The sequence below is a fragment of the Muscardinus avellanarius genome, assembly GCF_963383645.1.
Source record: "Muscardinus avellanarius genome assembly, chromosome: 18".
NCBI lineage: Eukaryota > Metazoa > Chordata > Mammalia > Rodentia > Gliridae > Muscardinus > Muscardinus avellanarius.
Window position 1 is genome coordinate 44,060,292 of NC_137804.1, and position 69,748 is coordinate 44,130,039.

General features: G+C 55.4%; 2 protein-coding genes across 3 annotated transcripts in view; both read right to left on the reverse strand.

Moving 5' to 3' along the window:
- The window catches only part of TIMM44 (translocase of inner mitochondrial membrane 44), a gene marked incomplete at its 3' end in the record, with an annotated part of 12,113 nt that extends 1,776 nt beyond the window's left edge, over positions 1–10,337 (reverse strand). The window contains exons 1-10 of the mRNA XM_080715213.1: positions 10,267–10,337; positions 8,501–8,596; positions 4,262–4,432; positions 3,345–3,425; positions 3,025–3,174; positions 2,809–2,948; positions 2,573–2,658; positions 2,023–2,115; positions 1,825–1,949; positions 1,358–1,408 (exon numbers count right to left, since the gene is read on the reverse strand). Of these exons, the coding sequence (XP_080571339.1) occupies positions 1,358–1,408; positions 1,825–1,949; positions 2,023–2,115; positions 2,573–2,658; positions 2,809–2,948; positions 3,025–3,174; positions 3,345–3,425; positions 4,262–4,432; positions 8,501–8,596; positions 10,267–10,314 (1,041 nt within the window). The 5' untranslated portion in view covers positions 10,315–10,337. The remainder of the gene's footprint in view (positions 1–1,357; positions 1,409–1,824; positions 1,950–2,022; positions 2,116–2,572; positions 2,659–2,808; positions 2,949–3,024; positions 3,175–3,344; positions 3,426–4,261; positions 4,433–8,500; positions 8,597–10,266) is intronic.
- Positions 10,338–18,158: 7,821 nt separating this feature from the next.
- Positions 18,159–50,836, reverse strand: ELAVL1 (ELAV like RNA binding protein 1; the record flags this gene model as incomplete). 2 transcript variants are annotated; one of them, XM_080715756.1, is made up of 5 exons in its annotated part: positions 18,159–18,483; positions 24,265–24,490; positions 26,106–26,259; positions 37,963–38,066; positions 50,665–50,836. In XM_080715756.1, 5 exons carry the CDS (start codon positions 50,834–50,836, stop codon positions 18,159–18,161), a joined length of 981 nt encoding a protein of 326 aa, XP_080571882.1. The 2 variants fall into 2 exon arrangements, with proteins under 2 accessions (XP_080571882.1, XP_080571881.1); XM_080715755.1 differs by having other exon boundaries at positions 18,159–18,537.
- Positions 50,837–69,748: the final 18,912 nt, after the last annotated feature.

The window sequence follows — 69,748 nt, forward strand, 5'->3', positions numbered from 1 at the left end:
CACTCTAGGCAGGGCTGGGCCCCCACTAATCCTGGACATGCCTGGACTCAACGCCTCTTCTAGATGTGCCCTAAGCCCGGGGCCGCCTGTCTGGTGGGCCCAGCGGGCTCCGTGCCTGGCACACAGGATGCGGCCTCCGGCCCGCGGCTCCCGTTCACACTCCCGCCTCTGGGCTTGGCAGGCACCTAGCATGGGAGGCTCCGAAGGCATCTGCTTTTTATGGAAATAACCCATCGGCTGAAGGAGAAAATAGCGCCAGCCCCGCTTGCGGGTTTCTTGGAGATGACATTTCACAGCACCTCCGTAGAAGCAGCTAGAACTTGGGCTGTTTTCAGGAGCAGCGGCGGTTCCCTGGCTGAGATAATCGGCCACAGCTGAATGGTCCCCAAGCCAGAAACGCACACGCACACGCACCCACGCACCCACAGCTCATAATGCCCGCTGGGTTAGTCACGGCGCGGAGAGGGAGGACTTAAAAGAATCCCTGACACAACCTTCTCCGCATTTCCCCGAGTTGTTTGTGACCAGGGTGCAGAACAGAGCAGCCAGAAAAAGATTCCGGGCTGCTTCACGCAAGGGTGGGGGAGCCAGGCAGGGCCCAGGAGGTGCGGCCCAGCAGGGTGGGCGGGCAGGCGCGAGCCGCTCCAGCTTCGGCTCTGGCTCCGGGAAGCGCCGGGCCTCGTCAGGACACGCTGCTCCTGGGGCGGGTAGTCCCTGCGCTGTCCCGACAGCTAATGGACCTGCTGGGCGCTCGCCTTGTTTTCCCGGGCGGCCTCCTGACCCCGAGGTGGGCACGGTGACCAGCTCTGGGACACGGCTCTGGTGAGGTGCCGCCCAGGCCAGAGGGAAGCCTCCCACTGCACTGCTGGGACCGCCTGCGACTCCCTCAGCAGAGCTATCGTGGAGCCGGCTGAGCCAGTGCGATCCCAGGGCCCAGGAGGACTGCAGGTTCGCGGCCAGCCTCAGCAACTTAGTGAGACCTTGTTCCAAAATAAAAATGTAAAATAGGGCTAGGGGTCTAGCTCAGAGGTAGAACAACCCTGGGTTCAATCCCCAGTACCGCAAAAAAAAACCAAAACTGTTTTCAAACATGGAATGGAGGACGCCCTGGACGCCTGGTGGGGAGCCACTCCACCTTTGGCATGGGGACTGGGGGGTTCTCCCTCCCAGCCACCCCCACTTTGTGTATCTTGAAATGGCCTGTGAGTTGCTGAGGCCGGCCTCCAACCTGCGATCTCAGCTGTCGGCCTCCCTAGGACGGGAGGGCTTGTTTCTGAGGGAGGGAGGATGTGGCTGCGGACCCCAGCAGCACTCCTCAGGGGCTCTGCGTGCGAGGCGGGAGGCAAGGAACACTCACGGCTTCGTAGCACCAGTCCTTGAGGATGTCCAGCTCTCCAGTAATCATGGCCTGGGAAGCAAAGGTGGCGCAAGGGTGAGCAGGCTGGTGCATCTGGTGTTCATCAGTGCCCGCCAGGGTACCCCACAATGTCCCCAAGACTGCCCCGGCAGGGGACGGAGGAGAGGAGAGGCGCTGCTCGCAAGGGAGCCCTGGCTGAGCGGGCACAGACCAGTACCCGCGAGAAGCACCGGCCCGGCAGGACTCCCTCCTGCCGCACTCCGTGGTAGGAAGACCCCGGAAACCAGAGAAACCACCCGGGCCGGGCCTCCCTGACAAGCACAGCCCCGGTGGCGCTCTGGTCGGTGAGCACTCCTGAGGTCGACAGAGCGCAGGGCGAGGACCCGGGGCGCGAGGCCGGCTCAGGGCGAGCGCGGGGAGTAGCGGGGCCACACAAGCGGGCGGGGGGCCAGGGCGGGCCGGCGCACCTCCAGGATGTTGGGGATGATGTCCTGCTCACACTGCTGCAGGAAGCGGTCCTTGTCGAAGGCCGGGTCCACCCGCAGGACCTCCGTGAGCACCTCCGACATCTCGGTCTTGGAGAACAGGCCCCCTGGGGAGCGGAGGCGCAGGGTCAGCCCTGGCCCTCCTGGCGGCCGGAGGGCGGCGCCCCGCAGGGGCCTCACCCAGCACGTCGGTGACCTTGTCCGTCAGGGCCCGGGACGCGCGGATGAGCGCGTTGTCGCTCTCGTCGTACCTCATCTTCATCTCGAAGAAGCCTGCGGGGAAGGCCCTGCCAGCGATGCACAGCGCGGCTCCCTCCGCAGCCGCGGCCCTGAGACCCGGGGGCGGGCCGAGGGCTGGGCCCACCCGTTGGTGCTGCTTCCAGGCCCCCAGGGGCCTCACAAGCCAAGCAGGGACAGAGCGTGCGGCAGCGGCACTCCTGCTCGGCGCCTGGGAAACCCAAGTGCTCTGCCAGGAGCGACGCCGGCACCCGTGCAGCCCACCGGTGGCCCTGACAGGGTGCCGGCCCTCCTCTCCTGCCGAGGGCGTGCGGCCAGGCGTGGTGGCGGCGCCAGTGACTCCAGGGCTGGGAGGCTGAGGCAGGAGGATCACAGGCTCACAAGACAGCTGGGAGTGCTCAGAGGCAGAGTGCCCTGGGCTCCATTCCCAGGACCACAATGGAGAGAGAACCCGAGACAGAAAGGACTGCGCCCGCACCGCGGCCCCACTCACGGCTGAACACCACGTTGTTGTCTCTGAAGTCCTTCCACTGCTGGTACCACTTGGAGTCCTTGTGCAGCACGACCCCCAAGGCCTCCCTGTGAAGGCCGGCGGTGAGCCGCGGCCCACGCCCAGGGCTGCGGTGGCCTGTGCTGGCCTCCACCTTCTCTGCCCTGCCCTCTCCCCCTCCAGGGAGCCTTGGAGCCCGGCAGAGCCCAGCGGCTTGGGCAGGACCTCCCGGGACTTACTCGTTGGGCTCAAAGACCCTGTCTTCCTTCAACCTCTCCCCGGCAAACTCCGTCCTCTTCCTGAGCCGCTCGGGCCTGCGGTAGGGCCCCGTCTGCCCCAGCACACTCTCATCGATCTCCTTCTTCACAGACTCCACCCCCTGCAGGAGGGCGGACAGGCCGTGGGTGCCCGGGGCTGCAGCCCGGCAGCCCCGCAGCCCGGACCCGTGGGCTCACCTGGGAGAGTGCTTTGAAGGCCGCCGTCCTGCCCAGCTTCTCCCCGCCCTTGGACACCGACTCTGCTGACTGCTTGGCCGTCTTGGCAGCCTCCTCCACACCCTCCTTGATCTTCCGGCCCAGGTCACTCTTGCTGACCTCGTCGAGACTCTACTGAGACGGACAGAGAGTGGCGCTGAGTGAGCACACTCCGGGCCTGGCGGGGGCGCTGGGGACCTGGGGCTGGCACCCGGGCTCCCCGCCAAAGCCAGGATTAACCGGCTCTCCCCCAGGGAGTGGAGCCCATGCACGGGGAGCACCCCGGCGCCTGGCCGCCTCACCTCCTTCACGGTCCCCGTCAGCTCCCCCAGCCGCTTCTTGATGGCCTCGCTGGTGCGCACAGTCTCTGACTCGATGGTTTTCTAGGAAAAACAACGTTGTTTCCCTTTATTTTGTGGTGCTGGGGATGAAACTCAAAGGCATTCCACCTCCAAGTCGCATCCCCACCCCTTTGTATTTTTTATTTTGAGAACAGGAGCCCACCAAGTTGAGCACGAGCCGCGATCCTCCTGTCTCAGCCGCCCAGTGCTGGGATGACGGGCGCTCTGCTCCGCTGGCTTAAAATGTCATCTCTCAAGGCAGGCGTGGCGCACGCGCATCATCCCAGCATGGGAGGCTGAGACAGGAGCATCGCGGTTCTCAGACAGCCTCAGCTACTTAGTGAGGCCCTCTGCAACTCAGGGAGACCCTGTTTCAAAATAAAGAATGAAACACAGGGCTGGGGGGGGGGGTGTAGCTCGAAGGTTGAATGCCCCTGGGTTCCATCCCCAGTACCACAAAAAAAAAAAAAAAAAAAAAAACTCTCTAACAACAGTGAGATTTATCCTACAATCAAAGGTCCAGTCGCAGGCCCAACCAGGGCCCACGGGCGAGGCCTCTGGCGGCAGGAGCGCTCCGCTGCTCCTCAGCAAGGCCACTGGAGTGTCTTGGCTCGAGCCTTCCCTCACTCTGCCGCCTGCCCGCTCCCAGCCGCTGCCCTGGAGCCTGTGCCCACGCCCCCGCCTGACCGCACCGCTCTGACCCCAGCGGGGCAACAATGACGCCCGTGCCATGACCAGCCCCCCAGCACGGCTGCCCAGCAGGCCAGCTGGGACCCCGCGCCGCGCCACACCGCCTCCACTGACCACTCCCGACCACACCGCGCTGAACGGCCGAGACCTGGTGCCCTCGTCCCTCCCAGGAACGAACACGGACTCACATATTTCCGTCTGGCCTCCTGGAGGGCGTCCGACTCCTCCAGCTTCCTGGCCTCGTCGCGAAACTTTTTTATGCTTTCTTTCATCTCTTTGTTTTTGGCTAATTCTTGTTTAATGTTATCCAGCAAGCCAGACAGAAAACCTTTTCTGTTCCCAGAGGAATATGATCTGGACTAGAGAGAATGCAAAGAAACAATCAGAGAAGAGGCTGAAAGGACAGACATAGAGACACCTGGTCACCACCGCGGGGGCGAGGGGCTCTCAAGACGTCCCTGCTCGGGAGATGGCTAACAATGAGGATGCCTCGTTTACTGGGTGTGTGAGTCATTAGCCCTCTGCACCACAGGTTTCGCATCCTGGGATTCAAACTACCACAGATCAGCACTAAGTTTAAGAAGGAAGCAAAGCACACGCCAGAAATCCCGCCACGCAGGAACCTGAGCTGGCAGGTCACAGCCGGGCGGCCTGGGACCTCCTCCTCCGGGCTACACCCCCAGACCTAGTTTATATTTTATTTGGAAGCAGGGTCTCTTAAGCCTGCGAAGCTGGCTTCAAACCTGCACGATCCTCCTGTCTCCACCTCCCAAACGTGGGGATTACAAGCACGTGCCACCACACCCGGCCCCCTAACCCCATTTTTAAAAACTTTTATTTTGCCGGGCATGGTGGCGCACACTTGTAATCCCCGCGCTTGGGAGGCGGAGACAGGAGGATCACACAGGTTCGAAGCCAGCCTCAGCTACTTAGTGAGGCTCTTAGCTACTTAGTGAGACCCTGTTTCCAAATAAAAAATATAAAATGGATCTGGGAGTATAGCCTGGAGGTAGAAAGCCTCTGGGTTCCACCCCTGGTACCACCAAAAAAAAAAAAAAAAAAAAAAAAACTTTTATTTTGAAACAAGGTCTGTCCGTGTACCTGTGATCCTCCTGTCATGCACCATCACACCTGGCTACTATGCCTTTTCACATAAAGGACCTGTAGGTTTGGGTATCCAGGGAGAGGTTCTAGAACTAAACCCCTACAGACACCAAGGAACGACTATACATCCAGGTGAAACATTATTCAATAATAAAAAGAAATGCGCTGTCAAGCCAGAGGGAACCGTCGGTGCTTAGGACTAAGTGTGAAGGCGGCCAGGCTGCGAAAGCCCCCGTGCTAGAGCGCAGGCGCACAACCTTCTGGAAAGGTGCTCAACAGGGACGCCGCCAGGGACCAGGGACCAGCGGAGTGGGGCGCCTCGGGGCAGGGCGATCTGAAGGGATCTGAACACTTGCAAGACACTGCGAGTTGTCAGAAACACAGGATGTGTGAGGCAAACGTGAGCCAGGCGTGGTGCACACACTCAACCTCAGTACCTGGGAGGTGAGACAGGAGGACTTAACCTCAGTACCTGGGAGGTGAGACAGGAGGGCTTAACCTCAGTACCTGGGAGGTGAGACAGGAGGACTTAACCTCAGTACCTGGGAGGTGAGACAGGAGGACTTAACCTCAGTACCTGGGAGGTGAGACAGGAGGACTCAACCTCAGTACCTGGGAGGTGAGACAGGAGGACTCAACCTCAGTACCTGGGAGGTGAGACAGGAGGACTCAACCTCAGTACCTGGGAGGTGAGACAGGAGGACTCAACCTCAGTACCTGGGAGGTGAGACAGGAGGACTCAACCTCAGTACCTGGGAGGTGAGACAGGAGGACTCAACCTCAGTACCTGGGAGGTGAGACAGGAGGACTCAACCTCAGTACCTGGGAGGTGAGACAGGAGGACTCAACCTCAGTACCTGGGAGGTGAGACAGGAGGACTCAACCTCAGTACCTGGGAGGTGAGACAGGAGGACTCAACCTCAGTACCTGGGAGGTGAGACAGGAGGGCCAGGTCTGAGGACAACCTCACCAAGAGTGAGTGAGACTCCAACCTACGGAGACCCTGTTTGAAAATGAAAATGAAAATGAAATAGGGCTGGGGGTGGCTCGGAGGTAAAATGCCCCTGGGTTCAATGCTCAATACCAAAACAAACAACAAAATAAGTGAACCAGCCAGGCTTGGTGGCACACTACCTAATCCCGGAGTGGGAGGCCGAGACAGGGAAACCTCAAATTCAAGGCCAGCCTCGGCAACTTAGTTTCAAAACAAACAAAGGAGGGCTGGGTGACCCCAGCACCACAGAAACAAAGTACCCAGACGGGCAGTGCTGGAGGAGTAGCAGGAACCCGCCCAGACTGCGGCAAGGGGTTCTCTGCCTTCTGGTTTTCCCGGTCACATTTGCAGTCAGGCGCCTGGTGCTCGGTGCGCCAGGCCCAGGGAGAGCAACACTGAAATCAAAACAGGAGCGCACGCAGAAGCGCTGGCTGCCGCCGGGAGCTTGACATCATGTCCAGAAGGAGACAGACGGGGCATCCAGTCTGCGTCCTCTGCATCTGGTAGCGGCCCGCGATCCTCGACAGCTTGGAGAGCCCGGGCCACGGCCCGTCCACCCAGTGCGGTGGCCCTTTAGGAGTCTCCATCACACGTCTCATCACAGCCCGCATGCCCGAGGCCCCTCCAAACACCCCTCACCCCTCCACCCACCCATCTAGCCACCCATCCATCCGTCTGCCAATCCATCCATCCACCCACCTGTCCGTCCATCCATCCACCCACCCGTTCGTCCAACCAGCCAGCCAGCCAGCCGCCGTCCATCGATCCATCCACCTACCCATTTAGCCACCCATCCACTCATCCATCTGTATGTCCATCCACTCACCCATCCATCCACCCACCCAGATAAAGCAAATGGAGATGCAGGCTCCTTGGCTGTGAACACCTGTAATGGAAATGTCGAGGACCAGGTACGGGCAGGGCTGAGTCCTGACGGGCAGTCACACTCCCTCCCGCAAGGGAACCCAAGTCAACTGCCGCACGGAAGGTCCTGACCCACAAGGGCCCAGCGCCGGGCGCTCCTCCCGGGGCTCCTGGGCTGGGATCACTTCCTCCTGCCCTCTCAGCGATCGAGGGCTACTCCTGGCACCGGCTGGCACTCAGGTCACCCATGACCCTCCCTCTCCACGATGCTGGGCCTGGGACGCGACATGGGAACCAAGGTCGCCACGGTTCAGGGCTTCAGATCACACGGAGCCTGACCTCAGAGGGAAGCGGGCGCACAGAGAGACTGAGCTCAGAGAACAAGATCGCGTCACGCGGAGTGGCCAAGGCGGCCACTCCAGGTCAGCACTGGCGGCCAGACACAGTGACCCCTGCCTGGCGCTGCTCCAGGACCCGGCCTTCTCACTGCCCACCCCAGCCAGCCCTTCACAGGGAGCCCGCCACTGTGCCAGCCCTCCAGCCCTGGACAACCAAGGCAAAGTGCCCCAGGCCTGCCCCACACACCGCGCCTGGGGCAGGGGAGCGGCTATGAGGCCAGCAACAGGCCGCTCCAACACAGGCATGGCTCAAGAGGAGGGGCAGAGACAGCGAAACTCTGGTGCCCACGAGGCCACCTACCAGAAAGGGCCCAGCCGTGCTTTGTGGGAGACCCACGGGCAGCGCTCCAGGGAGGGGCGCTGCTCAGCCCAGGGGCCTTGTCTTGCTATCGAGCCAAGTGCCCTGTGGCTCCCACAACAAGGAGGCTGGTGGACTCCTCTGGGCTTCCGAGAAGCCCAGCACACGCCTGCACACAAGCCCACGCCTGCGAGCCCCGGCAGCAAGCCCGCCCTCACCTGCCAATGACATTGTGCTAGTCTTGCTGGCAGTACTGCACTGAGCCCGGGCTCCACCTCTGAGCTACAGCCTCAGCCCTATTTATTTACTTATTTTGGTAGTAGGGCTTGAACCCAGAGGTGTTCTACCTCCAAGGTATATCCCCAGCCCTATTATTCTATTTTTTAATTTTTTGGTGGTACTGGGGATGGAACCCAGGGGCATTCTACCTCTGAGCTACACCCCCAGCCCTATATTTTTTATTCTTTTTATTTCTGAAACAGGGTCTGAGTTGCAAAGGGCCTCGCTAAGTGGCTGAGGCTGTCCTTGAACCGCGATCCTCTGGTCTCAGCCCCCAGAATGCTGGAATTACAAGCCTGCGCCACCACGCCCGGCTCCCAGCCCTTTTATTTTGAAACAGGCTTTGCTACGTAGCTGAGGCTGGGCTCAAACCTTCCATCGGAGGTACCTCGGAGGCACCGGGATTACTGGTGTGCACCAACGCGCCCAGCTGAAGCCCTACTTTTCAAACCTCCCCTCGGCCTGCCTGTTGGAGTCTTGGGTTACTCACCAGCGGCAGCTCTCCTCCTGGCCGGCCTCTCTGGAAGGCTGAACCATGGGTTAGGTTGAGGCTGGAAAGAAACTGGACTCCACTGCTGAGGCCTCTCTAATAGGGAGAGAAGAGAAAGGCCAGTTTACACAAGAGGACCGGGGAGTGAGGGGCCACTCAAAACACAGGGGAAGCTGGGCACAGTGGCACGCGTGTAATCCCAGTACTTGGGAGGCTGGCAGGAGGATCGCAGGTTCCAGGCCAGCCCCGGGTACTAGGCACGAGGGGCGGGATCACAGAGAACCTGTCAGCAAGGAAGGAGAACAGCACTACTGCAAATTAGTCCCTCCATCTGAAAGGACGGCGGTGGCAAGTCGTCCCGGGCTGAAAGCCCACTCCCCGCTAACCGCACGTGAAAGGCACTTTCTTCCCCTACAAATGATGGGTTAAGCTGCATCAGGGTCCTGTTCAGATCTGCAAGCCAACACCCAGCGCAGGAGCCGGTGCATTCGACAGGTGCCCAGCAGCAGTGCTTCCCCTTCTGGGCCTTTTCTCTCCCTGTCCCCTGCGCCTCTTGGCTCTGGGAACCACAGAGATATCCCAAACGAACGAAGGTACCACCTGCTGTTGCCTGGTTGTTGGACACTAACTCCTGGGCTGTAAGTAACGTGCTTTATTTCTCTTAATGCCTATATGCACTGATCCCAGAAACACCGACATCAGGAACTGTCGGAAGCAGACGTGGAGGCTAACATGTGAGAAATCTCGTTAGGATGAAACCTGAAGTTCGTTCCACCTCGGTCTTGGGCCCAAATCCAAACGCGTGTAACTTCAACCTCTAAATGCTGACTCAGGAGGGTGTGGTGGTGCGTGCCTGTTATCACAGTACTTGGGAGGCTGAGACAGGAGGACTGCACACTCAAAGCCAGCCTCAGCAACTCAGCCAGGCCCTCAAAAATTAAGTGAGACCCTGCTTCAAAATAAAGAATAAAAAGTAGGGCTGGGAGGTAGTTCGGAGGTAGAAGGCCCCTGGGTTCCATCGTCAGTACCACACAAAAAAATAAAATAGGGCTTGAGGAGTAGCTCAAAGGTAGAATGTCCCTGGACTCAACCCCCAATACCACAAATGAGATAAAATATAAAACAGAACTGTGGGTGTGGCTCGGAGGCGGAAAGCCCCTGGGCTCGAGCCCCATCAAGGGTGATTCACAGACGCCGGGGTTTGTTGCTGACATCGCGCTTCCTTTGAGGTGTCCCCTTCCCTAACAGCGTGCCTCTGGGCGCGGGCGGCCTGGGCTCTGGACCACGTCGCCGCCCACTAGTAGCTCTGGGCCCCCGGGCAGGCTGCCTAGCCCTTCGGAGTTTCGGGCGCCTCATCTCGGAGCCAGGACGAGGGCGCGCGGCGCACGCCTCACTGCTAAGCCGAGGCCCCGGCGCCCGGCTCTGGGCCGGCGAGAGCGACCCCGCGTCCACGCGGAGCGCCGAGGTCGTGGAGGACGCGCCCGCGGGCAGGGCCCGGCTGCGCCCGCACCTCTGGCCTGCGCCCGGCCCTCGGTGCTCCGGGCCGCGCCCCGGCCACCGCTCGCCCCCGAGCGCGCGGCGCTGGCCAGCGGGGCGCCCGCCGGCCCTCGCCCGCAGGCCTCGCTCGCTGCAGCCCGGCCCGCGCCGACTCCCGGCCCCGCGCAGCCGCGGGGACCGGGCGGGAGCGCGGGCCGGGGAGAGGGAGGCCCGGGAGGCTGCGCGCCCGAGCCCCAAGCCCGCTCCGCCGGCCCCGCACGTCCGCTCACCCGCGGACAGCGGCACCAGCCGGCCCGCAGCGCCGCCGCCGCCGCCATGTTGGAGAGCCCGCGTGACCTTCCCGCGGCGCGGCCGGATGGCGTCATCCGCGGCGGCCTGGGAAAAAGCCGGGCCGGGGGCGGGGCTTCGGAGGGGCGAGCCCTCTGATTGGATAGGGCTTCCCAGGGAAAGCGCGCCTCCGGCCGCGGGGGCGGGGCCTACTGGGGCGGGAATGCCTAGAGCGCTGGTCTTCTGATAGGACGGGGTTTTGGAAGAGCCGGGTCCCGCCTGTCGTCCCAGATTTGGGGAGGCTGAGACAGGAGGATCGCATGTTTGTGGTCAGCTTCAGCAAGTAGTGAGACTCAGCCACCTTGCGAGAGAGACCGTGTTAAAAAACAGAAAAATAGAATAGCGCTAGGGTTCTCGCACTGAGGCAGAATGCCTCTGGGTTCAATCCCTAGAATCAAAAAATAAATTAAAAACAAAAAAAAGAAAAGAAAAGCCGGGCGTGGTGGCGTACGCTTGTGATCCCAGCATTCGGGAGGCTGAGACCAGAGGATCGCGGTTCGCGGACAGCCTCAGCTACTTAGTGAGGCCCTCTGCAACTTAGTGAGATCCTGTTTCAAACTAAAGACTAAAAAACAGGGCTGGGGGTGTAGCTTGGAGGTAGAATGAATGACCCTGGGTTGGTTGGTTGGTTGGTTGATTTTGTGGTACTGGGGGTGGAACCCAGGGGCTTTTCTACTCCCAGACCTATTTTGTATTTTATTTGGAAACAGGGTCTCACTAAGTTGCTGAGAGCCTCACTAAGTAGCTGAGGCTGGCTTCGAACCTGTGCGATCCTCCTGTCTCAGCCTCCCAAGCTCGGGGATTACAAGCGCGCGCCCCCACGGCCGGCTTGCCCCTGGGTTTAGTCTCCAATACCCAAACGATATAAATCCATAAATAAACAGGTAAATAAAGGGCTAGGGGTGCAGCTCCGAGGTAGAATGTCCCTGGGTTTAGTCCCTAGCAACACACACATGCGCGCGCGCGCGCGCACACACACACACACACACACGCAGAGGCAAGCCTTTGAGTACAAGGCAGAAGAGTCGTGTGCACGGCAGAGGAGGCCTCCGGAGGGACCGCCCTGCCACGCCTTCCTCGTGGACTCAGAGTGCCAGCTCCCACAGCCCTTCCAGTGGGCGCCTTCCTGGGCTCACAGCTGCTGTTCAAGTCCGCCATCTGCTCACCTCTCCGTGGGCTTCCTTTCTTCTCCTGCACCTTCTCCCGGGATCACTTCCTCCTCCATCTCTGGTTCAGCTCCTCCAGGGATAACAGCTGTGGGCACCAGGTGCGTTTCTGTGCCAGAGCGCCTGCGGGGCCCAGGAAGCCTGGTGTGTGGGTGTGTGGGGTACTGGGGACTGAACCCAGAGGCATTCTATCTCCAAGCTGCCACCCTCAGCCCCACGTTTCTATTTTCATCTTGAAACAGGGTCTCTCTAGGTTGTTCAGAGTCTCATTACTTGCTGGGGCTGTCTTTGAACCCGGGGTCCTCCTGTCTCAGCCTCCCAGGTACTGGAATTACGAGCTTGGATCACTATGCCTGGCCATGTATTATTTATGTTTAGTGCTGGGGATGGAACCCAGGGGCATCATACCTCTGAGCTGCACCCCCAGCCCTAGTTTTTATTCTTTATTTTGAAACTGAGTTGCAAAGGGCCTCACTAAGGCTGTCTTCCAGCTGCGATCCTCCTGTCTCAGCCTCTCAAATGCTGGGATGACAAGTGTGCACCACCACGCAGGGCTGAACTGTGTCTCTTCTAACAAGCCCACGTGACCCTGAAGAGCTATCTCTTTTATTTTCTCTTTTCTTTTATGCAGTACTGGGGATGGAGCCCAGGGGCATTCTACCTCTGAGCTATGCCCCCAGCCCTATTTTTTGTTCTTTACTTTGAAACAGGGTCTCACTGAGTTGCAGAGGGCCTCACTAAGTATCTGAGGCTATCTGTGGACCTGGATCCTCCGGTCTCATCCTCCCAACTACTGGGATTACAAACATGTGCCAACACACCTGGCCCTCTATTCTTTATTTGGAAACGGTCTTGTGCATTGCTGAGGCTGGTCTTAAACCTGTGATCCTCTTGTCTCAGCCTCCCAAGCACTGGGATTACAGGCGTGGCCACCACGCCCAGCTTGGAGTTTCCTGGTTGCCAGAGCCCTGTGTGTCTGACCCGACCATCCCCCCCACACCATCTGTACTTGTCCACAAAGCTGCTGTCCTGGACGCAGCAATTTTATTCCTGTGGGCGAACGCTCAGGTTCTGTACAGGTGGAGCAGGAACTGTGTGATCCCCCTGGACTCCGGCTCCGGTGCTCCACGAGGGACAGTCTCTGGGCCTCACTCTCCCCAGCCCTTCCACACTTGCCTGTAGCAGGCATGTGGCTTGGGTCACCAGCCTGTGGTTTACACTGCTTACCCACGAGGGCCCGCGTGTGCCACCACACCACCCCGACATCTCCCCACTCTCGTCCGGGGTCCCGCCAGCATCCTGTCCCGAGGCCTGTTCCCTCTCGGCCCTCCACGCAGCACTCTGAGCTGCAATTTCCTGTTCAGACCCGCCTTCCTCCCTCGGCCTCCCTCTCCTCCTCCCTCGGCCTCCCTCTCCTCCTCCCTGGGCCTCCCTCTCCTCCTCCCTGGGCCTCCCTCTCCTCCTCCCTGGGCCTCCCTCGGCCTCCCTCTCCTCCTCCCTCGGCCTCCCTCTCCTCCTCCCTGGGCTCTTGCATTCGATGTCTCACTTGAGACAACCTACAGCAGGGCGCAGTCCTTGGGATAAGGGGAAAGGTGGATTTTCACACACACACACGCATGCACACACACACGCAGACACACAGTCCACAAGGACACTGGGCATGGTGGCACACCCTTGTAATCCTATTACTTGGGAGGCTGAGACAGGAAAGTCACAGGTTCATGGCTAGCCTGAGCATTTTTTTTTCTTTTTGTGTGGTACTGGGGATAGAACCCAGGGGCATTCCATCTCCAAGCTACATCCCCAGCCCTATTTTTTCTTCTTTATTTTTGAAACTGTCTAAGTTGCAGAGAACCTCACTAAGTAGCTGAGGCTGGCCTTGAACCTGCAATTGATCCTCCTGTCCTAGCCTCCTAAGTGCTGGGATTACAAGAGTGCGCCACCATGCCTGGCTCAGCCTCGGCTTCTTGTGCGGCCCTCCACCACTTAGTGAGATCCTGCTTCAAAATAAAGAATAAAAAAAAAAATAGGGCCAGGGCTGTAGCTCGGGGGTTGAGTGTGCCTAGGTTCAACCCCCAGTTCCACACACACACACACACACACATAGTCCACTGATGACCGAAACCGTGAACAAGCTAGCGGCCACCCAACAGTCGGTGGCGGCCCTGGGCAGGAGAGCTGGCCCAGGAGGATGCAGGCCTGGAAGGTCAGCATCCTGCGGCCGAGGCTCTGGCCTTGTGCCAAAACCCTGTGCTCTTGTGTGTGTGTGGCACTGGGGATGGAACCCAGAGGCATTCCACTGTCCAGCTACACCCCCAGCCCCATTTTATCTTTACTTTGAGACTAGATCTTGCTAGGTTGGAGAGTCTCACTCCTTGTTAAGCTGTCCCGGAACGTGTGACCCTCCTGCCTCAGTCGCCCAAGGCCTGGGATCACAGGCATGTGCCACGCCGCTGACCATCCGGCACCTGGACTCTGGGTAGGCTGGACTCTGACTTGCTCTCCCATCCCCAAAGGGGCTGACCTCCAGAAGTCGCTGGGATGGCCTCCGTGGGCCATATGTGGGTCTAGGAGAGCCAGGACCACAAGTGCTCTTGGGGGAAGGGAGGCCAGGCTAGGCGCGGGCTGGCGTGGGGACCCTGGGGTAGACTGATGTGGAGGGGCGAGGGAGGGCCTCTGGGTCTCGGGAGGAGGCTGGCTGGTGAGCTCGCCCAGGGGGAGCGGACATCTGGGTGTCCGGAGGTGGGAAGCCGGGGGCCCACACACAGCAGCCTGCCGGCCACGGCCCTGCGGCCAGGCTCCCCAACGAGGCCGGAAGTCACCTGGCGGCCTCGCTGGCATGGCTGCCCGCGTCACACACGACCACCCTACACCATCACATCTCAATGTCCCACTTCATTTATTACCAAAATATCACAGAATTCCAGTCATTGGTAACATACAGCATTTAACACAGACCTGACACCTGCGGAATGAGACGTGTTCCGGACAATCGCATCGGTCTGGAATCATCGGCAACGCCCCAGACCATGTCGCTCCGTATTTCAAAAATACGCTTCTGAGAGTTTTGGAAACTGAATTAAAATGTCTACACAGCTATGAACAATTGTTTAATAAAACTTTTTCATGTTTCCATTACATGTAAATATATCAATTTGGCATCTCTATAAAAACTCTGAAAATGGTGCAAAAGTTTCATTCTCTTTGAGAAAGCCATTGACAAAAAATAGTCACACTTCACCAAGACTTTGAAAAATGGTCTTCTTTCAAAGCTTCATTAGTCTGAAATCTTCTGGATTATCAAAATCTAGGTTTGCTTTTTCCTCCTAAAACACTAAAGAACATTGATTCACGAGGATTTAAAGAAAAAGAAAAGAAAAAGGCAGCGGGGGATGTGGAACCCGGTGAGGGCTTTTTTCTTTTCCCTCTTTTCCTGAAAGTCACTTTTAAAAGCTGGTTACATGAGTATCCTCAAGAAAACACAATAGGATTCATTTCATTGTTGACTTTTGGACAGCAGTGTCAGACTTTATTGAAAACAAGCCCAGGTAAAAACAAAGTTAAAATGAAAAATGGTACCTGAAAAATAAATTATTTCATATAAAACAAATCAATAACTTAAAACACACCAGTATACAAAAATGTCTAGCCATCTACTGTACAACACAGGAACGCTGAGCCCCAGGGCAGGAGCGGAGGAGGAGGGGCCCAGAGCCCTCTCGAGTCTCCATCGATCTCTCTTAGGCTTGGTTAGGTCCTTGCGACTGGTCACTTACAAGTGCTTGCTGTTTATTTTTAGTGACCAAGAGGCAGACAGAAAACCCAAAATGGAGCCGTCATGAAAGGCTGTGGGGTGCCGTGCTGCGCTGAGGCCAGCGCCTGCCCTGGGATCCAGGCTCAGCTCTGCCGCTGCCACCCAAGACAGCTGGCGAGTGACGGCCGGGCTGCCTCGGGCAGGAACGGGGCAGGTCTCCCTGCTGCTCCCATCCAGCCGCGGAGAGCACGCAGAAGGGAAGGCCAGAGGTCGGCTTTGCGGCTCCAATTGACTAGTCTTTCCCAGGCCCGAGGCAAAGCAGGAGGGCAACCCGCTGTGCTGTCTCAACTAGCCGGGTTAAGGCAGGTGCCCCTCACCGGGGGAGAACCCACCTGGCACCGCACAGGCCCAGAGGAAGCCCGGCTCGCAGTCACTCGAGATGGCGGCTGTGACTACGCACTTCGGGACTAAGTACTTCAGGAGGGAACCGGTCACAGTACTCTGCTTGGAGGCACGGCCAGCGCAGAAAGCCACCGCTGGGCGCCTGCATGAAAAGCCGAGCCGGGGCGCAGCGGGGATGCAGGGAACGGCTGATGGCTAGAATCAGGTTCACAAATCCAGAGCCGCTCAAGTGAGAGGCCAAGAGAGAACCCACAAGGCTCTGTGGTGTTTACACAACCAAATTTTTGATAAGCTAACATTATCTATTCTTTATTTTTTTTCTTCAAAATCCAACAGGATGAATCTAAGTAAATATTTTTAACCAACGGTTTCTTTTGGGTTGGACTTATTTTTGGAGCTAGGGATGGCTGCAGGACCTCAGGGTGCCGGGCAAATGCTTGACCACTGAGCCACGCTCCCGGCCTGTGCATGACGGGAAAAAAACAGAGGGAATTTCGCTTTGCAGGCCGGCCTCCAGAAGACCAGCTCCGGGCCGTCGTTTCAGAAGCTAACGCCTTCCCTGCGCCGGCCCCCAAAGTCAAACTCCCCGGGAGATGCTGGGGATTTCTGGCTAGAAGCCTGTTCACACGGCGAAGCTCACAGGGAACAAGGATTTCGCTGCACTGAGACTTAGGGTGACTCCCCGGTTCCCTGGCTCAGTCCCAGCATCAGGAGGGAGGACAGCGGCCGCTCTCCAGAGGCCTCTCTGGCTGGGGCTGGCAGGGACAGGGGCCTTGGGGAGGTCTTGGGGCCTGAACCCGCCTCCTCTCCAGGGCGCTGCCCGAGGCCCTGGTCCCTGGGGAGGCCCCGCTGCCTGGAGTGGGGAGGGAGGCTGCGTGTCTGTGGCACAGGCCCTCCCCAGGGACGGGTGGCCAAGACCTGGCCTGCTCCGGAGACTGACCGCGCCCGGCCGCTCAGCTTTCTCCTTAACTAAGTAAAAGAGCAAAGAAATCAATAGCAAGGAGATAGATAGATAGATAGATAGATAGATAATGCCGCCATTCCATGACACCAACACTAAACTAAGCCAGCCCGTGGCGGCCCGTGGCTCTCGCGTCAAGGCCAAGCTGCGTTGCCGAAAGGCCCTGGCTTGGATTCTCTCTGCTCACGAGGTCTTTTAGGAGCGGGTCCCTTCGCGGGCGCCGTGGGCCGGCCTCTGCACCGACACAGGCCTTCCCGCAACCTCCCACCGACTTCCCGACGAGGCGCCACCAATCTGTGATGATTTCATTTTTATATTCCTGTGTCTTGGATTCAGAAAGGCTTTTTCTTTGAGGCAAGTGTTTGTTTCTTAAAACCTTAAGCCTCCTTCCTGAGTGCTGGGCTATCTTTGCCTTCCCTAGCCAAAAAGAAAGAAAAGGTAAAACAAAAAACAAAACAAAACTTGAGCAAAACAAAATCAGATTTAATGGTCTTAAATGCAAAAGTAAAAACAAAAACACAAAAAGCAAAAGAAAATTAACAGAACAGAACAAACCCCAAACGTCAAGGCAGTTATGAGAACTCGGAGGCTAATCTTTTAAACTACAAATCAAAGGTTTTTGTTAATAGGTAACTGGCAGGAAGGAAGCACTTTTCTGCTGAGTGTCCACACTAAAGCAAAATTCCCAAACAAAATCTAAGATAGGAGAGAACAAACCAGCCTAGCGCTCAGAGGAGGGATGCGAGACACAGGATGCTCAAATGTTCGCGTGGTATTAAAACGGAGCCACCCGCGCACTGGAGCCGCGAGCCTCGAGGGGCGCCCTGGGACCGCGCATGCAGCGTGTGGGCAGAAGCCGGGTGGCAGGCAGTGCGTGTGCGGGCGCGCCTGGAGCTCAGGGGCCGGGAACACGCGGGGCCCTGAGACTCTTTGGTCCGATCCCAGTGGTGCGGGCCTGCGAAGCACTTCTGCGTCCTCGGGAGGGCCCGGCCCCTCCCCGGTGGTGACCGCGCCAGCCGGCCCGCTGCCACTCCCAGGCCGGGGAGCCCGAGGTGGCAGCGGGCGGCGCAGGAGAGCCCCTTCCTGTCCACCCAGGCTCAGTCGCTCAGCGCGGAAGCAGCAAGGAAGCGCGCTCGGCCTAACAGCTCTCGGTTGAAACTAGCACTGAACGATTATTTCCTTTAATCCGGTTGGTGGACGCAGCGAATGGGATGAGGGGTAGACAGTCTCGGGAGCGAGCAGGCTTCGGCCTCATCACCACCGGCTTAGGCAACGCAGTCTACTTAGGTTTCTGTTTCATATATATCTTAAAGGAAATAACTTAAGAAACTTAAAATTGGTCTAACAGTGTGGGATTTCAAACATTTGAACATGTCGGTTGCATCCCAGAGTATAAAAACCTTTTCACTTCTCATTTAGACTAAGACAAACACTTGTGAAAATTGGCGCAAAATGAGTTGTACACTAACAAAAAAGTTTCAACTTCTTCACTCTTAATTATCTATTCCGTACAAAAAAAAAAAAAAAAAAAAAAAGAAAGAGCATGACGAGTTACTTGTGGGACTTGTTGGTCTTGAAGGAGACCTGTAAGATCTTGTCCCCCAGGCGGTAGCCGTTCAGGCTGGCGATGGCCATGGCGGCCTCTTCGTAGTTTGTCATGGTCACAAAGCCGAACCCTTTGCACTTGTTGGTGTTGAAGTCGCGGATTACTTTCACATTGGTGACGGCCCCAAAGGGGCCGAACATCTGCCAGAGGATGCCCTCGTCCGCGTCCTGCCCCAGGTTGTAGATGAAGATGCACCAGCCCGAAGAAGCGCCTCCCGGGACGCTGACGCCAGACAGCCCGCTCATGTGGTCCACGCCCATGGGGGAGAACCTGGCGAGGAGCACAGCGTCAGTGAGCGCCGGCGGGCCCGCCACGTGCGCCTGCCTGCTTACCCAGGACCTCGGAGCGCTCGCTCGGCACCTACCTCCAGGGTACACCCAGCCCTGTTTACTTTTGTTTTGGAATAGGGTCTCACTAGGTTGCTAAAGCTGGCCTTGAAGCTGCAACACTCTGCCTCCGCCTCCCACAGACTAGGACAGCAGGCTTGTACCACCCCGGCCGGCTGGCGTTTTCTTGTTTTTTTGTTGTGGGTCTGGGGATGGAACCCAGGGGCGTTTGACCTCCAAGCTACACCCCTAGCCCTATTTTTTAATTTTTAATTTTTATTTTTTTTGGTGGTACTGGGGATGGAACCCAGGGGCCTTCTACATCTGGGCTACACTCTCAGACCTATTTTATATTTTCTTTGGAAACAGGGTCTCTTAAGCCAGCTAAGGCTGGCTTCAAACCTCCGTGATTCTCCTGTCTCAGCCTCCCAAGCGTGGGGATTACAAGCATGTGCCACCACGCCCGGCATTGTTCTTTATTTTTAAACAGGATCTCACTGAGTTGCAGAGGGCCTAAGCAGCTGAGGCTGTCTGCGAACCGCGATCCTCAGGTCTCAGCCTCCAGAATGCTGGGGTTACAAGTGTGCGCCTCCACGCCTGGCCGGCCTGTGTTTTTATTCAGTGCAGTGGAGCACAGGTTGGGTCCCCATGAGTAACAGCTCATGGCAGCGCCCTCACTTCTGTGCTGGGGGGAGCTCTTTAGTGGTTCCTGTGGTATTGTGAATTCTATTTTTTATTTACTTATTTGTAAGTAAAATAAAATTATAAAATAATAATAACAACAATAACCGCATTAGGGATTGGCCCCAGAGCGCTCCACCCTGGAGCTACATCCCCAGCTGTTTTACTTTATTCCTTCTTTTCTTTTTTTGTGGTACTGGGGTAGAACCCAGGGGCATTCAACCTCTGAGCTATACTTCCAGCCTGATTTTTTATTCCTTATTGTGAAACCGGGTCTCACTGAGTTGCGGGGGCCTCACTAAGTAGCTGAGGCTGGCCGCGAACCACGATCCTCCTGTTTCAGCCTCCCAAATGCTGGATTACAAGCATGCACCCCCACACCTGCCATTTTATTTTGGTCTGAGACAGTCTCGCTAAGTTGCGCGGGCTGGCCTCAGGCTTGTGGCCCCCAGCCAGCTCCCGGGTCCCTGGGTGACGGGCCACCACCACTGCCAGCCCCGCACTTTCAGTGCTGGGGCTTCCTGTGCCCTCAGGGGGCAGGGTGAAGGCGCCCTGTGGGTGGCGCGCACCCGTCCCTGCGGAGCCTCTCCTGCCCATGCACCGTGTGGCAATGGGGGCTCTCTCCACATTCGTACTCTCCCTCACCACACCGCCTCGCCAAAGGTGGCAGCCCGGGTTCGCGCTCGGAGCCTGCCGCGGGAGGGCCGCGATGGGCTCAGGGACAGTTCTTTCCCACAGCTCTGGGCTGGTTCCGACGTCCGGCCAAGATCAGCCAGGGCTGAACCAGTGCGGACTGCCAAGTCAAGAGATGCGGCTGGGGCCAGGAGGGACCCTAGCAAACGCACACACCACACCTGATCAACACACAGAGCCTCTGCCACAGCGCCACTTCTGTTTAAAAAAATAAGCCTGAAAACACACGGATACCGCATTAAAAATTAAAGGAGACAACAACACTATCAGTGAAGCTACGCCGCCCTCCAGAATCCCAGGACATGGGCGGCTGAGGAGGACCACAGGTTCAAGGCCAGCCTCAGCAACTTGGAGACTCTCCGCAACCCAGCAAGATCCTGCTTCAAAACAAAAAAATAAAAAATAAAAAGGGCTGGGTAGCCAGGCGTGATGGGCACGCTTGTCATCCCCGCGCTTGGGAGGCGGAGACAGGAGGATCCTGCAGGCTCCAAGCCAGCCTCGCTGGCTTGAGAGACCCTGTTTCCAAATAAAAATATAAAATAGGCCTGGGACTGTAGCCTGGAGAAGGGTTTCATCCCCAGTACCACCAAAAAAAAAAAAACGCTGTTGGGGTATAGCTCAGAGGTAGTATGTCCCTGGGCTCCATCCTCAGCACCACAAATGAATAAATAAAAAATTTTTTTAAAGGTTAGGCGTGTAACTTGGAGGTAGAAAGCCCCTGGGTTCCATTTTCAGTACCACAAAAAAAGAAAAAAAAAAAAGAAAAGAAAAAGCAAGTCACTCAGGAATCTGGGCTACCCGCAGACCACTCAGGTGGGAGCAGGCCTGCAGGAGCTCCCAGTGACACCGCGCCTCCATTGGGGACCCACCCAGTCACCCCAGGTCCCGGTGGGGCCTTGGGGCCGCAGACCCAGTCACTCTCTTTTGTGTGTGTCTGGAGACTGACCCAAGGGCATTCTTTTCTTTTTTCGGTCCTGGGGATGGAACCTAGGGGCAACCCAGGTGCCTCTGAGCTACACCGAGCTCTATTTTTTAGTCTCTTTGTTTACTGGTGCTGGGGATGGAACCCTGGGGCATCCCACCCCCAAGCTACACCGTCAGCTCTATTTTTTTTTTTTTTTTTTTTTTTGGTACTGAGGGTGGAACCCAGGGGCTTTTCTACCTCTGGGCTATACTCCCAGACCTATTTTTGGAAACAGGGTCTCACTAAGTTACTGAGAGCCTCACTAAGTAGCTGAGGCTGGCTTCAAACCTGTGTGATCCTCCTATCTCAGCCTCCCAAGTGCGGGGATTACAAGCGTGCGCCACCACGCCCAGTCTATTCTTTATTTTGAAATAGTGTCTCACTAAGTTGCAGAGGCCGAAGTAGCTGAGGCCGCCCTGGACGGGCTATCCTCCTGTCTCAGCCTCCCGGGCAGGAGATGGCAGGCCAGTGCCATGCCTGGCTTGCCAGACTGTCCTAGTGAAGAGGCCGCAGCAGGCTGTGTCAGAGCACTCGGGCGCGACTCCACCGCGAGGAGGACGCGCCAAGTTGGCACGCGTGGGAGTGGGCAGCATAGCCCCAAGCTTGCCACAGGGAACGAGAAGACCTATAGCCCTCAGGGTCTGGGCGAAGCTGCGTCTGGGCTCCTGATTGAAGGCAAAGTGGCCCCTCGGCTGGGCACCCGCCACCCCGGAGCAGTGGCCCCAGTGCTGCGCAGCCTGGCAACAAGGGCTGTGCTCAGCACAGAAAGAGGAAGGAGCTCAGGAGAGCTGGCCCTGCAGGCCTCCTCTGCAGAGGTGTGTGATATTCAGACGGAAAGACAAGCAGGTGTGTGGAGCTGCGCCACATCGGGGCCACTGAGCAAACATCTGAAGAAGCGCATTTCCACATCCTGATGGGCTGTGTGAGGTGGGGCGGGGGCTGGCACCCCAGCACCTGGGAGGCTGAGACAGGAGGACTGCAGCTTCGAGGACAGCCTCAGCTAGTACTGAGACTCTCAGCGACCTAGTGAGACGCTGATTCAAAATAAAAAAATTTAGCTGCGTGGTGGTGCATGCTTTTAATCCCAGCATTTGGGAGGCTGAGGCAGAAGGATCACAGGTTCACGGCCAGCCTCAGCTACTTACTGAGGACCTTTGCAATTTATGAGACCCTATTGCAAAATAAAGAATAAAAAAGAGGGCTGGGGATATAGCTCAGAGGTAGAATGCCCCTGGATTAAATCTCCAGTATCGTAAAACAAAACAAACAAAAAATAAAATAATTTAAAAATAGAACTGGGTTTAACTCAGAGGTAGAATGCCACCTGGGCTCAATCCCCAGTACCAAGACAAACAAACAAACAAACCGAGTCTGGATAACCTGGGCATAGTGGTACACACTTGTGATCCCAGTACCTGGGAAGCTGAGACAGGAAGACCACAGGCTTGCAGCCAGCTTCAGCAACTTGGGGAGGCCCTCCGCCACTCAGTGAGACCCTGTCTCAAAATAAAACATAAACAGGGCTGGGGTGTAACTCTGAGGTAGCGTGCCCCTGGGATGAGTCCCAGTACCACAGAAAACAAGGACCGCACGGGGCTGGGACAGCCCGCTTGGAGCCGCTGCGGGACGCTCAAGGCCCGGCTCCACGCCGGCACCAACACAACCAAGGAGCAGGCGCGGTGGAGGGCGCTTCGCTGCGCATGCCCAGGCCACAGAAGGCCGTCTGGACGCACGCTCACTCACGTCACCGGACTTTGCACTAGAACCCTGCGCCCCGCCCTCCCCGGAGCCAGTTTTCAATTTCAAGGAAAGACAACATCCCAATGGAAATACGGCCGGTCCTCTGTATCCAGGGCCTTGACCAACCTCAGGCTGAACATACCAGAAAAACAATCACGTCTGTCCTAGCCAGGCGCACTGTTTTCTTGCTCTAATTTCCTAAACCATTGCTGAAACAGTGCCGTGATACCAGGCGTCACAGCCATTCGGAGATGACCTCAACCTGGAGGGAGGGTGAGAAGGTCGGTGACAACCACGCCACTCTGCAGGAGGCCTGGGCTCCTGGGCTCTGGTGTCAGAGGCTGCTCCGTGGCCAGGCCTTCACGGTGATGAAGGCAACGGTGCTGGGTGGCTTCGGACAGTTTGCACGGAAGACTGAACTTAGGGACACTCCACACGGGGCCATACCTCAGGCCTTTGTGTGCATGTGTGTGTGTGGTACTGCGGATGGAATTCAGGGGCATTCCACCTCTGGGCTATACTCCTAGCACTACTTTTTTATTCTTTTGTGTGTGTGTGTGTGGGTCTGGGGATCAGACCGGAGGCTGATCCTCCGGTCTCGGCCTCCTGAATGCTGAGATTACAAGCATGTGCCACCATGCCCAGCTTACTTTTTCATTCATTATTTTGAAATAGAGTTTCAGGAAGTTGTAGAAGGCCCCACTAAGTAGCTGAGGCTGGCTTCGAACCTGTGATCCTCCTGTCTCAGACTCTCTGGGATTGCAAGCATGTACCACCATGCCCGGCTGGGGTATTCTATTTCTGAGCGATACCCCAGCCCTATTTAACTTCATTTATTTTTTGTATTTGTGGTACTGGGGATTTAACTCAGGAACATTCTACCTCTGAGCTATATTTTTTATTCTTTCTTTCTTTTATTCTTTGTGGTACTAGGGATAGAACCCAGCCAGGGGCATTCGACCGCTAAGCTACACCCCTAGCCCTATTTTTTATTCTTTTTATTTTGAAACAGGGTCTCACTGAGTTGCAAAGGGCCTCACTAAATAGCTGAGGCTGTCTGAGAACTGCAATCCTCCTGTCTCAGCCTCCCTGTAATTACAAGTATGTGCCACCATGTCCGGCTTTTTTTTAAATTTATTTATTTATTTATTTATTTATTTATTTATTTATTTATTTATTTATTTATTTTGTGGTGGTACTGGGGTTCCTGGAAGCCCTTCTACCTCTGGGCTACACTCCCAGACCTATTTTATATTTTTTTAAATTTGGAAACAGGGTCTCTAACCTGCGCGATCCTCCTGTCTCTGCCTCCCAAGCGTGGGGATTACAAGCGTGCGCCACCACGCCCGGCCCTATTTTTTATTTTTTGAAACAGGGTCTCGCTAAGTTGCAGGTGGCCTCACTTAAGTTGCAGAGGCTGGCTTCGAACCTGCGATCCTCCTATCTCAGCCTCCCATGTACTGGGATCCCAAGAGTGTGTCGCCAGGCCAGGCTACGTACAGATGTGCTTTCCATGGCAGCGGGCAGAGCCAGGAGTGACCCTGAGACGCGCCTGTCCACTGGGGCCGGCCGGCGCCCCAGCATTCCCCAGCGTGAGCGGTCGCCCAGCAGCAGCCCGAGGGCCGGAGCGCCAAGCTCGGGACCCACCTGAACCTCTGCGCCTGGTGATGCACGGGGCCTCCGAACCGCCTGGCGGGCGAGTGGTAGAGCTGCGAGAGGAGCGCCACGTTTTTGTTCTGGTTGGGGTTAGCTGCGAACTTCACGGTGATGGGCTCGGAGGAACCTGGGGGTTTATGACCATTGAAACTCGTAATTGCCTCTTCTGCTTCCGACCGTTTGTCAAACCGGATAAACGCAACCCCTCTGGACAAACCTTTTTAACAAACCAACAAAAACGGAATTAGGGGGAAAAAAATGTGAGGACATGTAAAACTGAAAAGCAAAAGTCAAGTCGGTCCACTGCGGTTCACAACGGACACCCAGCTAATGAAATGAACAAAAGCTCAAACCAAACAGGAAAACAAATGAACGGGTTAAAGAAAACAAACACTGAGCCCTAGAAGACCGCCGCTGCAGGCTCTCCTGGCAAGCAAGAGCGCCACGGTCTCGGCGCCAAATGTTTTGGTGAGATTCCCAGACATCTGAACCCGTCTTTTCCTATCTTTTCTCTCTGTCTCTGTCCTTCTGTACTGGGGAGGAGGAGGGATAGATAAACCTCAGGCCGGTGAGCCGCACCGTGGGGAAGAGACCCGAGTGTCTGTCGAGAGGGTAACTGAACCGGGCGGAGTGGCCCACGCCTGTAAGTGCTTGGGAGGCTGAGACTGGAGGACTGCAGATTCAAGGCAAGCCTCGGCAACCTAGTGGCACGGTTTCAGAATAAAATGTAAAGTAGGGCCCAGTCTGGTGGCACATGCTTGTCATCCCAGCATTCGGGAGGCCGAGACTGGAGGATCGTGGTTCACAGAGCACCTCAGCTACTTAGTGAGGCCCTCCGCAACTCCACGGGACCCTGTTTCAAAGTAAGAATAAAAAACAGGGCAGGGGGTGTAGCTCAGAGATCAAATGCCCCTGGGTTCCATCCCTAGACTCAGAAAAAAAACGAACCACCATATATATGTATATATACATATACATAAAATAGGACTGGAGGTCTATCTCAGAGTTAAGACTGTTCCTGGGTTTTGTCCCTAGTAACACACACACAAAAGAAAACAAGTCACTACTGGGAGCCCTCTCTGTACCTGGCCCTGCTCCTGCTAGGGAAGGGCAGGGTACATCCTCCGGCACCTGCAGGCGGGCCACAGGTCCCCACGAGAACCCAAGCCTGCGACTTGAGACCTGACTGCCAAGGGCGGCACGGAGCCAGCCTGACGTCTTCCCCGCCCGCCACACACGCGGCGCGTCCTGGGGAGGGCCGGAGCAGTGGGCTGGCCGCTTCTCCTGGGGGACGCTGGGTCAAGGCCACGGGGCCGAGGTGGGAAGGCGAGGCTGCACTGTGCTGCATCTGGTGGCACCTCCGGCTGGAGCTGTGGGCGGGCTGGTTGAGAGGCCACCCAGCTTGGCCAAGCGCCTCGCCCACGAGTACCAGACACTCGGTGAATGACGGGCCAGAGTAGGTCAGCCTGGGGTCCTGGGGACCCACTGTGTGAGCGCCCAAGAGGCCAGGACCGCCTGTGAGGGGCACTCGCTACCCTCGTGCCCAGAGCCTCGGGCGTGCTCCCCAAGGGGCATCCCAAACATGGAGCCCAACGAGGATCACCGCAACAGCCAACCATGTCTCCTCAGCAACGAGACAGAGCCAGCGGCGGAGCGAGGCCCGGGCCACCCCGCAGCAGGCCGGGGCATGCTGGCTCACTGGAGCGGCGCCGGCGTACCTGCTCCACCTTATCAAACCGAACCGCCGTCCCCTCATTTGGGGCAGAACCAGGCAGCAACCTGTCCTTTCTAGGAGATCCAGCCCCGTTGCCTGTCCCCGGCCACCCGCATACCTGTGGTCTGATCCACAAGGACCCGGGAGTTGATGATCCGCCCAAACCGGGAGAACATGTCCTCCACGTCCTTCTGGGTCATGGCCCTGGGCAGCCCGCTGATGTACAGGTTGGCGTCTTTGATAACCTCCGAGCTTGGCCGAGCATAGGACACCTTCAAAACACACAAGTTCTGAGAATCAGGGCGGGGCGCAGCCAAGGCAGGGGGAGGAGCCAAAGCCCGGGCTGGAGAAGCTGATGCCTGGGAAGAAGTGCATGGGAGGGAGGGGCGCTTCCCTCGCCATCGCCTGGGCAGCTCACCACGGCCAGGCGGGCCGGACCCAGCCCTGCTGCGGGTTCTCACCTGGGCCTGACACCCAGCCCAGGCGAGTGACCGGGTTGCCAGCCGGGGCGGCAGGGCTGGGATCCAGGCCGGAAGCCTGCCGCGCCACAGCTTGTGCGCCCGCCCGCTTTGTTTCCCTCGGTGCCTGGTCTGCCCAGGCGCATCCCACCTCTGAGCCCTCTTTACTTTGTTTGTGAAACAGGGTCTCACTATGTTACGCAGAGTCTTGCTGCGTGGCTGAGGCTATCCTGAACCTGTGAAGTACTGGGTTTCGGGCACGCGCCACCATGCCTGGCGCCTCCCACCCTCTCTGAGGTGAACAAGGTGCTAAAGGTGGAGACCTGGGGTGTGGGAGCCCCTCGAGTGGACCTACGACTGCCACCAAAAAGCATGCTCCACTGAGGTCTAGCGGGAAGCCAGGCATGTGGCACACGCTTGCAATCCCAGTATCTGAGGGGCTGAGACAGGAGGATCACAGTTCACAGTCAGCTGGCAACTTGTGAGATCCTCTTTCAAAATAAAAGAATAAAATCAGGCTGGGGGTGTAGCTCAGAGGTAGACTGCCCCTGCAATCAATCCCAGTACCAGTCTCAGTACCACAAAAAAAAGTCTAGGAGGACCCCATGAGTTTTGGGCCCCCAAGTCCATCACGTAAATGTTGAGCATTAGATGCTCAGGCTGGAGTGGGCAGAGGCCACCGAGGGGCAGCAGGAGAGGCTTCAGTGCTTTCCTCACAGAGGCTGATGGCTGTGCAGACCCACAGCCCAGGAGGAACAGGGCCCATGCTGGTCTGAGGGGGGCAGGAGCCTTCTCTTCCTTCCTTCCTTTTTTTTTTTTTTGTGGTATGAGGACTGAACCCAGGGACATTCTGCTTCCAAGCTAAATACCCAGCTTTTTGTTGTTTTTGAACAAGGTTTTGCTAGGTTGCTGAAAGTTGATGAGGCTGGTCTCAAACCTGTAACCTCCTGTCCCAGCCTCGCAGGTGCATCACCACACCAGCTGGCAGGAGGCCTTTCTCTCTAGAGGATGGCCTGGCACAAGAGGATTTGTGGCAGCCCAGAGGCTGGCACCCTCCAGGGGCAGACCTGTGCAGGAGAAAGAGCATTCTCTGGGGGACACAGATCTGCTGAGCCCATTCCCCAGGAAGCAACATCCTTGCAGGTGACTCCGGGCAGGAAGGATGCGAGGCCCATCTGCCCCACGTCAGGGGCACCTTGTTTTAGCCTGTGGGGCAGGAGCTCGGGAGATACTCGGCCCCTCCACTGGGGTGGGAGCTGGCCACGGCCTCTCCACTGTTCCTCTCCATTAAAGCCCAAAGTGTCTAGCCAGCAGTCGGCCAGCCCTGCAGAGCATCTCCCCTGCCAGAGGGCACACCCTTGGCCCCTCACCCGACCTCAGAGAAAGCCTGGCTGAGGGCAACATCTGTTGAGCAGGATGACTGGAGGAGGAGGGCAGCCTCCCTGCTCCAGGCACTGGCTTACTGGCTTTTGTGTGTGTGTATGGATCTGGGGATGGAACCCCGGGTACATTCGACCTCCAAGCTACACCCCTTTCCCTATTTTTTTTTTTTTTTTTTTTTTGCAGGGCTGGGGATGGAACCCAGGGGCATTCGACCTCCGAACTATACCCCCTGCCCTATTTTTATTTTTTATTTTGAAACCGGGTCTCACTGAGTTGCAGAGGGCCTCACTAAGTAGCTGAGGCTGTCCGCGAACCACAATCCTCCAGGTCTCAGCCTCCCGAATGCTGGGATTACAAGCGAGCGCCTCCACGCCCGGCTCTCCCGAATCTTGAGATTACAAGCGTGTGCCACACACCCAGCCCAGTTTCTTTCTTACTTGGAAACAGGGTCTCACTAAGTTGCCAAGGGCTTGCTCCGTTGCCAAGGCTGGCCTTGAACCTGCGCTCCTCCTGTCTCAGCCTCTTAAGTACTGGTATTCCAAGTGTGCACCACGCTCCTCAGGTTTGTGTGTGTGTGTGGTACTGAGGGTGGAGCCCAGAGGCTTCCTAAGCTGTGCGACATCCCTCAGCTTTCAGTGAAGGATGCAGCAGGCACAGGCACTTCCAGAGTGACCTTGGTGCCAGTGGAGCAGAGTTCAGGCTGGCCCTGAACTGAGAGGTGTGTGTGTGTGTGTGTGTGTGTGTGTGTGTGTGTGTGTGTGTGTGTGGTACTGGGGACTGGACCCAGGGCATTCTACCTCCAAGCTGCATCTTAGCCCTTTTTTTTTTTTTTTTTTTTTTTTTTTTGCGGGCCTGGGGATGGAACCCAGGGGCATTCATTCTTCCTCTGAGTTATATCCCCAGTGCTATTTTTTATTCTTTTTTTTTTGAAACAGGCTCTGAGTTGCAAAGGGCCTCACTAAGTAGCTGAGACTGGCCGTGAACCGCAATCCTCCTGTCTCAGCCTCCCGAATGCTGGGATTACAAGTGTGCGCCACCATGCCCGTCTTATTTTCTTCTTCTTCTTCTTTTTGGTGGTACTGGGGTTCCTGGAAGCCCTTCTACCTCCGGGCTACACTTCCAGACCTATTTTTACATTTTTATTTGGAAACAGGTTCTCCTAAGCCAGCGACCGCGGCTGGCTTCGAACCTGCACGATCCTCCTGTCTCTGCCTCCCAAGCGCGGGGATTATAAGTGTGCGCCACCACGCCCGGCCTGTTTGTTTGTTTTGAAACAGAGCATTAAGCTGTGTGTGTGGTAGCAGATGCTTAGAATCCCAGTACTTGGGAGGCTGAGACAGGAGGATGCAGGTTCAGGGCCAACCTCAGCAACTGAGGACCCTCCATGACTTAGTGAGACCCTATTTCAAGGTGTGTAGCTTGGAGGTCAAATGCCCCTGGGTTCAATCTCAATACTGAAAAGAAAAAAAAAAAAAAAAAGCCGGGCATGGTGGCACATGCTTGTAATCCCAGCATTTGGAAGGCTGAGACAGGATTACGCAGGTTTGAAGCCAGCCTGTTACTTAGTGAGGCCCTGTACAACTCAGTGAGACCCTGTTTCCAAATGAAGAATAAAAAAAAAAAAAAAAAAAAAAAAGGGAGACGGGCGTGGTGGCGCACATTTGTAATCCCACCATTTGGGAGGCTGAGACCAGAGGATCACAGTTCGTGGACAGGCTCAGCTACTTAGTGAGGCCCTGTTTCAAAATAAAGAATAAAAAACAGGGCAGGGGTGTAGCTCAGAGGTAGAATGCCCTTGGGCTCTAGAAAGAAAGAAAGAAAGAAAGAAAGAAAGAAAGAAAGAAAGAAAGAAAGAAAGAAAGAAAGGAAGGAAGGAAGAAAGAAAGAAAAAAAAGAAACAAGCTATCACCAGGTTGCTCAGAGTTGCTACGATGCTGGGGTTGTCCTCAACCCATGACCCTCCTGTCCCAGCCTTCCAAATACTGTACTGCAGGCCTTTTGGAGCCAAATGCTGAGAAAAACCCCCACGGCAAAGGACAAGACCTATCTTCAAGGAAACAAGAACTCCACATTTCTCTTCTCTCCAGCCTGCGATGTCTGCAGACCGACCACAGGATCCCAGTCCGCCACCCCCTTGGCTAAGCCCTGGCAACACCTGTTCCCTCGTTGTTCCATTCCTAGGAAATCTCCCACGAGGGGCTGAACGTTGTCCCCATGCCAGCCCAAATCCACATGACCGAGTCTCAACCCCAGGGTCTCAGGAGGGGGCTGGGCCCTGGGGACGGGTGGGGATGCTGAGGCAGAGGCAGGCGGGGTGTCCAGAAAGTGCAGAGAGGCCTGGGGTAGGTCCTTCCAGTGCCTCTGGGGGGGCAGCTCTGCAGATACCTCAGTGTCTTCCCTGACCACACGGTTTCCAGGGACCTCAGCCCCCAGTCCTGCTTGACCAGCTTGGCACATCCATCACAACCTGGCTGGCCCACCATGCATTTTAACGAACTGACCCGTGAGGCGCAGGGAAAGCCTCGGCGGTCGCTGCTGGGTCCACACAACGGAAGAGGATGAGATGGAGTGCGGCCCTTTGTAAATACCTGCTGCCCGGGGCATTTCCCGGGAGCCCATCCAGACGCTGCCACTCTCCTCCTGGTTTCTCACAGTCCTGGGCTGGATGTGCAGGCCGGTGGCAGGCCCTGCTGGTGTGGGGAGCCCAGGCCTTGAAGCAGCCTGCACTTCCCAGGACGCCAGCCCCAGGTCTCACGCAGTGCGGCCGCCCTGGCTCTGCAGGCCCTCTACGAAGCGCCCCGTGGGCCTCCCCCAGCCAAGCCCTCTGCCTCCGGCAGACCACCTTCCTTCTTTCCTTCTATCTTGTCTGAGGCACTGGGAATTCAACTCAGGGGTGTCCTACCTCCGAGCTACACCCCAGCCCTATCATTTTCGTTTTGAAGCAGGGTCCCATGAGGATGTCTCGCTATTTGCTGAGGCTGTCCACAAATCTGCAGTCGTCCGGTCTCAGCCTCCCAGCGTGCGCCACCACAATTACATAATTAGATTTTTATTTTATTTATTTTTTTTTTTTGTGGTACCAGGGTTCCTGGAAACCCTTCTACCTCCGGACTACACTCCCAGACCTATTTTATATTTTTATTTGGAAACAGGGTCTCTTAAGGCAGCGCGGCTGGCTTCGAACCTGCGCAATCCTCCTGTCTCTGCCTCCCAAGCAGAGATTACAAGCGTGCGCCACCACGCCCGGCCACAATCAGATTTTTATTTTCAACAGAGTCTTCATAAAGATAAATTGCTGGGGTACACTTTGAACCTGTAACCCTTCTGTACTGGGATTATAGGCATGCACTAGCATGCAGGCTCAGCTTTTTTTTTTTTTTTTGGTGGTGGTACTGGGAGTGGAACCCAGGGGCCTTCTATCTCCAGGCTATACTCCCAGACCTTTTTTATATTTTACTTGGAAACAGGGTCTCACTAAGTAGCTGAGGCTGGCTTCGAACCTGTGCAATCCTCCTGTCTCAGCCTCCCAAACACGGGGATTACAAGCGTGCACCACCACGCCCAGCCTCAGCCTTTTTATTTTGACAGTTTGTTGAGCTGCCCAGGCTGGCCTCAGTCTCCAGGACAGCTGGGACTCCCGGCCTGTGCAGCCACACCCAGCTCTGGCTGACCTTGGGCTTGCCGGGCACTGCCGACTTGGCTCCCAGCGTGCTCAACAGCCTGGGCCCTAGGGCCTGCGGCGGACCTGGCCCCTCCCGCAACGGCTGCCTGGGACCCCTCTGTCCTGGTCCTGGTGGGGAGTCCCAACACCCTTGGCGTCTCTGGGTTTTGGAGCTCTTGGAAACCCAGCGCTTGGTCCCATCCCAGGCTCAGGATGAGGAATGGCACTCAGGAGGCCAAGCACGCAGAGGCAGGTGGGCTTAGAGACAGGCAGCAGCGCAGCTTCGCGGGGTGTGGAGAAGGGGCTGAAGGAGCAGCCTAGTCACGTGGTCAATGACTCACTGGGTCCTGCTTAAGAATGAGAAGCACGGGCTTCCCAGGTGTGACACCTCCAGGTGGCCGCTCCTGGGCCAAGGAGCCTCCCTCCTGGGGTCTCCACTGGCCGGATCGACGTGTGCCATCTTAGTACTGCCATCACGCTCTGAGTTCTAAGCGCCGTTCTAGGAGCCATGGATGCTGAAGGGCCTGGGAGTCAAGTTGGAGCCAGCCGGCAGGCGTGTGGGTCCAGGGGGCCCACGGACAGCCCTGGTGCCTGAAGGGAGCCCAGTCTCGCTGGGGACCTGTGCACACTCAGTGCCTCTGGCACACGTGGGGACGCCGGTGGATCCCACTAACACTAAGTCTGTGCGAGGAACAAGAGCACACCCGGGCAGCCTCGCTTCTTCGGTACTAGAGAATGAACGCGGGCATTCCGCCTCCGAGCTGGCCACACCTCAGCCCTCTTGTACATTTGGTTTCATTCATTCTTTTTTTTCTTGCGGGTCTGGGGTTGGAAACCAGGGGCATTCGACCTCCGAACTTATACCCCCTGCCCTATTCTTTTTATTCTTTATTTTGAAACAGGGTCTCATTAAGTTGCAGAGGGCCTCACTAAATAGCTGAGGCTGTCCGTGAACCGCGATCCTCCTGTCTCAGCCTCCCGAATGCTGGGATTATAAGTGTGCGCCATCACAGCCGGCTTCATTCATTCTTGTAAGGACTTAGGTATGTACGTACTTACTAGGGATTGAATCCAGGGCATTCTACCTCTGAGCTATTTTACTATTTTTTTTACTTATTCTACCGGTCCTATTTTACTATTCCTTTTATTTGGAAATAGAGTCTAGCTAAATTGCTGGGATTGGCTTCAAAACTCCAAACTTCCTGTCTTAGCCTCCTAGGTATTGGGATTGCAGGCATGCACCACCAGATATGGCTTATATATATTTGTATATATTTTGCAGTACTGGAGATGGAACCCAAGAGCATTCTACCTCCAACCCTAGCCCTATTTTTTATTCTTTATTTTGAAGCAGTGTCTCACTGAGTTGTAAAGGGCCTAAGTAGCTGAGGCTGGCCACCAACCACAATCCTCCTATCTCAGCCTCCTGAATACTGGGATTACAAGTGTCGGATATGGCTTATATCTTGAAATGGTTTTGCTAAGTTGCTGAGGCTGGCCTCGAGTTTGCAATCCTCCTGTCTCAGCTTTCCCAGCACTGGGATGACAGGTAGGTGTGCGCTCCCGTGCCCACTGGCCGATATAGCTTTCATTGTACTGCATGGAGGGGCTGCCCACTCTGAAGACAGAGGACCCAGAGCATATTGGGGAGCTGTTAAAAAAACCAGGTCTCTGGGGGAGCTGGAGGAAGATGACACCCGAGGGCCATCGTGTCCACGAGGGCCAGTGACGGGAGCTACCTCTGAGAGCCAGACTCCATAGGCCCAAGGCAAGTGACTCTGGGGAAGGGCCGCCTCTCATAACACCAACTCCAAAGAGGGGACACGAACAGATTCACATATGCCACATCTGCATTGCTTTTCCTTGGTACTGGGAACTGATACCAGACATTCTACCTCTAAGCCACACCCCCAGCCCCTTCACTGATTCACTGCTTTACTTATTGTAGTACTAGGGATTGAACCCAGGGGCATTCTCTACCTCTAAGCTACACCCCCAGCCCTTTCATTAATTAATTAATTCATTTATTATTTATTTATTGCAGTACCAGGGATTGAACCCAGGGGCATTCTACCTCTGAGTTACACCTCCGGCGCTATTTTATTTATTAATATTTATTTATTTATTTGTGATACTGGGGTTCCTGGAAGCCCTTCTACCTCTGGACTACACTCCCAGACCTATTTTTATACTTTTTTTATTTGGAAACAGGGTCTCTTAAGCCAGCACGGCTGGCTTCAAACCTGCGTAATCCTCCTGTCTCCGCCTCCCAAGCGCGGGGATTACAAACGTGCGCCACCACGCCCGGCTTTTTTATTTTGAAACAGGGTCTCCCTAACCTCACTAAGTAGCTGTGGCTGGCTGCAAACCTGTGATCCTCCTTTCTCAGCCTTCCAAGTACTGGGATTACAAGTGGGGCCACCATGCCCAGCTTGTCTCTTTCAATTTCTTTTTCTCTTCTTTTTTTTTGCTGATCTGGTGATGGAACCCAGGGGCATTCGACCTCTGAGCTACATCCCCTGCCCTATTTTTTATTCTTTATTTTGAAACAGGGTCTCACTAAGTTGTAGAGGGCCTCAAAAAGTAGCTGAAGCTTTCCACGCAAACTGCCATCCTCCTGTCTCAGCTTCCCAAATGCTGGGATTACAAGCGTGCGCCACCACACCCAGCTTATTTCTATTATTTAAAAATTTTTATTGGTGTATTGTATTCATACAGCTTAATGGGGTACACGATGGTAGAGACATTTTTTTGGCGGTACTGGGGGTGGAACCTAGAGGCTCTTCTACCTTTGGGCTATTCTTCCAGACCTATTTTAATACTTTATTTAGGAACAGGGCTAAGTTGCTGAGAGCCTCACTCATAGCTGAGGCTGGCTTTGAACCTGTGCGATCCTTCTGTCTCAGCCTCCCAAGCGCTGGGATTACAAGCATGCGCCACCACACCCGGCTTAGAGGCATAATTTTTTTTTTTTGCACTGGGAATAGAACCCGGCATTCTACCTCCCAGCAACACCCCCAGCCCTATTTTTTTAAAATACTTTATTTTGAAACAGGGTCTGAGTTGTAAAGGGCCTCACTAAGTATCTGCGGCTGGCTTCTAACCTGCTCAATCCTCCTGTTTCAGCCCCTTAGGCTCTGGGATTACAAGTGTGCGCCACCACGCCCAGCTTAGAGGCATATTTTTATTTTGAAACAGAGTCTTGCTAGGGTGCTGGGTGTCTCCCAAGTTGCTAAAGATGGCCTGGAACTTGTGATAACTTCAATCTCAGCCTCCCAAGTACTGAAGTCACAGGTCTGTGCCACCCGGCTGCCCAGCAAGCATGCCTTTTTCTTTCCTTGTAGTACTGAGGGTGGAACCCAGGGAGGCTTTTCTAACCTCCGGGCTATACCCCGAGACCTATTTTATACCATATTTGGAAACTGGGTCTCACTAAGTTGCAGAGAGCCTCGCTAAGTAGCTGCGGCTGGCTTCGAGCCTGTGCGATCCTCCTGTCTCAGCCTCCCAAGCGCGGGGATTACAAGTGTGCGCCACCACGCCCGGCTAAGTGTGTCTTTTGCATGTTTACACACAGCTGCTCTGCCCTACAGAGGCCTGGCTGCCTGAGGAATGAGCACGTGAAGGCCTCCCCAAATGGGGGAAGGCTTCTAAGACGTGGAGCGCCTCAGGCCCAGGATGAGCAGTGCAGGGCTGAAACAATCAAGTCCCTCCTCAGGAAGAAAGGTCAGGACACACGTGACCCCTACCAGCCTCTGCGGTGGAAAGGGCTCTGGGAACCTGTGCTGACCAAAAGGTGTGGGGCCGTGCTCCCACTGGGGCCCAGGCACTCCTCACCCATGACTCAGCTGCTCCACGAACCCTGCCTATGGGTAAGAGGCCCTGTGGCCCGGCCAGGCAGGACAAAGACCACGGTCTCGGTTCGAAATGCCCAGCCCCAGCCAGGTCAGCGGGCTTCCCTGGTGGGCTGGCAAAAAGAAGTTCTCAGAGCCATCCCATAGTGATCTCAGGAACAACGTGTGTGTGTGTGTGTGTGTGTGTGTGTGTGTGTGTGTTCACCCAGGGGTGTTCTACTACTGAGCTACACCCCCAGCCCTATTTTATTTATTTATTTATTTATTTATTTGGTGGTACTGGGGATGGAACCCAGGGGCCTTCTACCTCTGGGCTACGCTCCCAGACCTATTTTATATTTTATTTGGAAACAGGGTCTCGTAAGCCAGCTGAGGCTGGCTTCAAACCTGCGCAGTCCTCCTGTCTCAGCCTCCCAAGTGCAGGGATTACAAGGGTACGCCACCACACCCGCCCTATGTTATTTTTTAATTAATTATTTAATTAATTTTTTGGTGTGGTGCTGGGGATGGAACCCAGGGACATTCTACCTCCAAGCTATACCCTCAGCTCTATATTTTATTCTTACCTTTCTTCCTTCCTTTTTTTTTTTTTTTTTTTTTTTTTTTTGTAGTACTGGGGATGGAACCCAGGGGTATTCTAACTCCAAGCTATACCCCCAGATCTATTTTTTAATTTTTTATTTTGAAACAGGGTCTCACTGAATTGCAAAGGGCCACACTAAGTAGCTGAGGCTGTCTATGAACCACAACCCTCCTGTCTCAGCCTCCTGAATGCTGGGATGACAAGTGTGGGCTACCACGTCCGGCTCTTCTTTCCTTTCTTTTCTTTTCTTTTCTTTCTTTTTTTTTTTTTTTTTTTTTTTTTTTTGCGGTACTGGAGATGGAACCCATCTCCGTAAGTAGCTGAGGCTGTTCCCAAACCGTGATCCTCCAGTCTCAGCCTCCCGAATGCTGGGATTACAAGCATGAGCCACCACGCCTGGCTCTATATTTTATTTTTTGAAACAGGGTCTCACTAGGTTGCAGAGGGCCTCACTAAGTAGCTGAGGCTGTCTGTGAACCGCGATCCTCTGGTCTTAGCTTCCCGAATGTTGGGATTATAAGCGTGCGCCACCATGCCTGGCTTTATTTTTGAAATTTTGAGACAGGGTCTTACTATGTTATCATGCGCTGGCCTCGAACCTGCGATTTTCCTGCCTTAGTGTCCCAAGTACTGAGTTTCCAGGCATGTGTCCTGCGTGGCTCTGGGTCCTGTACTTTACTACTCCTCAGTGGCTCTCTATCAGACACTCCAAGGAAGCAGAGCAGGTGCAGGACTCCAGGGAGCCTTTGGGCGGCAGCTGTGAGCTCCTTACTCTTGGGGTGGGGTGAACAGAACAATCTCACAGGAGTCTCGTTCCAGTGGCGTCAGAGCGAGAGATGATCCTGCATGTCTTGGGAACGAGAGGTGAGCGCCAGGTGTGCAACACCTGGCGAAGGCCCACCCTGGCGTGCAGGGTGCAGTTGCTGCCCGCTGCTGCCAGAGGCCAGGTGTGGGGAGAAGGCTTGGGAAGGGCCGTAGTGTCTCAGGCTGACAGGTGCAAAGGCTGGTCCCAGGTGCAGTGCAGCCCGGAGCAGACTCAGGTGGGGAGGCGGCGGGGCCCAGGCCAGGAGAGTCACCATCCAAGGCAGGTTCAGGACATGCTGGCGAGGGGCTGGCGTGTGCTGGGAGGGCCTGCGTGGTCCTAGGAGGCCCTCCACGGTGCTACCGCTTTCTCCTCATTTGCCACTGAAGTCCTCCCCACAGCACCTGCCTTCCAAGGAGGCTGTCCTAGGTCTTGCTTGCTGTCTGCAGCCTCTGCAGCCCTGGCCGCAGCCCCACATGGACACGGAATCTGCTCTGGTCATGCCTGCACACAATAGTGCTCCACAAACAGGTGTCCAGTGGAGGCTGAGTGGACTGGGGGAGGAAGGCTAGGAATGTCCACGCTGGAGCCGGGAGTGCGGGTGCTGCTGTGGCTGGAGACAGACGGCAGCAGAAAGGTAGAGCTGGCCACAGGCTTTGGGAGGGTGGGGCCGCATGGGGCGGAACAGGGCGAAGCAGGCCTGAGACAGGAAGGCCAGGTCTGGGAGCGCCATGCCGGCTGGCAGGCCTGACCTGGTGTGCGTGCCTTTGGGGCTGAGGAGACTGGGAGCCCCGGGGAAAGCTGGGACGGCCAGCACCGAGTACACACAGGGCCAAGGCCCCCAGATACCCTGGAAGGCCCAGACTTCCGAGAGCCGCGTGCTGCCTTGGTCTGGAGGGTAGGTGTTCCTCAGAAACGCTTGTGTTGAGAGCGGGGCAATGGTAAGAGGCAGAACATCCGAGCCCGGGGTCTAACCTCATCGGTGGGTAGCTGCATGGTGGGCTGAGAAGCTGCATGAGAACCAGGCAGGAGTGTGGCGCAACGCAGTCACCGGGATGCGCCTGGACCCTGGCTACCTCGGCCCTTTGCTCCCTGCCTCCCAGGGGCCGGGGCGGAGAGCCTTCTACAGGGTCTGCCTCGGAGCCGCTGGGCCCGGCCTGAGCCTCACAGGAGTCAGCCACTCTGGCCACAGGGAGCGCTCAGCACAGTGACCGGGCGGCTGCCAGGGGCCCCTTACCTTGATGGTTTTTGACTGCAGCCGCAGGCCGTTCAGCGTGTTGATCGCTCTCTCGGCGTCCTTTGCGGTCACGTAGTTCACAAAGCCATAGCCCAGGCTGTGTCCTGTGTGGAGAGCAGGCGACACTGTGAGCCAGCTAGAGTGCGGTGGGAGGGCGGGGAGGGCCGGCAGGTGTGTGTGGCTGCCAGGGCCACGGTGGCACACCAGCAGGGGCACCCGGCCATCTGGACCACGGATGGGGGCACACTTCCTAACCTGTGGCAAACTTGTACACTTTTCAATAAATGCAGGTAACTTTAGTCATTAAAACTAGTTAACTGGGCACCAGTGGTGCACATCTGCCATCCCTGTTACTTGGGAGGCTGAGGCAGGAGGATTGCAAGTTCAAGGCGAGCCTGGGCAACTTAGCAAACCCTATCTTAAAATACATTAGAAAAAAAAAAAAATGGCTGGGGCCAGCCCAGGTGGCACACATCTGTAATCCCACTCAGTACTTGAGAGGTTGAGACAGAAAGACCATGGGTTCAAGATCAGCCTCAGCAACTTAGTGGGGCTCTCAACAACCTAGGAAGGTCTGGTTTCGAAATAAATAGGGCTGGGGTATAGTTTGGAGGTAGAGTGTGCCTGGGTCCAGTTCGTAGTACCTCTCCTCAGCCACATGGCTGGGAACATAGCTCAGTGGTAAAGCACCTCTGTGTTTAACCCATTACAAAATAAAGTCATTTAAAATATATTTTAAATGATCTCGCTAGGTTGATGAGAACTTTACTACTTGCTGAAGCTAGCCTTGAATCAGCAATCCTCCTCTCAGCCTCCCAAGTACTGGGATTATAAGCATGTGCCACCACACCTGGCATAAAGCTGTTGAAAGTGATAATGTGCCAGATGTTGCAACATGCCTGGAATCCCAATACTTGGAAGGCTGAGACAGGAGGACTGCGATTCAAGGCCAGCCTCAGCACCTTAGGGAGACCCTCCACAACTTAGTGAGTCCTTGTTTCAAAATAAAATAGAGCTTGGGGTATGGCTCAGAGGCAGAATACCCCGGGGTTCCAACCTAGCACCACATCCCCAAAACTAGTACTGTGCTACTTGAGCGCATTCTGAGGAATGCTGCCATCCAGGCCCACAGGTGCTGGCCACGACGCCCAAGGCAGTGCGGGGCTGGGCAGGCCCGCTTTCCTGAACTCTCCACACTGAGAAGGGAGGAGGCCAGGGGAAGCCGGCTGAGCCCGCCCTGCCCGCGGCCTGCCCGAGCTTCCGGGACTCACCTGCCACCCCACAGCCTGCTCAGGGTCGGGGTCATAATCACGTGGAAATGAGGCTGACAGGTGCCCCAGCCACCAGCAGGACGCCACGGGGTGACCAGCCCTGGGTTTGGTGGCGGCCAGAGGGCCTGCAGTCACCATCAGGGAAGGGAGGAGGGAGGCTGGAGCCGCGCCTCTGCGTCCTCGGGCAGGGCAGCCTTCGTGGCTCTGGCCCCGAGGCCTCTCCACCAGGTAGCACCTCCAGAGAGCAGAAAGCCCGCTGCATCCTGCTTTCTTTTCTTTTATTGCTACTCTCTTTCTGAAAATGTTTCAAATTTACAAAGACCACAAAGATGCCGTGGGGCCCTCCCGCCCGTGTGACGTGGCCACCAGCCTGCCCCTTTGTGCAGCGAGTGGGCCGACACTGGCCGAGCACTTGCCTGCGAGGGACCGAGCCCAGGCGCTGGCCACGCCCGCCCACACTCCACACTCCGAGAAAAGAAGTCCCTGCATCGCAGAGGCTGGCCTTCAACTTTGTTGTTTGGTGGCTGGGGTGGTGGTGGTGGAACCGGGGCTTTCTCCCTCCGGCCTATACTCCGACCTCTTTTATACTTCATTTGGAAACAGGGTCTACGTTGCAGGGCCTCACTCAGCAGCCGAGGCTGGCTTTGAACCTGCGCGATCCTCCTGTCTCGGGCCCCCAAGCACTGGACTGCAAGCGGTCACCGCACGGGCTTAGCCGTGAACCTTCGCGCCTCTGGCCTCAGCCTCCCAGTCACTGGGATCATGGCAGAGCGCCACTGCGCCCGGGGCACGCTGTTCTCAGTTGTTTCCTCTTGGATAGAGGAGCTCCAGGGGTCTTGGGGAATGAAGGGTGAGGTGCCCTTCTTATCGCACACATCAGGGTCAAGGGCGCACACACTTTACTTTGGTACTAGGGACTGAACCCTGGGCATCCTAACTCTGACCTATACCCTCAGCACTTTTTATTGCAAAACAGGGTCTTGCTAGCCAGGCGTGGTGGCGCGCTTGTAATCCCAGTGCTTAGGGGCTGAGGACAGGGGGATCACACAGGTTCAAATCCAGCCTCTGCGACTTAGGCTCTCAGCAACTTAGTGACACCCTATTTCCAAATAAAGTATACAAATAGATCTGGGAGTATAGCCTGGAGGTAGAAAAGCCCCTGGGTTCCACCCCCAGTACCACCAAAAAAAAAAAAAAAGTCTTGCTAAGAACCTGCAACCCTCCTGTTTCAGCCTCCCAAGTACTGGGATTACAGGCATGCAGCCATTGACTTATTCTTGATGATTTATTCTTTGTCCCGTGCTTCCCTGGAAGCCACCCACCCCACGCACAGTGCCATCTTGGGGAAGGCCGCCTCCTGCAGCCAACACCTATGGGGCAGCCCACGTTAAGATCCTTCTTCAGGGCACGGCAGACGTTATTTCACAATTTTGTACAAGCCATTCTTTTTCTTAAAGAAATAAGAGCTGAAGCCAGGCGTGGTGGCGCACACTTGTAATCCCAGCATCGGGAGGCTGAGGCTGGAGGATTGGGGTTCGCAGACAGCCTCAGCTACTTAGGGAGGCCATCCGCAACTTAGTGAATCCCTGTTTCAAAATATAGAATAAAAAATAGGGCAAAAGGTGTAGCTCCGAGGTCAAATGTCCCTGGGTTCCATCCCCAGACCCGCAAAAAAAAAAAAAAAAGAGCTGGGCAAGGTGGTGGCACAAACCTGTAATCTCAGGATTGAAGGTTCAAGGCCAGCCTCGGCAACGCAGCAAGATCAGCAGCCTAACAACCCGTTTCCAAATAAAAAATAGACAGGGCTAGGGGCACGGCTTGGAGGTAGTGCCCTGGGTCCAGTCCTCAGTACCATAAGGGGGAAAGTGACCCTTGAGACCCATCTTTTTCTTCCTCGTGGCACTGGGGATTGAGCCAAGGGCGCTCTACCACTGAGCTAACCCCAGCCTTTTTATTGTGAGATCAGGTCTACGTTATTGCAGGCTGGCTTCAAACTTTGACTCTGTCTCAACCTCTGCGGTGCCGGAGTACACCTGCTTTACACCCATGTTTTGTTGTGGTACTGGGGGTGGAACACAAAGGGTTCCTACCTCCGAGCTATACTCCCAGACCTATTTTATATTTGGAAACAGGGTCTCACTAAGTTGCTGAAAGCCTAAGTAGCTGAGGCTGGCTTTTTTTTTTTTTTTTTTGGTAGTACTGGGATTCCTGGAAGCCCTTCTACCTCCGGGCTACACTCCCAGACCTATTTTTACATTTTTATTTGGAAACAGGGTCTCCTAAGCCAGCACGCGCGGCTGGCTTCGAACCTGCGCGATCCTCCTGTCTCTGCCTCCCAAGCGCGGGGATTACAAGCGTGCACCACCACGCCCCGCCTGAGGCTGGCTTTGAACCTGTGCGATCCTCCTGTCTTAGCCTCCCAAGTGCGAGGATTACAAGCGTGCGCCACCACGCCCAGCTTCCCATGTTTTTTATCCCTTTTTTGGAACTGGGGATTGAACCAGGGCATTCTACCTCTGAGCTACACCTCAAGCCCTGCTTTTTATTTTATTTTTTTTGCAGGTCTGGGGATGGAACCCAGGGGCATTTGACCTCTGAGCTACACCCCTGCCCTATTTTTTATTCTTTATTTTGAAACCAGGTCTCACTGAGTTGCAGAGGGCCTCACTAAGTAGCTGAGGCTGTCCGCGAACTACGATCCTCTGGTCTCAGCCTCCCAAATGCTGGGATCACAAGCGTGTGCCAACACACTCAGCTTCTATTTTTTATTTTGAAACAGGGTCTCAGCCTCCCAAATACTGGGATGACAAGTATGTGCCACTGTGCCTGGCATAGACCATATATATTTCTACCAAAACCACTATGGGTCCTAGAGACTCCATAGCCCCGACAAGGTGAAGAGCTACATGGAGGGGACTGCGGGGCTGGGGCCACCCAGCACAATCCCAGGTCACCACGGGAACCTCGGGGTCTCCATAAATGGCTCGGAGCACAAAGGTGAAACAAGAGTGCTGCACGTGTGCGTGGCAATATCCGAAGGCATTACTACCAACTTCATGCACAGGTGGGCAAAGGGGAAGCGAACACACCAGCGCTGTACACACGTAGGCTCCATTACAGTGAACTTAGTGTGATGTCCGGCAACACGCCAATAAAATACAGCAAAAGTAGATTAGAAAAAGGACTCCTGGTCGTCACTCCAGCGGGGTGACACTGCTTTATTCCCAAGCGAGCGCCTGTTCCCCACCGCCCCCTCCGTGCCCAGATGGGCACTGTTTTGCAGCCCCCTGTGCCCGGGGGGGCTGGGAACACAGGACACCACTGGAGACTCGTGGTCCACCCGTTCTCGCGTCTTCAGCCACAGCTGGCCCCTCCTGCTTCCCCTCCACGTGCTCCGAGAGCAGTTCACTTTGGCTCTGGGATGCTCCTGCAGGCCTGAGGACGTGTCTCCCTGGGTCTCCGCAGCACTGGGCACTTGGGGGTCTTGGGGGCCTCTAGGTGGAGACAGCCACCAGGCTTCCCTCCTCACGCTTCCTGGAACCCAAGCCTGCCAAGGTCACCAAGGAAGGCAGGCCTTAGCCTGCGGAAGGCCACTGCCTCCTTCTCCATCCCCTTCAATGGCCCACTGGCCTCTCAGTGCTCAGGAAGACCTGGGTGGAAAAAGCCTCTCAGCTTTTAAGCCATGATGTTACGCGCAGGACTCTCTCATTGCTGTAGGCTGGTATCTCGTGTGACCGGATGTTCTCTTTCAGGCTCTGGAAGATGACGGCTCCCTGGCCTGCAGAATTCGACTTCCCAAGTCCCCTTTAGATCCGTCGGGTGAGAATCCCGTCCCTCGCTAGAGAGGGCCAAGGCCCGGTATCAGCTTGTAGTAGTTCCTGAGGATGGCTTGACCTTCATTACCCCTTAAGAATAAGGGATCAAAGGCTCAGAAGGGGAAATGGCATAGGATAAAAGAAATAAGGAGAGGTAGAAAGGAGACCACAGGGAAAGGAAAAAAAACTAGAACTTTAAATCCCAAAAGTTCCAAGAGCACCCTCACCTTTGACCCCAGCCCTGGGCTTCTCCAGCCCAGACTCTTCAAAAGCCCTTGGATTTGGTGTTGGGAGTCCTGGTGGTCAAGGTCTACACACATTGCTAGCTTACACAATACATTTTGTTTAGACTGGATAAAACCCAGGCAAGATACTGTCAGGGACTTACAGCACAGGAGCGAGCATTACCTAGTCAGTGGGGACGCAGCCGGTCAGGCCCAGCCTTGCAGGACCTCATGGTGGCCGCAACAGAGGACAGCTGCCACTGTAATGACAGCTGTCACAGCCCTGGGCAAGTCAGATAAGGCAGAGAGAAACCTCAGAGCAAAGCCCAGGAGAGCCACGAGGACCCGACTGCATAAGTGGAGGGTGGACGGGAGGCCCCCAGAGTTGCTCTCAGGGCTGGGCCACCCTAGGAGGGAGAGGCAGCCAGTGAGGCCAAGTGAACTTGTCCAGGGGATGGCCTAGCAGGAGGCCGTCGAGGACAGGAGCCACGAGGGCACCCTGGGTTGGTTTTAATGTGGAATGATGGCAAAGTGCACACGCAGACGGGAGAGGGCAGGTGGGGTCGGAGGCAGCTCCAGGAGGCCCCAGGGCGTCCCATGGTGGTGCAGAGGAGCCCTGGCTGGGAGGGAGGCAGCCTCTGAAGTGGGGGCCATGATGTGACTCCCCAGGTCTCTCTCTAGCCTGGGTCTCTGCAAGCCTGGAAACCTACATGTCCAAGATGTCTCCTGCCCCAGAGACAGCCTATTAAAACCGTCCTTTTTAGAGAGATGAGAAGTCAGCCCTGGTGGGGGTGGGGGCTGGGAGACAGCCTGAGACCCCAAAATGGGAGAGAGAAGGAAGGAGAGGGGGAGGGAGAGATGGAAGCTGAATAGTCCGCAATACTAAAGTTCAAGGATGCCCACAGTGCTCCCCAGTGCCCTTGCTCCCCGTAATTATAAGAGTGTGGTCCTGGCCATCCAGCGGACTTGGCCTGGGGCTCCTGAATTTCCAAACACATCTCTTTCTTTCTTTCTTTTCTTTTTTTTTTTTCTTGTTTCTGGGGATTGAACCTAGGGACATTCTACATCCGAGCCATACCCGAGTCCTATTTTTTAATTCTTTATTTTGAAACAGGGTCTTACTAAGCTGATGAGGGCCTAAGTAGCTGAGGCTGGCCATGGACCCAGATCCTCTTGTCTCAGTCTCCCAAGTACTGGGATTACAAGTGTGCTCCACCATGCCCAGTTTCAAACACATCTCTTTCTTTAGACATCTTTTAGGACTGGGAAGATACTCGGTGGCATTTCCTGTGAGGTCAGCAGATAGAATACTTCGATCCCTGGGTGCTCCGGGCAGCTGGGAACCCCCTCTCACTGAGGCACGCACTGGGCTGCTGAGGCCCTCCTCTGCAGTAAGAGGGCAAATCCATGAGCTTTCCTTTTTCTTTTTGTGATACTGGGGATTGAATGAACCCAGGGACATCCTACCTCCGAGCTGTATTTAATCCCTGGTTTTTTTTTGTTACTGGGGGTGGAACTCGGGGGTTTTCTACCTCTGGGCTATATTCCCAGACCTATTTTCTATTTTACTTGGAAACAGGATCTCACTGAGTTGCTGAGAGCCTCACTAAGTAGCTGAGGCTGGCTTCGAACCTGCACGATCCTCCTGTCTCAGCCTCCCAAGCGCGGGGATTACAAGCGTGCGCCACCACACCCGGCTAATTCTTTATTTTGAGAGAGGGCTGACGAAGTTACTGAGAGTCTTGCTAAGTTACTGAGGCTGGCCTCAACCTGTGACCCTCCTGACCTAGCTCCCCAAGGCCTGGGAGTCCAAGTGTGTGCCACCACCCCTGGCTTACAAGCTGTTTCTTTAAAGGTCCATGGCTTCAGGGTGGACTGAGAGACAGACTGGGTCTCAGAGTAGTGAGAGGCACTGGATCACTTAGACTATGAAAGAAAAGAAAGGAAACAAAGGACGAGGCCATCTCCAGGAAGAAGGATCACACAAGGCCCGCCAGGCCGCTAGATGGAGGGCTTCAGCGGAGGCGAGACGGCACCGTGCCCGTCACCTGCAAGCCCAGGCGGCCGAGGGGCAGTGGGGCCAGAGCTCCTAGAGAAGCGCACTCCTGTCTGCTGCCGCACTTCCAGGAAGACCTGTGGACACGGCCAGTGAGCAGAGACCCGCGCCGAGTTCACCTCGGCAGGGCTTATAAACATGGCAGACAGACTGCCACGTGGCCACTGCAGTGGAGCCCTGTGCTCTCTGGAGACAAGGAAATGCATTGACACAGAAGAAAAGTTGAGTGCGTGGCTTGGGGCAGCAGCCACTCCTTAAAGTACGTGGCTGTTTACGACGAAAAGGAGTCCGCAAGGCCATGCATGAAAACCAGCGGCAGTGGGACAGTGAGGGACTGAGGTGTTTGCTCCTCTGGCCCGGCTTCATTTTCTGTTGTGATGAACAAGGAGGCTCACATCAAGTTAAAGGGCCAGGCTGGCAAGGTGGGGAAGCTTTGCTGTGGGCTGGGGCGTGCGTCTGGGATGGCAGCTGGCAGGCCCGCCTGGGAGGACAGTGAGCAGGGCAGAGGGCAGGATGAGGGCAGGCATCCCTGGTCTCTGAAGCCCCAGGCAGGCAGGGCTGGCTTCATTCCCAGAGGCATGTGGCCGCACACAGGAGGGAGGCCGGGGACATGCAGTCTGCCAGGGTTGAGGGCTATCAACCCCCCCATCCCGTGGCCGCACGGGCCATGCAGAGGGACCAGACCCCAGGGCCAAGCGCAGGGAAGGGCCCCCAAACAGCACAGGGGATGCCGTGGAAGAGCCTGAGGTCAGTGTGTGGACGGCCAGAAACCTTCTGAATGCCCAGGCCAGCACACTGAAAGGCCCCTCATTCCAGCAGCACCACGTCCTTCCTTCCTCCTGTCACCAGTGCCCACTCCTGGCTGAGCTGCATTCGCCCCCAGCCCCAGCTCCTTCGCTCGCTCACTCGCTCACTCTTCATTCATTCACAAATGCTGTGGCTGAATCGAAGCCTACAAAGATGAAGAACCTGCCTCCTAGAACTACACTGGCCCTGCACCACAAAGTTGCAGCCTCAGTGCGGTACGGGAACTTCCAGCGCAGGCTTCCTGGTTGCCATAGGAACCCAAGAGCCAAGGCTCTGATGCTGCCTGGGTGGGGCCAGGGAAGGCCTCAAGCAAACTCAGCCCCGGACTTGAAGGGTTTCCAAGGCAGGAACGACAGGGCGAGGAAAGGTCCCTTTGCAGCCAGGCGCGGTGGCACCCGCTTGTAATCCCAGCATTTTGGAGGCTGAGACAAGAAGATTGAGGTTCCTGCACAGTCTAAACTATTTAGTGAGACCCTGATTCAAAATAAAGACTAGAAAATAGGGCTGGGGGTGTAGTGTGGAGGCGGAATGCCCTGGGTCCATTTCTGCAGTGAGGTGGTCTAGAGGGAGACGAGGTGACAATAAAGATGGCGGTGTCGGGTGAGGTGCCAGCTGGGAAGACGCAGGAAGGGGGTGGCCCAAGGAAACATCCAGGAGTGTGGGGACACAAGCGGCCTTCTCATCACCGCCTGAAGCCAGTGTGTGGACTAGGGTGCACGCGCCAACACGGGGACACTGGACATGAGGGGCTGGCTTGCGGGGCCAGAGCAGGGCAGAGCATGTTCAACTGCGGGGTGTTGAGCGCGGGAGAGCTTTCGGCCAGGAGAGGAGGCAAGCTTGAGGGACACTGAAGCCATTGGGCGGTTCTACTCACTCTGGTGTCAGCTCCGGAGGAGAGGAGGGCCACAGAATGGCCCTGAGGACCGCCTACGTTCAAGGCTGGGAGAGGGAGCAGCTGCCAGAGGACAGCGTGGCTTCAAAGGCTGGAAGCCAGGCAGGAAGTTCATGAGAGTCAGGAGAGGACCCTTCTGGGAGGACGTGGAAAGCAGGGAGCGGCCGGCTTCTGAGCACGGAGACAACACACAAGGCCCCGCTCTCACAAGGCGCTCCTGCCCCAGCGCGGTCTGGGGACACGCTGGTGTGCAAGGCTTGGAAGGTGCGGACTTGGAATGCGGGGCCAGGCATGTCTCTCCATCCCTACAAGCACATCCCGGCTCCAGCAGAATCATCCAGCCCAAAAGCCAGTGGTGTCAACACAGAGAAACCCGAGCTAGAGCAGGCGAGAGAAGGGGCCGAGCTAGGGGCCAGAGAGAGGGTTCTGGGGTCTGTCCCGGCTCAAGGGCCCAGGGAGACTGGGACGGGAAGGGACACAGGGCAGCAGGGACAGCCATCAGCTGCGATGGGGGTGGGTGGAAGTCTGGGGACACTGTGGTATGGGACAAGTGCGCCAGGATCGGTCTTGGGGAACGTAGAAGACTCTCCTGTGGCAGTGGGCAGCCAGAGTTCTGGTGGGTGGAATGCAGATGGCTGGGTTTCCGCAGAGCGGTAATGTGAAAGGACGATGGACAGTCGAGCTAAGCCCACAGCCGGGAACCAGGCGGTAAGGTTTTCACACAGGTGGGCGCAGGGAGAAAAGTGAGGCGCAGGGAGGTTTCCAGAAAGCTCTGCTCCTGGAATCTGAGGAGCTGCCAGCAAAGCTGGATGCGTGCGGCGGCGCATGTCCATCATCCCAGCACTTGGGAAGCGGACACAGGAGGATCGCAGGCTGCAGGCCAGCTTCAGCAACTTAGCCAGGCCATCAGCAACTTAGTGAGACCCTGTTCGAAATAAAAAATAAAATAGGGCTGGCGATGTAGCTCAGAGGTAGAGTGTTCCTGGGTTCAATCCCCAGTGCCACAGGAAAGAACTGGCAAGATGTGCTGAGCAGGGCCAGAAGCCCGAGCGTGCTGGACTGGCGGGGGGCAGCCTTATCCCTGGCTCCCCGGGCCCTCCTCAGGACTGAGCGACCAAGCCGACTGTGCTAGACTGTTCCATTAGCACGGCAACTCCTCTGGAAGCCAGACAGGAGGAGGAGCAGCTGCTTAACTGAGACGCCAACGAGGAGAGCGCCACCGGCTGGCTCCCTCCCACCACGGTGTACGCAGGGAGGGACTGGACGGGCTCCTCTGGACGGGCTCCTCTGGACGGGCCTCTCCAGGAATTCAGGATGGTGTTCTTTTTGTTGTGTGTGTGTGGGAGGGGGCCTGGGGATGGAACCCAGGGGCATTCTATCTCCAAGCTACACCCCCAGCCCTATTTTTTATTCTTTATTTTGAGAAAGGGTCTCACTGAGTTGTGGAGGGCCTCACTGAGTAGCTGAGGCTGTCCCAAATTGCGATCCTCCTGTCTCAGTCTCCCGAATGCTGGGATTACAAGCGTGCGCCACCACACCCGGCTAAGGATGGTGTTCTGAAAGACTTGACATTATTCAAGTTTGCACAGTATCAAGAATCCCTCTTTAGAAGCCTTTGTTGTAGACCCTCCCAAGTTGGGAGGGAGGAGGCTTTTGGGGTCAGTGCCCATCTGATGCTAATTCTCTGGACAGGAAGCAGACAGGCTCTAGACGGGTCATCCGGAGTCAGGTGTCTTGGAAGTTACTGGGAAAATGTGGAAGGTTGATGAAGCAGGCAGATGGGTACAAGGGGTTCAACATATCACTCTCCACTCATGCATACCTAAACATTTCCATGATATAAAAACGGGTTTTATTTATTTGGTGGTGCTGGGAATTGTGCCAGAGACATTCTATCACCAAGTTGCAACCACAGCACTTTCAATTTTTTTGAAACAGAGTCTCGCTAAGTTGCTGGGGCTGGTCCTAAACTTGCAATGTACCTGTCTCAGCCTCCCAAGTATTACATACTTGAGGGTATTACTACCAAGATTATAATCTCCCTGGGATTATAGGCATGTGCCACCATACTTGGCTAGGGTTTTCATCTTTTGTGGTACTGGGGATGGAAACCAGGGGTATTTTACCTCCAAGCTATACCCCCAGCCCTATTTTTTTTAATTTTTTTTGGTGGCACTAGGGTTTGAACCGAGAGGCATTCTACCTTTGAGCTAAACCCCCAGTGCATTTTTATTTCTTATTTGGAAACAGGGTCTAGCCAAGTTGTGGAGGGCCTCACTAAGTTGTTGAGGCTAGCTTTGAACCTGTAATCCTCCAGGCTCAGCCTCCCAAGTACTGGGATTACAAGTGTGCACCACCACGCCCAGCTCTACTTTTTTTTCCCCTCTGTACTGGGGATTGAATCCAGGAGCAGTCTACCTCAGAGCAACACCCCCACCCCGCCGCCCTATTCTTTATTTTGAAACAAGGTCTCATTGAGTTGAGAAGGGCCTCAATAAGTAGCTGAGGCTGTCTGCGAACCATGATCCCCCTGCCTCAGCCGCACGTGCTACCATGCCTGACTCTCAGCCCTATTTTTTTGGCAGTAGTGGGGATGGAAGCAGGGGCATTCTACCTCTGAGCTACACCTCCAGCCATATTTTCCATTCTTTATTTTGAAACAAGGTCTCACTGAGTTGCAAACGGCATAAGTAGCTGGCATGAACCTGGATCCTCCTGTCTCAGCCTCCCAAATGCTGGGATTACAAGCATGCGCCACCATGCCCAGCCATTCTTTATTTTGAAACAGGATCTCACTAAGTTGCAGAGGAACTCACTAAGTAGCTGAGGCCGGCCATGAACCTGCAATCCTCCTGTCTCGCCCTCCCGAGTACTGAGATTACAGGCATGCACCACGACGCCCAGCTATGGCTAAGATTTTTGAAAGAAACTTGGAAATCAGTTTCAAGGATAGAGAGAACCAAAGTCCTCAGAGCGCAGTGACAGCGAGAGACCCCTGAGAGAACTGCCCATTCCTTAGCTTGACACCATAGAGAAGAGAGAAAGAAAGAGAGGAAGAGAGGAGAAGGAGCAGGCGGAGGCCAGAGCTCCTCAGGAGGAACTGCTCTGGGGAGAAAAGCAACGGTGCATGGTAGAACCTGGCCTTTCCTGCGCCGCAGCAGGCCTTCCCTGGCACCTGCAGGGTAGGGATGGCAGGCCATGAGCACCGCCACCCATCACGGGGCACACGCAGAGTAGGAATCACACGCAAGGAGTGAAGCTCAGGTGTGCAGGAGTTCAAGCGGACGGGTGATGTGGGTGACGAGCGAGCAGAGCAGCACAGACTGGACTGCACCTGGGGCCTATGCCAGCGGGCGAGGAGCCAGGGTCCCCGCCACCGGGGCTTGCCGGCCTGCTTGGCTGAGCTGCCGGGCCCTGGTCCTGGTTTCTCCTCGGGCTCCCGCTCCTCTCAGGTCTTTGTACTTGTCTAACAAGGATTTTTCCTTTTGGGAACTTCGATCTGATACTAGGGCAGTGGAAAAACGGAATTCGAGATCAAAATGCAACTGTGGCCACGGCTCCCTGCCTTCCTGTGCTGAGGAGCGCGACAGGAGTTGCGGGCGGGGAGGGTCCCCACAGAAACCTCTGGGCTCATTACCTGCTACCTTGTCCCGGATGAGCTTCGCGGATTCGATTTCGCCAATGCTGCTGAACAGACTGCGCAGCTCATCCTGGGTCATGTTCTGAGGGAGGTAGTTGACGATCAGATTCGTTCTCCCGACGTCGTCCCTGCAGTCTTCAGCCATGTGGTCTTCATAACCATTGGACATCGTAGTTCTTAAAAACCTGTAGAGAAAGCAGCGCGAGTGAATGTGGAATGCTCACCCTGCAGTATGGAAAGGCACTTAGAGACTTCCTCTTTGCCACCACAGGTAGACGATGGCCGCGCAGAGGAGCCCCCAGCAGAGCTGCCAAGACCTGGGAGCAACCGACCACTCCCCACCGCGCGAAGGCAGGTGGACGCCAACCGATGGCGGATCCATAAGGCGGGGTCCGCAGCCCTACCAGAAATGCACGACTGAGCCACAGAAGGGTGAGGAGGAGCTCTGTGTTCACTGGTTTTCATTTCTGTGGGATGGGGGCTGCACCCAGGCCTCGCCCAAACAAGGCGAGCGCCCTACCCCCGCAGCGAGGAGGAGCTTTAAATGCACGAAACCGGAAGAGTGAAGGGGCTATGTGCTGCACGACGCCCGCTCCAGGACAGCCCAGAAAAGGCGAGGCGACAGATGGAAGACGACCAGTCACCAGGGACGGACAGCAAAGGGACTTCTGGGGGGCAAGCGTTCTATAGGGTACCCTCCCTTGGCACTAGGGATCGAACCCAGGGATATGCTTCCTTTCACCTACACCCCCACCCCCTTTTTTTTGGCAGTACTTGGGATGGAACCTGGGGACATTCTACCTCTGAGCTATACCCCCACCCCTATTTTTATTCTTTATTTTGAAACTGGGCCTCACTGAGTTGCAGAGGGCATCACTAAGTAGCTGAGGCTGTCAAGAACTGTGATCCTCCGGTCTCAGCCTTCAAAGTACTGGGATTACAAGTGCACGCCACCACGCCTGGCTCTGGTTTTTATTTTCAAACAGGGTCTCACCAAGTAGCCGAGGCTGGCCACAAACCTGCAATCCTCCTGGCTCAGCCTCCCAAGGCTGGGATGCAGCCTGCACACCATGGCCTGAACGCACGCTGCGCGCTCTGCTCCAGTGGGCGTGAGGTACTGTATGTCGGAACCCACGTGGTGGGTCACGCAGTAAGCCCTGATGTGAACAGAGGGCTCCGGGTGATAGTCATGTCTCAACACTGGATCACCAGGTGCAACGAGGGCATGGTGCCAATGCAAGGTGCGAAGCACAGGGGCACGGTGGGGAGGGAGCGACTCACTGGAATTTCTTTTTTTGTGTGTGTGGCACTGGGGTTCCTGGAAGCTCTTCTACCTCCAGGCTACACTCCCAGACCTATTTTTTATACTTTTTTAATTTGGAAACAGGGTCTCCTAAGCCAGCGCGCGTGGCTGGCTTCGAACCTGCGCGATCCTCCTGTCTCCGCCTCCCAAGCGCGGGGATCACAAGCGTGCCCACCACGCCCGGCCTCACTGGAATTTCTTTGCAACTTTCCTGTAAACCTAAAACCACTCTAAAAGATAAAGTTTAGCTGAGTATGGTGGTACACACCTGTCATCCCAGTAACTTGGAAGGCTGTGGCAGGAAAACTGCAGATTCGAGGCAAGCCTGGGCAACTCAGCTACACCTCATCTCAAAATAAATAGAGGTGTAGGTCAGTGGTAGCACACCCCTGGGGTCACAATCCCCAGCACTGCAAAAATAAGCAAGTAATAAAATGCAGGCAGCAGTTCTTAGTACCCTGGTCCTAAGACTGAGTGAAGGGGCAGAGAGAGGTGAGGGCTACTGCCAACCAGAGGGCGTGGTCCTCATGGCTCGCAGGCTGCGCGAGTTCCTGGCAGCCTGCACCGTCCTCAGGGGCAGAACACTGGGCCAGGGTGGCTCTGCTCTGGAGGTGTCTGGAGCCACACGGCCAAGAGTGACAAGATCCCTCTTCTGAAAGCGCAGGCCACGCGGGGCTGCTTGCAAGGACAGCGTGCGGCAGCCCAGGCCCTGCCCTGCGCACACAGGCCCGTGGCGGGTGCTCCTCACCTATCACCTACAGGTCAGGGGGCAGTGCCCCTCTTCAGCTCTGGTGCATGCGGAATTGCGCTCTGTTTGAAAACCCAGTGCCCACAGTCATCAGAGTTCAGCCTTCTTTAAAAATAGCCTAGCAATGCCGGGCGTGGTGGCACACACTTGTCATCCCCGCGCTTGGGAGGCGGAGACAGGAGGATTGCGCAGGTTCGAAGCCAGCCACGCTGGCTTGAGACCCTGTTTCCAAAAAAAAAAAAAAAAATTGGTCTGGGAGTGTAGCCCAGAGGTAGAAGGGCTTCCAGGAACTCCAGTACCACAAAAAAAAAAAAAAAAAAAAAAAGCCTAGCAAGAGGTTTCATACAACTTTGAACAAGTCCCACCTGTCCTCAAATCAGGCCTAGGAATCAGGCCTTTCTTTTTCCTGGTGGAAAGATTTAGGTCTTCCCGATAAGACAAATGCGCACAACTAGTACAACTTCCCACATTTCTGTTACTTATCTGAAGGTGTCCGTGTTCCCTGTTCTTTATAAAACAGGTTAGCATTGACACATCAGAAAATTAAAATTTTCAGCCAAGCATGGGGCACACGCTTGTCATCCCAGCATTCTGGAGGCTGACAGGAGGACTGCAGAGTGCGGCCAGCCTCAGCTACTTATTGAGGCCCTCTGCCACTTAGTGAGACCCTGCTTCAAAATAAAAATACAAAATAGGGCAGGGGGTATAGTTCAGAGGTCAAATGCCCTGGGTTTTATCCCCAGACAGACAGACAGACACACACACACACACACACACACACGTAGCTGGGTGTGTTGGCCCTTGAGAGGCCAAGACTGGAGGATTGCAGGTTTAAAAACAGCCTCAGCAAGTAGTGAGACTCATCAACCTAGAGAGACAGTGTTTCAAAATAAAAGCAGGCAGGGGTGTGGCGGCCCACGCTGGTACTTCCAGTACTTGGGATTTTGAGACACAGAGATCACAGCTTTGCAGCCAGGCTCGGATACTCAGTGAGGCTCTCTGCAACTTAGTGACACTCTGTTTCAAAATACAATAAATAAATCAATAAGGCTGAGGGTATAGCTAGGGGGTAAAACGTCCCTGAGTTCAATCTCCAGTACTGCGCGCGCGCGCACACACACACACACACACACACACACACACACACACACACAGCATGGGACCCAGCAATCCTACTCCTAGTATTGATGCAAGACAAATAAAAACCCCTGGCCATACAAACCCCATAAACAAATGCTTAGAGCGGAATTACTCATCATCACCCAAAATGTGACTGTGACGACCACAAGTACCTTTGAAGCCATTCACGGATAAGCCCAGCACACCATACAAGAGGCTGTTACTCAGCAACGAAAGGGGTACTACAGGTTCATGCTACTTGTATGAGTCCTGAATAAACCAGACTCAAAAGCTACATGTGCTGGACATGGCAGCACACGCCTGTAATCCCAGTACTTGGAGGGCTGAGACAGGAGGATCGCAGGCTCATGGCCGGCCTCAGCTACTTAATGAGGCTCTCAACAACTCAGTGAGACCCTGTTCCAAAATAAGGAATAAAAACTAGGGCTGGGGGTATAGCTCCGAGGTAGAATGCCCCTGGGTTCCATCCCCAGTGATGGGAAGGAAAAAAAAAAGGCTACACACAAGTGTGATTCTATTTCTATGACATTATGGAAAGGGCCAGGCTACAGATGGTCTCCAACTGATGATGGTTCAAATACGATAACCTTTATGTGGAAACTGTACTTTGGGCTGGGGGTTTGAGGCAGTCTGAATTCTCTCGGGAAGCAGGCAACAGCAGCTCCCGGCCAGCCTACAGGTCAGGAGAGCCCGTCCCAACGCTTGTCGTCGTACTGTGGCGATGCTGCGATCCTGGATAGGTTCGGAGCACTTGACGCACTGTCGACTTATTTTGAATCACGATGTAGGTAGGGGTGTCACCCACTGTCAGTCAAGTGGTATCCACGTGTGGAAAGACTGCAGTTGCTGGGAGAAGGGGAGGGAAGGGGAAATGTTTCTGCTTATGGATGATGGAGCTTTCTAGTATCTCCATGGTGGTGGTAGTCACGCACGTCCGTACACTGTCAAAACTCAAACAACCCAGCTAGATGAGGTGGTACACACTTGTAATTCTAACTACTTGGGAGGCTGAAGCAAAAGGATTGCAAGTTCAAGGCCAGCCTGGGCAACATAGCAAGATCTTTTCTCAAAATAAAAGTAAATAACAGCTGGGGATACAGCTCAGTGGTGGAGTCCTTGCCCCCCATGTGCAAAGCCCTGGGTCTAATCCCAAGAACTGCAAAAAAGCCTTAAAGAGCAGAGCATGGTGGTGCATACTTGTAATCCCAGAGCTTGGGAGGCTGAGACAGGAGGATCACACGGGTTCGAAGCCAGCCTCAGCTACGTAGTGAGGCTCTCAGCAACTTAGTGAGACCCTGTTTCCAAATAAAGTATAAAATAGGTCTCGGAGTATAGCCTGGAGGTAGAAAACCCCCAGTACCACAAAAAAATAAATAAATTAACCAAAATAAAATAAAAAAGCCAAGCTGGCCGTGGTGGCGCATGCTTGTAATCCCAGCATTTGGGAGGCTAAAACAGGAGGATCACAGTTCGTGGACAGCTTCAGCTACTTAGTGAGGCCCTTTGCAACTTAGTGAGACCATTTCAAAATAAAGAACAAATAACAGGGCTAGGGATGTGGCTCGAAGGTAGAATGCCCCTGGGTTCCATCCCCAGTACCGCAAAATAAATAAATAAAAAAGCCTCAAAGAACCTGCCATCATAAAGTGAACTTCCCATGTGCAAATTACAAAAGTAAAATTGTGACTGACAAAGGGAGCCTCCGCTCTGCCACCATCCTGGCCCACAGTCAAGACTCAGCGGCCCTGCGGGCTACGTCTCCCATGGCTGCCAATACAGAGCCACAACCCTACGTGGTTTCACAGGGATTCAGTCCCCGTCAAACTGCTCTCCATCTGCACTGCCCAGCCCCAGTGCCCACGGCTCTTGACCATGACCTTGCCGCCGATTATGGGCTGCTCTCAAGTCACGGCCCTTCCTGCGCCGGCTCCTCCGTGGGCTCCACACACCTTCACCTCAACTACTTAGTGAGACCTTTCGCAACTCAGTGAGACCCTGTTTCAAAAATAAAAAGACAAGCCGGGTGTGGTGGCGCACGCTTGTAATCCCCGCGCTTGGGAGGCTGAGACAGGAGGATCACAAGAGTTCAAAGCCAGCCTCAGGTACTTAGTGAGGCTCTCAGCAACTTAGTGAGACCCTGTTTACAAATAAAATATAAAAAGGTCTGGGAGTATAGCACGAAGGTAGAAAGCCTCTGGGTTCCACCCCCAGTACCACCAAATAAATAAATAAATAAATAAATAAATAAATAAATAAATAAATAAATAAAATAAAAAGACAAAGATGGGCGTGGTGGTGCACACTTGTAATCCCAGCATTTGGGAGGCTGAGACATGAGGATTGTGGTTCAAGGACAGCCTGAGCTATTTAGGCTCTTTGCAACTCAGTGAGACCCTGTTTCAAAATAAAGAATAAAAAAAATAGGGCAGGGGGTGTGGCTTAAAGGTCAAATGCCTCTGGGTTCCATTCCCAGACCCACAAAAAAAAAAAAAAAAAAAAAAAAAGAGGGGGAGTTAAAGTCATAGCTCAGAGATAGAATGCCCCCTGGGTTGAAACTCCAGCGCACACACACACACAAACACACACACACACACACACACACAAAATAACAACAATAATAGTGCCACATCTCCCAGGATAAGTAGCTCTAGTTCTCGGTGCCACATTCAGCTGATGTAATTTTGTGTATGTGGTACTGGGGGTTATTAGACCCAGGAACATCCTGCCTGTGAGTTATACCCCATCCCTATTTTATTTTTATTATTTTTGTTTTGAACTGGGGTCTTGCTAGGTTGATGAGCGTCTACTTGCCCAGGCTGGCCTCAAACCTGCAATCCTGTCTCAGCCTCCTGAGTACTGGAATTACAGGCGTGCGCCACCACACCTGGCTGACACAACCTATTACTGCCCTGGCGGCTGCCTTGTGAGATGTGCTGTCCAGCAGTGTGGAGGGCGAGACCTCCAAGGCCAGGCTACACCCTGTCTTCCAGGGCGTAGCCAGGGCACCTGCTGGCAAACCCAGCGTGTTCCACGGCAGGCGGGGCGCTGGCTCTCAGAACCCCCGGAATGGTGTATGCAGTATTTTTTTTTTTTCTTTCCAGGACTGGGGATGGGACCGAGGGCACTCTACCACTGAGCTATACTTCCAGCCCTTTTTTTGAGACAGAGTCACCAGGCTATCCAAGCTGGCAGTCCTCCTGCCTCAGTCTCCCAAGTGGCTGGATGAGAGGCTGCCACGTGGCTCAGCTTGCAGCCTTTAAGGTAAAGGAGGCAGCTGGAAGCTGTCCTGATAGCCTATGCACACGATCAGCGGCTCACTTTCTTCGGATGACCAGGAAGCACCATCCAAGAGAATCAGAGTCAAGCGCAGGGAGCCAAGCAGAGAACTTCAAGTCTGGCAAAATGATTCTGGCTGATCTGGAAACGCTTCTAGTACCTGGAGTATCAGGGGAGTATTTTTTACTTTTACCCTCAGAGATTTTAATCATCTACTCAATTTCTGGTGCTGGGATGAACCCGGGGCCTCCACACACAGGACAAGCCCTCTTCCCCGTTCCCAGCCCTTCAGGGAGAGTCTTGTCTGGAGGGTCAACTCCATGTCACCATTTTATTGATTTTTTGTTTGTTTTTTGTGGTACTGGGGATGGAAACTAGGGGCATTCTACCTCCAAGCTACACTCCCTGGCCTAATTTTTATTATTTTGAAACAGGGTCTCACTAAGTTGCGGAGGGCCTCACTAAGTAGCTGAGGTTGTCCGCGAACCGTGATCCTCTGGTCTCAGCCTCCGGAATGCTGGGATTACAAGCATGCACCACGCCTGGCTCCATGTTGCCGTTTTAAACAACGCAGGTTATGCCTGCATGATGTGAGTGACGTCGGGCACGCCCGTGGGACGCCTGTGGATGACATAAAATGTCCACAGGTGGCACACTTCAAGCCTGGACTCCTGGGCGCCCGTGAAAATCAGGGCCACTCTGTGGTGCTAGAATGGGCTTTCTAAATAACTCGGGTGGAACAAGACCACTACAGTCAGATCTCTCAGACTCAACCGTGATGCTTCGCACATCCTCAGACAGCGCTGGGCTCCGTCATTCCCAAGCTCCTTTCCAGATGCAGAATTCTGAATCTTTAGGGTAAAAGTCTCAGGTCATGCCAGGCGTGGTGGCGCACGCTTGTAATCCCAGCATTTGGAAGGCTGAGACCGGAGGATCGCGGTTCGCGGACAGCTTCAGCTACTTAGTGAGGTCCTCTGCAACTCAGTGAGACCCTGTTTCAAAATAAAGAATAAAAAATTGGGCAGGGGGTGTAGCTCAGAAGTCAAACGCTTCTGGGTTCCATCCCCAGACCTGCAAAAAAAAAAAAAAAAAAAAAAGCCTCAGGTCACCCAAGAGACACTCTAGGGCCAGAAGCAGCTGAAGACAGAAGCTGGCCCAATTACAACCGCCACTCAAGGCCAGGGCTCAGGTGGAGCAGCTGAGAGAGCGATTCCTGCTGGCCCAGCTGAGAAGCCACCAGCACGGGGCCCAGCCCAAGTGTCCCATGGGCTGAAGGCACCTGAGGGACCAGGGTCCTGCTGAGTGCCAGCTTTCTGGCTGGCAAGGCTCTAGCACAGAAGGGCAGGCAGCACAGCCCCGGCCCCGCAGGAAGGAGCCTCAAGCTGCAGGAAGTCGCCTCGCTCCAGGTGGGCTCCTCAAGTGGGGATGGGATGTCTCCACAAGCAACACAGCGCCTGGTACTTGGGAAATGGGTGCCTCCACCCCACGTCTAGATGCAAACACCCTCCTCTCACCTCTTCCCCTAACACCTCCCTTCAAATGAAGACACCTCCATCCTGCCCTCCGGGGGTCACCTCTGTCCATTCCTTGTACCAATTCAATATCACGCTGTGCCGGTTTGACATCGAGAGACCTCTCAGCCCCCCTCTCCATCATCCTCTAGCAGATCCCTGTCACCTCTTACTCAGATGCTCCTCGGGCATCTCTAGATCCCCCAATGGCTCCTCTCCTGACTCCAGTGCGCTGCCCTCCCTGTGAGCCTTCCTCTGATATGAGGTCTCTTTAAAATTGGGCATGGTTGTGCACACTTGTAATCACAGTGCTCGGGAAGCTGAGAAAGGAGAAGCACAGGTTTGTGGCCAGCCTCAGCAACTTAGGCCCTCCTCAATTTAGTGAGGAGGATTTCAAAGTAAAAAATAAGGCTGGGGGGTGTAGCTAGAAGGTAGAATGCCCTGGTTCAATCCCCAGCCCCCCAGCACCACACAGACATCTCTTTGACCAGCACCTGGATCCAGTCACTCCTGTGCTCGGGGCTAAACCTTCCTCCCCCCAGCACCGATGGAGTGCCAACCATGTGCCAGACATAGGGCACAAAAACACAGAACGATCCCAGTCCTCGCCATCACTGGGGTCGCCTCGCCACGGGTCTCCTCCCCAGGCTGAGCAATCTTCTGGGATCTCTTTGCCAGGCTCAGGAACCTCCTACGACGACTCTGGCCTAGATCTGTCCCAAGTTCACCTTCCTGACCTGCTGTCTGGTCAAACCAGTCCACTCGGGCCGCTGCCAGTGGCTCCTGGTGACTTCCTCCTGGACAGACCTCTCCATATTTTTGGTACGAGATTGGACATGGTCAGGGTGGCATGGCCGGAGGCTCCCCACACCTCTTCAATCACACCAATCCAACACGACAAAACCACACGCCACACTAGACAATCCTGTCTCAGTCATGCCAGAGACAGGCCCTTGCGCCTTTGTCACCAAGGTCTCTTCTGCTCAGGTCGGGGTCTCAGTTCCCTGAAACACTTCCCCTGACTGGTGTTCGTGTCCACGCTATGAAGGTGTGCGCAGGCTGCCTGCTCGCACTGAGGCTCTGGGTGGAGCGAACGGGTGGACCCGCAGTCCCTGCCGCCTGCTCCTGCTGGGCGTCCCTGTCCGGCCCCCACGCTCACTGAACCACTCTCTCGTGCCCTCAGTTTTCTCTAGTGACCACTCACCTCCCAGTCACTGAAGCACCTGCTATTGTCCCCACCTAAGTGTCCCGAGTTCCACCGCGCACATCCCCTTAAGTGTCCCCGCCCTCCCCTCTCTGTCCCCACGCCAGCTCTGGTTGCATTCACTTTGCTGACCTGTAGGAAAGCAGCCACTTCAACTGGTTTTTGGTCTTCAGCTCTTCCAGTATAATCCCCCAGGCACAGCCCTCTGCCCGGGAGACCTGTGAATACCGCCGCTACTCGCTGCACAGCGCGACCCCACCGCCACAACCTGGCATCTGATCTCCCGCGCCCACCTGGGCATGGGCAAAAGCTACTTTTCCTGTGCTTCAGATCAGCCAGGGCACACCCATCTGGAGCGTCAGTGGGCTGTGGATCTACACACGCTGTGTTCCCCATCGCCTCCCGGGGGCTCCTGCTGGGCCTGCGCTATTGCAGCAAGGCAGCTGGAGTCATTCCGAGGAGGACAAGGTTCCTCCCCTTCTATCTGCTGGTTTCCTGCCTTTCCCAGACAAGACCCACAGCTTCCAGTCAGGCTCCCGCTTGCTACTGCCACCTAAGGGCCAGAGGCCGCCACTGCTCTGCTTTCACCATTTAATTCATTCAATAAATTGAATGGGACGGAAACAAACCAGGGACAGTGGACTCCATTCCGGCGGGTGGAGAGAGGGTGGCAGTCGAGGAGGCTTTAGGTGGTGAGAGTGAGCTCTGGGCCGGCCTGCGTTGCAGGAGGAAGAGATCTCCAGGCCGAAGAGACCGTGTTCCAGGCAGAGGGAGCAACAGGCAGGGAGGGTGGGCTGGGGTCTACGTGCAGATGAAGTCAGAGAGGAAGGGAGGGTTAGAACTGTGGCCCGTGCTCAGGGCTTCAGACTTTATCTTTCAAGACACCCACACAGGTCCACAAAGTCTGCCCCCCCCCCCGGAGTAGTGTGGAGGGACACGATCAGACCTGCGTTTACAGAAGACAACTCTGCGGAGTGTGGAAGGAGGGCTGGCCAGTAGCAGCCAGTGACACAGGGATGGAGGAGGGCTTGGGAAGATCGAGTTTACATACTTCTCCCTCCTTTTCTACTCGCTGCCTCCGACCGAGGCCTCAGACACATCCAAAATGAAATCCGACTGCCCCCCAAAGCAGTGCCTCCACAGAAACATCACTTCCGGCCACATCTGGAGGTGGTTATATATGCCAGCCCCTCCGTGGACCTCGAAGCTGCAGCAGTTTCAAACAGACCCCAGCGCAAAGTTTTGCACGCAGATACTCTAACGCAACTGGATGGGACTCCTGGTGGTTCAGGGAAAGGGCTCCGAGTCAGAAGGCCTGAGTTCAAATCCTGCCCACCACTTTAAAAGTGCACGAGACTAGTCCCTGATATCAAGTGACCCATCTAGGCCTGTTTCCTCATCTCTAAAATGGAAAGAATAACAGTATCTCCCTTGAAGCTGGAGGCAAACCCCAGTGCAGTCTCAAGCACATGGTAAGCTGCCAATAAATACTAGAAATTAAAATACTCTTTAATTCTGTGCCTATCATATATGGGCCATGCGCAACCCTAGATGTGCCATATTTTTGTCCTTTCATTTTACAAGTAAGAGTAAGGCTCCAGATAGCTGAGCTTGTTCAAGGTCTTCAGAGCGTCTCCCAGGACATCAAAGATGGGGCTGGAGGAACTTTTAGTGGAAAATCATTTAGTTCAGTGGCGATTCTCAGAAGTGAGTGAGAGAGAGAGAGAGAGAGATAGAGAGAGAGAGATGGAGAGAGAGAGAGAGAGAGAGAGAGAGAGAGAGAGAGAGAGAGAACCGACCCCAGGAGACATCTGGCAATGTCTGGAGATATTTTTGATTCTCACAACTGGGGGCGGGGAGGTGGGGTGGGGGATGCTGCTGGCACCTGGTGGGTAGAAGCTACGGGTGCCCGCTCAACTTCCTGCAAGGCACAAGACAGTGCCCTACAACCAAGATTATGTGATTCCCCAACTGTCAGTAGTGCCCAGGTTTAGAAATCCTCCTCCGGCCAGATCCTCCTCCCCAAACCCCTTCAAAAGCACTGGCCACAAAAATCCCGCACGAACATTTTCTGCAGGACTCTTGGACTCCCCAGGAGGGGGCCGTGCAAAAAAAAAAAAAAAAAAAAAGTAAGTTCTTCTCCATCTTCCTGCACACAGTAGGTATCAGAACCCATTTCGATAAACCTGGCAGCAGAAGACGCTGGAGAAGGAAAAGAAAAGAAAAAAAAAAAACCCATCTCCATTGTTCGATTGTCTGCGGTCCGTGTTTTCAGCGTGTACACACATTTTACAGATCCGAGCGTCCCACGCCCCACCAACAAACAGCTCGGCTGGAGATGGCGATCGAAAATACCTTGTCCTTTCCCCTTTTCTTCCTTCCCGTCTTTTTTTTTTTTTTTTTTTTTCCCCACTTTGCCGAGCTCGCCCTGCGCGGCGCCGGGGCTTCTTCTCAACACTTAGTTCTAAAGCAACCTCGGGCCGGGCTCGGGGCCGGGGGATCCCGGGCGCGGGCCGAGCGCCGTGACCCCGCGCGCCGGGGCGCCCGCCCGCCGCGCTCTCCCGCCCGAGGCCGGGATGGAAGCCGCCCGGCCCGGCCCGGCCCGGCGCGCGCCCCCGCCCGAGCGCGCCGCCCCTCGCTCCCAGCCCGGGCCCCGCCGCGCCCCCGCCGCCCGCGCGCGCGTCCCTCCCGGCGCGGCCTGGGCCTCGGCCGGTGCAGGCCCGCGGGCCCCGCGGCCCGGCCGGGCGCGCTCAGGCCTGCCGCGGCCTACCCCGCCGGGCGCCGCCGAGGGCTGCCCGCCTCACCTGGACGCGGCGGGCGGGCCCGGGGCTGCTCCGGGGCGGGCGGGCGGGCGGCGGGGCGCGGCGCTAACGGCTCCGCTCGGCCTCGGTAGCGGCGGCGGCGGCGGCGACGGCGACGGCGGCGGCTCCTCCTCAGCGCGCACGACCCGCTCCGGCCCGCGGCCCGGACACGCCCCCTCGGCGCGCGCGCCCATTGGCCGGCGTCCGCCGCGGCGCGCTGCTCATTGGCCGGCGCGGCTGTCGCGGCGCCCGGGCGCGCGGCGGAGGCGGGACTTCCGCTCGGCGCCGCCTGCGAAGGGCTCGGCGGCCGGCGGAGACGCGGGTGGCCAGCGATGGCCGCGGAGGGGTCACGCTGGCGCCGGCCCCGGCGGACCGGAGGCAGCGGGCGAGGGACGGCCTGTCTGCCCGCCGCCGCCGCCGCCGCCGCCCAGCAAGGTAGGAACGGTCGGCGCGCAAGGCAGTAAGGATAGGAACTGGACCTGGGTTTGAATCCCGGCCGCGGCGTGCGATGGGCCGGCTGACGTCACCGCGCCGGCCTCAGTTTCCCTCCCGGCGTGGCGAGGAGGCGGGGCCTGGGATGTGGTCCCGCGGAGCTGGCTGTCAGCGAGCGCGTCCCCAGAGGCTCGGCCTCCATCCATTCATTCGGAAAATGCATGGAGTCTTATGGGTGCCAGTCGCTGGCTGGACAGTGCAAAGGCCTGGAGGAAGAAAGGAAAACGGCTCGTCCCCCCCCCCTTTTTTTTTTTTTTTTTTTTTTGGTGGTGCTGGGGATGGAACCCAGGGCATTCGACATCCGAGCTACACCCCCCAGCACTATTTTTTATTCTTTATTTTCAAACACGGTCTCACCGAGTTGCAAAGGGCCTCACTAAGTAAGTAGCCTAGGCTGGCCTCGAACCGCGATCCTGTCGTCTCAGCCTCCCACATGCTGGGATGACAAGAGTGCGCCACCACGCCCACCTTAACTGATGTTCTTAATCAGCTCTGTCCAGTAGAAACTTAAGTGAGCCCAAAATTTCTCAGCTACACGTGTAGTTTAAACTTGCCAAATTGTGGGTCAGAGTTATTGTTCAGGGGTAGAGCACTTGCCTGGTAGGTGACAGGCCCTGGGTTCAGATTCTCAGAGCTACGAAAAAAATTTTTTTAATTATTAGGTGTTAGAAAAAGTAAAGAGATTACCAGGGCATGTTGGCACATGCCTGTAATCCCAATACTTGGGAGGCTGAGACAGGAGGATCACGGGTTCTAGACCAGCCTCCGCAACTTAGACCCTCAGCCACTTAGCAAGATGCTGTTTCAAATTTTAAAAAAAAGCCAGGCCCGGTAACACATACTTGTTATCCCAGTACTTGGGAGGCTGAGACAGGAGGATTGCAGGTTAATGGCCAGCTTTAGTAACTTAGTGAGGCCTTCCGCAATTTAGACCTTGTTTCAAAAAAAAAAAAAAAGCCGGGCGTGGTGGCGCACACTTGTAATCCCAGCATTTGGAAGACTGAGACCGGAGGATCGCGGTTCGGGGACAGCCTCGGCTACTTAGTGAGGCCCTCCGCAACTCAGACCCGGTTTCAAAATAAAGAATAAAAAATAGGGCAGGGGGTGTCGCTCAGAGGTCGAATGCCCCTGGTTCCATCCCCAGACCCGCAAAAAAAAAAAAAAAAAAAAAAAAAAGAATAAAATAGAGTTAGGGGTGTACCTCAAAGATAGACTGCCCCTGGGTTCCACCTCCAGCACCACAAAATGAATGAATGAATGAGTAAATGAATAATAATAAAATAAGGCTAGGGGTGTGGCGGAAGGTTAGAATGCCCCTGGGTTCAGTCCCCAGTATCACACATGAAAAAAAGCAAAACGATGCCGGTGATGTTAACTTAATAATATGTTTTATGTGGCCCAGTATGTCCCAAATGGTATTTCAACGTGTGCTCTTCCACAGTGAAGCCCACTGTACACCTCAAATTAGACCTGACTGCATTTTGGGGACTCAGCAGTAACACATCGCCCGGCCCCGGCCTTGGAGCGTTTGGTACCAGCTGGGGCAGCAGAAGAGAAAGCTCGTGGCTCCTTCACCAGCACCGGAGGGTGAGAAGAGTAAGCCGCGGAGGGCGTGGAAAGTGGAGTTTGCAGGCTGATGAGGGTTGAAGGTGCTGAGAAGATGTGTTTGTACAAGGACTCATAGAGCTGGGCCTGGTGGCACCGGCCTGCAATCCAGAGATGTGGGTTCAGTCCCCAGCACCACAAAAGGAAAAAGAGCAACTCAAAGGCATCACCTCACCCAGTCGCTGGGGCTGGCTCCCACCTGGGATCCTCCTGTGTCAGTCTTCAAGGTAACAGGCCCGGGCCAGGGCGCTAAGCTGACACCCTGTTTCAAATTAAAAATAAGCCGGGCATGGTGGCGCACGCTTGTCATCCCCGCGCTTGGGAGGCTGAGACAGGAGGATCGCGCGGGTTCGAAGCCAGCCTCAGCTACTTAGTGAGGCGCTTGGCAACTTAGTGAGACCCTGTTTCTAATAAAATATAAAATAGATCTGGGAGTATAGCCTGGAGGTAGAAAGCCTCTGTGTTCCACCCCCAGTGCCACCTAAAATAAAAATAAAATAGAGCTGGGGATGTAACTCAGAGTTAAGATGCCTGAGCCCAGCCCCAGCACCACACACATATGTGCACACACACATGTGCATAAAGAGCGTGTTTGGGCCAGCTTTCTTTTTTTTTTTTTTTTTTTTTGCGGTACTAGGGTTAGAACCCAGGGGCATTCTACCTCCAAGCTGCACTCCCAGCCCTATTTTTTTTTTATTCTTTATTTTGAAACAGGGTCTCACTGAGGTGCAGAGGGCCTCACTAGTAGCTGAGGCTGGCCGTGAACCGCGATCCTCCCGTCTTGGCCTCCTGAGTGCTGGGATTACACGCATGCGCCACCACGGCCGGCTCTTGGCCAGCTTTTTCATCACTGTGACCAAATACCTGACAGGTTCGAATTAGAAGAAGAAAGGCTTACTGACACGTGGTTGTCTTATTCTCAAAGGCCCAGTACGTGGTGGGCTGGTTCCAGGGCAGAAACCGCTGGGCGCTGGACCGTGGGCCCGAGGGTGCGGCAGAGGCAAAGCCGCCCTCACCTCCTGGCTGCAGGGAGCAGACAGAGCAGGGCGCCAGAGACGGACGCAGCCGCAGCCCCACGCCAGTGGCCAGTGACCCGCGCAGCCTGGCTGCGCGCCGCGCAGGAGGCTCGGGCACTGGGGACACGGCGGGGCATGGCGGTGGCCACGGAGCAGGCTGCTCAGGTCCTCCCAGTGGGGGCTCTTCTCCTCTCTGCCCTAGCTCTTCTGTGGGCCCAGGTTATGGCTAGTGCTACGCTAGTTTGTTTTTGTTTGTTTGTTTGTTTGTTTGTTTGTAGTACTGGGGTGGAACCCAGGCACATTCTACCTCCAAGCTACACCCCGAGCCCTATTTTTATTCTTTATTTTGAAACGGTCTCACTGAGTTGCAAAGAGCCTAAGTAGCCGAGGCTGTCCACAAACCCAGATCCTCCTGTCTCAGCCTCCCGAATGCTGGGATTACAAGTGTGCACCACCACGCCTGGCCCCCCACCCCTTTCTTCTTAAATTTTACTTTGAGACAGGGTCTCAAAAAGTTGCAGGGACTGGCCTCGAACTTGGATCCCCGTCTCAGCGTCGGAGCAGCTGGGGTGGAGGAGCACACCGGCGCACCAGCCTGGGTCATCAGTCCCGTCTCACCTCCCACGACACAGGTTGCGAGTGCTCAGTCCCTGGGACACAGCGGTGGCCCTGCCGCATGGCGTCCACCCTCCTGGAGCTTCGCGTCAACTTGTGGGGACTGGCTAAGGGGGCAGCTCCAACACCAGCCAGGTGGGGACACCTGCCATCCCAGTACTTGGGAGGCCGAGATGGGAAGATTGCAGGTTCCAGGCCAGGCTCTGCCAAATAGTAGAACTCCCAGCATTTTACTGAGACCTTGTTTCAAAATAAAAAAAATAAGGCCGGGCGTGGTGGCGCAGGATTGTGATCCCAGCATTTGGGAGGCGGAGACCGGAGGACGAGGCGGAGACCGGAGGAGCATGGTTCACAGACAGCCTCAGCTATTCAGCAAGGCCCTTCACAACTCAATGAGACCTGTTTCAAAAATTTTAAAAAGACTAAGCCGGGTGTGGTGGCGCACGCTTGTAATCCCCGCGCTTGGGAGGCAGAGACAGGAGGATCGTGCAGGTTCGAAGCCAGCCGCGCACGCGCTGGCTTAGGAGACCCTGTTTCCAAATAAAAAAAATGTAAAAATAGGTCTGGGAGTGTAGTCCGGAGATAGAAGGGCTTCCAGGAACCCCAGTACCACCAAAAAAAAAAAAAAAAAAAATTTTAAAAAGACTAAAAAATAGGACTGGGGGTGTAGCTCAGAGGCAGAATGCCCCTGGTTCCATCCCCAGCACCATAAAATGAATGAATGAATGAATGAATAAATAAATAAATAAATAAATAGGCTGTAAGTGGTGGCGCAGGTCTGTAATCCCAGCACGTGGGAGCCTGAGACAGGAGGATTACAGGTTTGAGGCCAGCCTCAGCAAGTAATAAGACTTTCATCAACCTAGTGAGACCCTGTTTCAAAATAAAAATAAAATAGTGCTGGGGCTAGGGGAGCTCATGGGTAGAATACCTCTGGGTTCAATCCCCAATAGCTAAATAAATAAAATAAAAAGGAGTATAGCTTGGAGGTCGAATGCCCCTGTGTTCAATCCCCAGTACCCAAAAAACAAAAAGGTAGAGAAGGTGGCAGTGGGCTCCCGCGGTGCAGAGGCAGGGGCAGCCGAGCACGGGCAGAGCTCCGTGTGTGCGTTGGGTGACTCGGGGATGTCAGGGGTGTGAATGTCAGGTGACCAGGCCACTGGCCAGCCCCAGACACGCACCGCATCAGAACACCCAGGCTGAGCTCCGACGCCACGCATGCCTGGGCGGGCCCGCAGACTGGCAAGGCTTGCGTCCTGTCAAGGCTTGCGTGCTGGGACCCCTTTCAACTGCCGAGTAGGCCAGTCATGGTGGAGCGAAAGTTATGTACACAGTTGTTTATTTTGGTCCTGGGGGTGGAACCAGGGCGTTCTACCTCCAAGGTACACCTCCAGCAGTTATTTATTCTTTATTTTGAAGTAGGGTCTCACTGAGTCATGGAGGTCTCACCAGGCAGTTGAGGCTGGCCTTGATCCTGTGATCTTCCTGTCTCAGCCTCCTGAATACTGGGATCACAGGCGTGCACCACCACGCCTGGCTTATGTTTTGGTCCTGGGGATTGAACCCGGGGCATCGCACCTCCAAGTTATGCCCCAGCTCTTTTCATTTTATTATTCAGAAACAGGGCCTCACTAAGTTGCTGAGGCTGGCTTCGAACCTGCGATCTTCCTGTCTCAGCCTCCCAAGTACTGGGATTATAAGTGCATACTATCAAGCCTGGCTCTGTTTTATTTTTTACTCAGAAATAGGGCCTTGCAGGGCCAGGCATGGTGGCGCACGCTTGTCATCCCAGCACTTGGGAGGCTGAGACAGGAGGATTGCACAGGTTCAAAGCCTGCCTCAGCTATTGAGTGAGGCTCTCAGCAACTTAGACCCTGTTTCCAACTAAAGTATAAAATAGGTCTGGGAGTATAGCCCGGAGGTAGAAAAGCCCCTGAGTTCCACCCCCAGTACCACAAAAAAAAGAAAAGAAATAGAGAAATAGAGTCTTGCTGGGTTGCCCAGAGCCTCACTAAGTTGCTGAGGCTGGCTTCGAACCTGCAATCCTCTTGCCTCAGCCTCCCAAGTACTAGGATGATAGGCAAGTGCCACCACGCCAGATGTTTCATTTCTTTTTTCTCGGGCTAGCAACGAGGCCCTGTGACGTCATAGGGCGTGGCCTCAGGGTCTGCGCCCCCGGAGCAGGCAGAAAGGCTGGCTCTCCTTCAGGACTTGCCACGCTTGTGATCCCAGCATTCAGGAGGCTGAGACAGGAGGATTGCAGTTCACTGCCAGCCTCAGCCGCTTAGTGAGGCCCTCTGCAACTCAGTGAGACCCTGTTTCTAAATAAAGAATAAAAAATAGGGCTGGGGGTGCAGCTCGGAGGTAGAATGCCCCTGGGTTCCATCCCCAGACCCGCAAAAAATAAAAAATAACCATGGCACTTCCCTGAGGCGCTTCGGCTGCTCTCCACAGAGGCAGGAGGCACCGCCGCCCTGGGGACCCGGCACAGCCCAGCCGAGCCGCGCGCTTGCCTTGGCACCCGCCCAGTAAACAAAACCGTGGTCAGTGCCCTGGACAGCGGCAGCCCTCTCCCGACTGTAGCTCCGAGGTAAAGGGGTCACCCCGAGCCTGCCTCTGCAGCGCGGGACACTAGGAGCCCATGGCCTTTTCAGGATCTGCCCCTGCCCCAGCCAGCAGCGCTCCTGTCTCCGTGTGACTGGTGGGGGCCCAGAGCCCGTGCGCCCGGCCACACTTGGCCCGTTCCAGGACCCCAGCCTCTTCCCTGTGTTGTGTTGTGCTGGGGGTGGCCCAGGGCACTCCACCACAGAGCTGCGCCCCCAGCCCTAGTTTAGTTTCTTTTTTTCTTTTTTTCTTTTCTTTTTTTTTTTGCAGGTCTGGGGATGGAACCCAGGGGCATTCAACCTCCGAGCCACACCCCCTGCCCTATTTTTTTTTATTCTTTATTTTGAAACCGGGTCTCACTGAGTTGCAGAGGGCCTCACTAAGTAGCTGAGGCTGTCCGCGAACTGCGATCCTCCGGTCTCAGCCTCCAGAATGCTGGGATGACAAGTGTGCTCCACCACGCCCGGCTAGTTTCTTATTTTCAAGTAAGGTCTCCGTGATTCCCAGGAAGATCACAGAGGTTCCAGAAGAAGCTGAACAAAACAGCAAAGAGCGGTTGGGAAGCAGCGTTGGAAAACTCCCCCAGATCCACTCGAAGTGCCTGGTCAGCAGCTGAAGTTAAGGAGAGAGACGGCAAAGCGCGGCGATGCCGAGGGACTCGCCGACGAAACGCTGTTTCCTAATAAACGTGAGCAGGCCCGTGCTGAGGGCTCTGCGCCCGCAAGCTCGGCGTTTGTTCCTGGGGAACGGTGGCACACCTGTAGGC